A 72,089-nucleotide genomic window follows, 5' to 3' on the forward strand; every position below is an offset into this window, starting at 1 on the left:
GACACCTCAAAACTTTGATCCTGCATGGAATCAAAAAATCGTATTATGTGTTTGGACTTATCTACTTGACTTAAAAATAAAATGATATTGCTCACTGCAGTTTTAAAGATGAACCCTGGGCAATTAAATATTGTACCCTTGCAATGGGATCCCTCACTTTGGGCCTGATTTATTAAAGTTCTCCAAGACTGGAGAACATAGACTATCATAGGGGAAACTTGGTGATCTACCAAACCTTGAATGAATCTAGTCCAGGAATGAAAACATTTGCCAAATAAATACAAATGATTTTAAGGAATTTATTCCAGGTTTGCTGGCTCACCCAGGTACACCAATAATAGTCTTCTTCAGACTTTTAATAAATCAGTCCCATTGTCTAGAAGATACAAGAGATGTAAAACCTACCCCTCACTTCCTTAGTAGCCAGCACTCTACTATGCTGCACTAGACCAGTCCCTTGCAGCCTTTTCTTAAACTTTGTTGGTTGGCCAGTTTGACCGCTGACATCATTGCCTTCAGCCTATGGGCCTTGCAATGTACAAGATTAGCCAATCAGAGCACTAGGCAGCAGAGGAAAGTGTTGACAGCTGCAGAAGTGAGGAGCAAGATAAACTTTACTCTTGTACCCTCACCCCCTAAAACAGGGGTATCAAACTCTGGCCCGCGGGCCAAATCTGGCCGCCAGCGTCCTTCTTTTGGCCCCCAAAGGAATCCTAAAAATGAATTGCATCTGGCCCACCGCTGCATTGAAATAGCGCTGCTACTACAATTCCCGGCATCATTCATGTCTATAGACCAGCGGGCTCTCTGCCTATGCATGGCCCCACATTGGACTGTTTTATAGAAGCAAGGAATTGTAGTAGCAGTGCTATTTCAGTGAAGAGGGAGTTCCAGCCATTCATAACATTAACCCCCGCATTGGACTGTTTTCTTGACGCAGGGAATTGTAGTATCAGTGCTTTTTCAGTTTGGCCAGCGACTTTGTTTAAGTTTTTAATTTTGGCCCACTATGTATTTGAGTTTGACACCCCTGGCCTAGAATAAATGACTAACTACCCTTAAAGTGCCGAAGGGGGCTTATTGCAAGGGTTAAAAAGACTTTTGGCCAGAGTTCAGTTTAAGGATAGACATATATGAAGGATTCTTTTTTCTTCCAACTTACACAATATTTCTTTGTGTCTACTGGAAGAGCTTGCCCTAATGGTCTGTTCAACGTTCTGTTATCTCTGCGCATTAGGCAGAGATCAGCGAGTAATTATATTAAAAACTCCAATACACTGGAGATTTATGAGGGACAATGAGGTTTGATGTTTTGTACTCCATATACTGTGAAACTGTTGCATGGTTATAATTCTCATTCTATGTTTGTACAGCCTTACGGCTTATGGACATTTGCCCAGTGTTATTTCTCCAGCTGACCTGTCGTCTGCTCTGCCTAATGTAGATATTTGACCAATTCTGACTCAACAGGTCTGGACCACAATTCTGAAGGAATAGGATTCCCTTTGGTTTTCCAGAGGATAATAAAAAAAATATGATATAAAAAAACTGCTGTAAAGTATAAAGAACCAGCACTTCTTACCGCACATACCTGCAGCAGACACTGTGTTCTGCTGTCACACCCCAATGCATAGCCATTCTAATCGGCAATAGGCCGATAGGAAGGTGTGCAAGGTGAAATGGGCCAGGCAAGCTTCCATACAGCAAGGAGGTGCCGAAACTTTTTCAGAATGGCCCACAATTTGGGTGTAACAACAAAATTTAGTTTAAAATCAACTAAACTCAAACAAACAAGAGACAATTTCTAAATTTTATTAGTACTTACACAGTTTTTATATATGTTGAGCACATTTTTATTTCCTCTATACAAGTAAACACCAAAAGCAGGGTGCATTCATGACATAGCATAGCATTATGGGTTTATTATATCGAGGGTACATTAGAAGCTATTTGCTTCCTACTAAATCCCCAAATAATCCCTCTCTAAAGTGAGCAGACACAGATGAGGTTTGGAATATTCCTCTAATATATAAAATTGTGTCTATATTTAAACTTAAGCTCTGTAAATTCTGTTTTATTTCAACAAAGCAGCTATGATGAGCCTTGAAAACATGTGAAAAGGACCCAAGCTCCACCTGCTGGCAGGAAAATTAAACATGTTATATTTCACATTTGTAAAAAAGTAAATTTTTCAAAGTTTTTTTCATCATAACACACATAAGAAAGAACATATAAATTACAGCAACATGCATGTAGGGAAAAAATAATTACTGCAAGCAGAATACACACAAAGTTTATCAGTCAAAGAGCATACCGCAGCTTAACCAGGGGAGCTACGCTGGGTAAATACCTATGTATGAGTGTCACAGCAATGTGAGTGACCTTTTGTAGGAGTGACAAGATCACACATGTGATTACAAAACTATCCGGTCATAAACACAGTCATAAAAGCTGCCTGGTGACAAGTCTGCATGAAACCTTCACAAATTTGATGGAACCTCACAAGTTCGAACCAGAGAGAGAGAAAACACAATGCCTATGTCACCTTGCACGCCATTTTGTATACAAGAATATATTAATAAACTATGGTGTCTCGGTCTTATTTCTCTCTTTGTCATTCTGCTTATTATTTCCAGCGACTGCTACTAATAGATTTGCTCTCGCAAATAGATCGGGGATTCTGAAGGTGCTGCTTGCAAAGTTGTTTTCAATTCTCCAGGATTTGTACCAGCAGATCAGTGGCGGCAGTGTGGGAGGGCTCATGGGAACCAATTATGGAAAGCAGATTGTAGTATGCATTAGGTTGTGAGCACAAGATCCTGGAAGGAAGGTGGAGATCACACATAACATATAATGGTTTAGGGGGATATATTATAATAATGCACCACTGAGTATCCACACAAACATAAAAGCATAAACCTATGTGGACCGGCTTTTAAATGGCAGCAGCTTCCTTAGGTTGACCAATAAACACTGGTTTGGTTGTAAGAGAGTTATACTGATCAAGGATCAAATGTAAAGCTATGTACATATACCAGATACTTGTTGACCAAGACAGATGATTATCTTGGGTGAAAATCTAGCTTGTATACAGTGAATCCCGTATGTTCTTTAGTGATCCAACTTGATGGATCATTCAACAACCAACTGGGGGTGACCACTGTCATTTCCTTTGGTGAAGGACAGAGCGGGGTGCCTCCCACTCTTCCTCCGTTCTCCATAGAACTGAATAGCACTGTGTGTACAGCACTTGTTTGTTCTGTTATCACTGGAAATGACCATGAATTATCTAGCGTGTGTATGTAGCTTCACACTTAATCAGTGATTGGTATCACTCTTTCAAGTAAAGCCAGCACTAATAAACACAAAAGATAATTTCCAGAGATAGAAATTTGACATGTGTGCAGTAACAAAGGACCTGAATCAAGGTCTCGGTAATAGAGCGAGTCTGGTGTTTGTGGACATTGGAAGCCACCTAAAACCAGAATGATGACCCTAGTTCTCCTCTAGACAAGTGTGAAAGTGAAGCTGAATAACTACAAATGATACGCTCAATAGAATGCTTTGGTTGTGTCTCAGATATGGCAGACTAAAAGCTGCACAAAACCACTACCCAACCTGCTCACTCCCTATGTTGGCTATTTGGCCAACCTTGCCATGGGAATTCCATGTAGGAATGATAAGATCCCACTTGTGATTACAAACCTGTCCAGTAACAGATATTGTCTGGTGACAGTTCTGCACAAAACTTTCACAAATTTGATGTTACTTCACAAACCTAAACCAGACAGAGCCATGGCTAATAAATTACAAACTAATGTTCATTTTATACTTTATCAGTATTTCAGATTCAATGCTGTCAGTGAAACCACTCATCTAGAGACTGCATTACCATTAAAGACACATACTCTCTAACAAACACCCATCCTATTGTAACAATAATACTTTTACTACCAATTACCCTCTCTTTTGGACTATTTAATCTTTAATTTAACTAACCAGTTAATTCTCTAATGCTACATTGAAATAACCCTCACCCGTCCCTTTGACCCTTCAACACGGCTAACACCTCTGTCATGGTTTCTACAATGGCCCTGAGGAAGCCTAAGGGTGAAACGCGTCAGAATTTCAGACTACTGCTCGGTTTAAACTTTGTATGACCATGATCTTTAAAATCCTTATTGTCCATAAGATGGATATTTGCGTCTAGTGCTAAGAGCTGAACTCTATTTAGATATATAACCTTCCAAGACCCATGAAGCAATGAGGGCTCATAGTCAAGTTTGTAAAAATACAATATCAAACATAATAATGTCAAACATAATAATATATTTAGGGCTAACATTGCCTGTTTGGCTTCCATGTTTTTATCATTATCTGCTAATATCATTCTTACCAAGACTCTATGTCTGCATCATCTGCTGAGTCCAGGGCAACCCATCGTCCTAAGGACCATACCACCTGTATCTGAGATGCTGAGGGACGTGGTGCTCCGTGGAAAGCACAGATAAATTCAGATATTCCCATTATCGATTCATCACAACAGCACAGGAAATAACTGAGGTTAGACACAAAGTGACACAATGTTAGGATGGGCTATAAACATGAACATAAATGGTCCCATTAAGGTAGGAATCGGGGTTATAGATTTCATACTATTCGGTGGTGATCACTCTTCCTTCCTCAGTGTCTTCTGTGACCTCAATGTTCCAGCGCAGCCTCTTGTAGAGGGTGGGCAATGTTGGAGAGTATGGTGCCGGCATGAAATATCGGAAGATGGATATTTGATAGTTTTCTCAAAGACTGAATCTTCCACACAGGACAGCAGGCATACTGGTGGACAAAGCATGGGACAACTTATTATTATTAATTATTATCACAATAAGATTTTGATATGACTTTAAAATTTATGTGAAGTTTATTTCACACTTCAGGAGTTACACATTTAAAATTGTAGGAATTGTGGTAATTCAAATGTATATCATTAATCATTTTTATATTATATTGCAAATGGTTGGTTTTTTGGAGGTACTCAAACTGAAAACTGAGGATTCCCCATGTGAATGTTGGGGGTTTGGAGCCCATTCCCTGAGGTGAGGATTTCTGCGGTTTTTTTTGTACAATGTTGCATTGAATCTGTGATGATATAATGATATTTCTCTCCGCATCACCAAGGACTGCTGGGTTGAGATTTAGGAAGATGAGGACCCAGCTAGTCACATGACCAGCCAGAAGATTCCAGATTAATGAAGGTAAAAAAAAGTCACAACATACATCATTGTGGTTCCAGAGGTAGAGGGGGTGACTGGTGGGGAGCTGAAGTTACACTTAAATTAAAGCGTACCTAAACTCAGATTTTTCACTTTACATAAAAGGGTAGACAACACTTGTATGTAAGGTAAAAACTCAGTTGTTTTTTTTTTAAAAAAAAAAGGATGCAGCACCGCTACCTAATTATGAATGGGAGTGCAAAGCACACAAGTCAGGCATCCCGGGAAGCTCTTGGGAGCTCCTTCTGCACCTGCCCGAACAAAGAGAAAAATTTGCCTATCTCACGCATGCGCAGTGAGATCGCCAAATTATTTTATATCCTACGGCACCCGATTTGGGGCCCAGGTCAGGTGACGTAGGATGAAGGATAGGAAGAAGAAGAGAAAATGGCGGCGCCCGAACCCAATGTAGTACACCCCTGTGTAAATGGTAAATGTATTTTTTTTTTTTCACTTTTGAGTTTAGTTCCTCAGCTCCTTCTGATTTTACTGTACTTTAATGTGAGTCGATTCTCTACAAAAACAAATTTCACTCACCCTTCTGGGTCCATATCATTTAGAGAGATGAGGCCAAATGAGTTGTACAGAAGAGACAGATGTTCCAGATGTTTCACCAACAACTCAGACATATCCAGGAGCTAAAGAGAAACATTTAGAAGTTTTCAGCATCTTCAGAAGTGCCCAATTGGCAGAACACGTTGAAGACCAATGGATAAAAACTTTCTAGTCTGTTGATTTATATCCACTTTAAAGAGTTTGACAACCCAAAACTACCTGAATTTCTTTATTCTCCTTGTTCCATTTTTTTTTTTTACAATCATTTTTTATACAGAGCTGAAACAATGAAGGTGAATGGGAATACCCAAAACCTCAAGATGGAAAGAAGAAAAGTTAGGAATAATGGCAGGGAAAGCTATCTGTAGGAGTATTCAAGACAATGGATTTATTTAATATTGTTTTCACACAGATTGATGCAACTTTTACCTGAGATTATCACTTTGGGTAAACTGGTCCTTTAATGTACACATTTACCAGTTTTTATCTGTGTATTTTAATTTACATTATATCTAATCATTTATATTTCTCCAACATCACAGCTTTTTCCATTGGATAGCGCATGGACATCAATGCAAAAGACAAATGGTTGCTAGAATAATCCTAACCAGTAGTTGTAGTATAAAGCACAGCAAAGCACATTATAGTATGAATGAGGCCTAAACTATTATAATTATGCAGGCAAAGCTATGAAAGATTTATATTCATCTGCTCATTTATTGTTTCCATTTACCGGAGGGTGAATATGGAGCTACAAGTTAGAGCTGAGACGTTTCCTGAGATTTGCCCTCTGAGTTGTCTGAGCTCATGCAAATAATATGCGCAGTAACCGGGCCCCACAATTGTTTATATATCTTTTAATTTAGGTTGAATTATTATAAACTAATAAGCTGACTTGGACACAATGGTTCATTTGGCAACTACATGATAAATGATGCATAACATGAATAAATGTAAATTATGGCTTTGTGAGCTAAAAACACACAAGTAGCATTTTCGGGAGTGGGTTGTAGGTTAGGTCAGTCAGTAAGTAAGAGTGAGAGATATGGGTCATATACTTAAAGCTGAAGTCCAGATTTTTTTTGTTATCCCTAAAGCCTCAACTTACCCAAATACTACAGAATGTGGCTCTCGGTGACCATCAGTGCCTTGTCTCAGGAAACCATCTTTCAAGATAATTTTCAGTGATAGGTGAATGAATGAGAGCTATACACAACTCCTCAATTTTGTTCTATCGTGAGAGAAGGGGCAAGTGGCACCCCTTTGTTCTCTCCTCCATAGAAATGCACGATGGCCGATTGATGAATGACGTTGAGGAACAGCTGTATACCAGTATATGTCAAGTTTTTGGCCAAGATATTCACCTTGAGCAACTTTTATCTGAGGCTTGTATGCATTTCAACCCTTTACAAGAACTAATTGCTCATTTTGCTTCGGGGATGATGAATAAGTAAATACACTTACATTATTCCTCTCTCCCATAGACTTCCTCTGCTTCATAAGATCAGTCCCTCAATGATTCTTTGGAAGCTTCCTCTCCAATGTAGGACCACCAGCCTTCCATTGTACAAGAGGACACCAGAAGGTCACATTCTGGAATATTGGGCAGCAGAGAAGATCCCTGGCTGCCAGGGAAGTGAAGAATAAGGAGTAAAGACAGCCTTGTGTAAGCTCTACCTCAATATTTATTGTCTTGTCATTCTGGTCCATATGACATTTTTGGGCCCATCACCAAGCATCTAGGCCCATATAGTACAGATGACACCAGCTTAAAATGTAATTGTTCCAGATATATTTACTTGAGCTCCACCATTGACCTCCCCTCTCTAACCCTAATTTGGACCCTCATGGAGGTCTCCAGCACCAGTTTATTTCAATCTTTAACCTTACATCGTTAGTTAGTCAGGTTGAAAAAAGTCTTACGTCCATCAAGTTCACCCACCAAGGAAATAAACATACTAAGAAACCATCATATCCCAGATAAACCAAATGTACACAGCTGACCAAGATGAAGGCAAAAAAAACCCCTGATAACGCATGGTGGTAATTTGTTTCAACGGGGAAAAAATGCCCCTAAACCTGACAGGCTACCTTCTAAAAATGTAATATATTTCCGAGACTCGCTGTTTAATTTTGTTCTCCCTTTGTAAGCACCAGTCAATATAAATGGCCCACTTTGTATGCATCTTACCTGCCGCTTCAGGATTTCACACACGGGGCTTCTGTTATTTGTGATGCTTCTCGCAGCCGATTCCAGATAAAGCAGCAAAGGCTCACAATTTTTCATTAAAATCAGCAGTTCAGTAGAGAAGTGTTTATCAGGAACAAAGTTATTGCTGGAGAGAAATGACAACACCATAAGGACACTTGTAAGAACTATAATCAGGCCCCACTTTCCGATTTGTGACCCCCGCTCCCTCGCAGGAAAGCTAAACTCCTGCCAAACAGATAAGAACACAGCTGAATTACATTCTGGATATGGAAATTATGTCACCCGCCAAAATGTGTGATCTTCAATAGCCGTGTTTGTGATTCACATACCACTTCCATGCTGCGTGTTGATAACCGACACGTGTCATGTCAAGTTCCAGGAAAAGCGGGGTCCAGTTTACTCTATAACTCATCATCAAAGAAACAAGATTTTCCCTGAATCAGTATTCCCCAATAATATGGCACTTATATGTTATATTAATAAAAAAAAAAAAAGACAGACACAGTGACAGCTGATGGGGTAGGCTGCAACTGTTAAAGGGTCAAAGGGGCTACTTATAAAAACTTATCGCCCGTAGATAAAAATTACAGAGCTTTTAGGAAAAAAAATTATTTTTTTAGCCAGTAATTTTTCCTTTGGGGGTAAAATAGAGTTTATAATTCTGAAATTACGTTGTTCCTACTGTTTTATATTTATAGGTTTATATTTTTAAAGTTTCCTTTTTTTATGTAACCAGGGAGGGGTATTAGGCTAGGTATCATTTCAGTCTCTTCTACCTATTGTCTACTGTTAATATATCGAGAAAACATTCAATGTAGGGAACTTTTAAGGCAGTGCACATAGAACAATGTATATATAAACAATTTATTAATAACATCCTAGTTAAAAACAACCTTAACACATTACATTATAAAAGAAAGCCTCCATTTATAGTAATTACAATTCCAATGGTCAGAAAATAACAAGGAGTTCAATTAACATTAGTATGAATTAACACAATATCATACAAAGATAGTACTCATGTATGTTCCTACGCGTTTCACAGATTAGATCCGCTTCATTAGTTGGCAGTAGCTGAATTTGACCCTAAAATTTGACAAATAACTATCATCTTGTTCTTCCACATATTGTCTACTGTTAAGTCCAGACAGGAGGTGGGTACAGGGGTTGGTAGGTGGCACCTGAAGCCCTAAACAATGTGCTGGTTCCTAATAAACCAACATTTGACAGCAGTTAGCAGAGGACCGCACCCAACCACTTACCACACCGCCCATTCTATATAGGTGGCCACTAGTGAAACATTATGTGTAACTGAAAGTGGAAATGTGTGATATGTACACAGGATACCAATATGAAACAATGCAATTTATGTTTTATGTATTTTGATAATAATCTATCACTGTGTTGGAGATTCCATTAGCATTTAAAAGCTCATCATAATAAAAATCAGTGTTTCTGTCTTGTTATTTGATTTTGATGTAAATGATTTGATTGACTTTTGACATTTTATAGTTTTGTTTTGTGTATGATCTGCTTATATCACTTTTGTTGTTCCCCCTTGTTTTACTTACCTGTGATTGTAAATTTTTGTTTCAAAAACCTTAATAAAAAAATTGCAATAAAAATCATTTGTAATGTTCCTAAGATTCTTCCTAAAGCAAAAATGTATTATGATTTCTACTATTTATCTTGCCAGTAACACTTTCTGTCCTAATATGACAACACTTCCTGCACTAAATCTATGGAGGAGCAGTGTTGTCACCTTAGAACAGAAAACATGCACTCCACAACACCTCTCCTTATCTTCTATATTATAATATATATATAATATATTATGGCATATTGTCGTTCACAGAACACAGCTGGAATTTTTCGATACTTAGTATACTTAGCCTAAATAGGTTTAGCTGAAAAAAATAAAAATAAAAGAAAACTAACACAGCCCACAGATCTAAGGTTTGGTAATAATGTTAAATCTACCTGTCTTACATTTTTGTCTTTGTATATATTAAAAAAAGTAAAGAAATGAATCATAAAGAATAAAGCGGGCCTAAACTTACATTTTTACTTTGCATAAATAGACAACCCTCTTACATAAGGTAAAAATCCTGGGATCCGATAAAAGACACCTTTGGACCGATCGAGTGTGCTGCGGGATTGAAGGTAAGTGGATTTTTTTTTTGTTTTTACAGTTGTGACATCACCCTCTTCTGCGACAATAAAGAAACAGCAGCAACCTTTGGGGTCATCTCTATGCTCTTCTCTGAGCATAACATTGGAGTGTGAAGTTCAATGGAGCATGACAGGGTGACACTACTAGCACTCACGTAGGGAGATATGTAAATATAAAAATGTATATATATTGAGGATAAAGTTTAATCCACCTATATTTTGCTTTTCCTGGTTATAAAACAGAGAATCAGACATTCCCTCGTTGGAATCTTACAGGTTCATGTGTTTCAATGGCAGTAATTGATTCCTACTAGGGAATGTTTGAGGGAATATCAGATACTCCGCTTCTCTTCCCCCTAAAAGGGTAATATTGGACTCAGGGGGTTCGTTTATTCACTATTTTGTTTTTTTTTATCAGGCCTTTGCTTGCAGTAGCATTGCTTTACGTTTTTTTTTTTTTTTTGGTCACTACATTCAAGATTGGTTTATCGCTCCAACCGCGTAAAAAATTGTTGTAATTCAATATAGAAGTTGAAATATAAACCACAACGCAAACACCTAGTGCTCACTGCCTGTTACTGCTCCTGGGTGCCCAGCGGTTATCAGTAGACACCCCGGAGTGGTGAACGTTGTGGTTTTGTGGCACTAGGCAGTAGTAATGAACTCTGGTCATAGGTGCCATTTCTGGTCATTTGAGGTCCGTCTCTCTTACGCTAATGGTAGATAAACTTTGAGAACTTCTATTTTGTGTAGCAGATACATGAGATTTCTATTCAGATAATCAAGAGACACATCTTCAGCCTGTCCGTCCTGGGTGGAGATCGATGGTTCATCAGAAGCCATATTACTTTGTATTCGATCTGTGCACACCGAGCCCTAGTAACCATATCCTAGTATCCGCATCTGCATAGCAACCATACCTAGCCTCAACAACCAATCAGTGAGCTGGCTGTTTTGCTGTGCGATGGCACTATGTGATAGGAGAGGAGCTCGGTCACATGATTTTACAAGGCATGTGACCAGGATTTTGTACTCTCGCCAATTAAAAACATGCAAAGTAAAAAAGCAAAATATCATCACACATATGAACTCCAAAAAGTTATCAGGATACGACATTGTGTTTGATAAAATCATCCTTTATCTCCTAGGCGGTTCATTTCTGTCCAGTTTTATATATCTAAAAGCGGTACATTGTTTTTTATGAAAATTTATTTTACAGTATAATATAAGAGAATGAGTATATTAAAGTTTAAAACACAAAATCATGTCAAAATAATAAATAAAATACATTTCAAAAAAATATATTTTTTTAAAAAATTTCAAATAAATAAATGTTATACTAATAAATTATACTGTAAAATGAATTTTCATGAAAGACAATGTACTGCTTTTACACATATAAATCTACTGTATTGCAGTTATTTTGTATTGAATGCAAAACAAATAGATTTGAAATTCCCCCCAAAGCAATGGCTGCACATACCAACGTCACCGGGAACTCCCGGTGACTCATCGGATGCAGAGGACGCCGGCCAGGGGGAAGCAAGGATGCAAGGATGCAAGGATGGAAGTATCAGGTAAGGTTCTATTTACTATTGAATTTCATTGTTTTCACTTTCAGCATCTTTTTTTCTACCCCGAGTCACACTGCTGGGGAGGTTAGGTAACTTGGCCAGATTCATAGATAGACATAAGACGTTCTAAGACCTGCTGGTATGGTGGGAAACCAGCATTGGACTTCTTTTTCGTTCATCACAGGCCCATCCTCTATCTGTAGATATTGAGGAGGTTCTGAATAAACCTTACTGATCGGGCCATTTATGAGTCTGATGTATTAAAGATCTTTAAAACTGGAGAAGACAAACTATCATGAGTGATGCAGCAAATCTGGAATGGATTTCTTAACAATCATTTGCTATTAGTTAGCAAATGGTTTCATTCTAAAACCACATTTATTGTAGGTTTGCTGGATCACACGGATTCTCTCATGATAGCCTATCTTCTCCAGTCTTGGAGAGCATTGATAAATCTCACCCTAAGGGCCTGATTTATTAAAACTCCCTAAGGCTGGAGAGGGTACACTTAAATCAGTGAAGCTGGGCAATCCAGCAAACCTGGAATGGATTTCTTCAAAGTCATTTGCTATTTGTAGCAAATGTTTTGAATCCTGGACCAGATCCATTCCAGGTTTGCTGGATCACCCAGCTTTACTGATGAAAGTGCATCTTCTCCAGCCTCGAAGAGCTTTAATAATTTAGGCCCTACGTGTCTGTGTCCAACTCCTACAAACTGTATATGGTGGCCATATCTAGGATTAACACACTAATTGCAGCACACCCCCAGGACCAGTTCCCCATTCTTGAAACAAACATAGACCGAGAATCTCAATGTTTATAAAGATCTTTATTTACAAAGAATGGACTAAGTATAAAGACAAGTAAAATTAGTAAGAGCAAGGAAAGACCTAAATAAACATGTCAGCCATTTTCAACATTTAAAACCAGCATACCAGCCTAGACCGTAAGGTGACTGCTGACATTTTGAGCCTTAAAGTCGCACTCTGTGCCCCTCCCTGATTTGGCTTCACTTTGTTGCAGGAGTTTGACATCTCTGACTTCTTAGATTAGCCCCACTCATGTGCATGCAACCTGACCAATCAGTTGGCCTTCATGGGCTTATGCCACCAATGATCACACTAGAGAGAGAGACACATTGTTGGGTTTGTACACACAGATAGGTTTCTTTTACGTCTGATCAATTTCTGATCCCATAAAACCACTGGATCTTGATAGTCTACTTCTGACCAATTGTAATCAACTAACTTTCCTCTCCTGCACTGGTTTTAGCAATCAGACATGTGGACAAATCCCATTCAAAAGCACTTTTTTAGGTTAACATTCCCAAAGAAATATAGGCTGTTAATTTAGCAAACGTCTTGGAAATTCTATATTACTTAGCTTAGTGAATGAGGCAATATTCTGCTGACTTCAACCATCCAATCATATGCAAGCAAAAATCCAGATTATTTTTTGGGTTTTCCTTTGCATGTGTTTGGGTATTCTTTTCCAGTTGAATTTTCACGTTTTGCAATCACTGACGAAAGTGAAATAGTCCTTTCAAGTGGATAACTCAATTTAAGTGAACGGCCTATATTCTATTAGGAAATCAACCACATTATATATTGTAAAGGAAACCTGGTAAATGAGATGACTGCTGACTTCAATCATGTGCAAAATTTTTACATTAGATTTCCTTGAACATGATTGGGTATTTTGTGAACTATCACCACATTCACCAAGCTAGGTGAATTAGCTTGGGCACGGTGAACAGCCTAAATTTAGTAGATCACCCAGATTGTGTCATGAGTGGAAATGTTTATTGCATATGACCAAGATTTTGACCACTAACTCTCAGGAGAATGATTGAAAAGGCAGAATATAGCTAGAAAATGAAATGGACGGGTTGGCCCAGCACAAACGGACAGCAGATCTGGTCAGGTATACCAGGAATAAAAGGCTAATCACCTATTCATATGGGTTCAGTCCCTTATTGGCCAAGCCAGTTAGATATAGTTATATCATGGTTCGCTCACTAGTGAGCAAGAATCTGCAGTGTCTTGCTCAGCAGTGGAGTAGTCATTGGTGACAGATGAAAAAAAGCTTTCAATGTGCACTGCAATACTTTCATTGGTCAGAAAAATGGCAGGTGGTGGTTGCCCCATGGAAGTGGGTAGTCGGTCTTTGCCCCATGACGGGTGGTGAAGGGTCTTTGCCCCATGGCAGGTGGTGGGGCTTCATCCCTGGAGCCAGACTACAGTAACTAATTTAATCTAATTGTGCAAGAGGTCCAAAGAGAGTATAAATGGCCAATATAGACAATTCCATAAACATGTTGGGCCTGGCCTTAGCTGCCTTTTATATATTTAAAATAGCTCACAGGTTGACTTTAAAGGCAAACTCCACTAAAAAGCTGATTTTTAATTTTGTTTGTGCAAACTGAGTTGTATCCCCTTTATTACACCTCTTGGCAGCACCTTCAGACAGTAGACCCACCAAATGGCCATGAGGAAAGTTACTCTCTGAATTGGACTGCCCAATATTTTGTACATTCTACATTCTAGGGTACACATCAGGGGACTTTGACACCATCATTTACCCTTGTAATGACCACAGAAGCATTATTGGGCGTTCTGGTAAAGATAATTTGAGAAACAAAGAAAGGCACTCTGTGATTTACCCTGTCATCAAAAAACAGCTCTGGGTGGAGTTTGGTGATTATAGGAAAATAAGACTTCTGGAGACAAGTAAAGAGAATTGGAGGACATCACAAGTTCTCAGGCCCCTTCCCTCACATAATCGAAGCCCCTGAACATGTTCTGTTCTTGTGGGGTTAAAATTCGAGGTTCTCGTGGAGGGGTCAGCTCTGGTCCTTCAGCTGTGAACTCAGGGTCAAAGTTACTGATGTCATGCGGTCCTTTCACACAAGGGATGAAAGGTGGAGGTAAGCGACGGTCAAGAAGCGCCTCAAAATCCAGATCCTTCAAGAAAATAGAAGTTACAAAAACAGGAAATTAGGTGTGGACATATCATGTTATGCTTATAACATTACAGTTCATAATTTTTTTTACTTGAAAACACATAAAATACAAAATTTTTTTTTCTCCATAATGTAAGGACTGATGTTTCATCCATGGAAAGAAAAGACAAGTTTGGTGGAACTAAAATAAATACTGCAAATTGTCTCAGTATTGAAGCCTGGAGAGTCGTGTTTTCAAAATCGGTTGGGCATAAGTAGCATTGGTGTTTTCCCATTCATTATTTACCGCTGTATTGGGCTGCCCCACTTACAGTATTATAGGTTGATCAAGCAATGACCATCTTCCTAGTCTTCTGGCTCTCACCCTGACACCAGCTATTGGCACATCACTTTGCTGGGAGGACCCACCAGACATAGTTAAAAAGGGTGCAAGTACTGACAATATTTCTTGTCAAATGGCTCTCAATCTGTTCCTTCCAAACCCAAATACTTTAGTACTGGTCCATCAGTGGGATGGGAGGTCTCGCCAACTATTGTCCAATCTGGGTGAAAAGACTGGCCCTCTGCCTGGTGTGCTGTCCAATACCCTGTCCTCTTACACCCAATAAAACTTTCTTTTGGCTGATCACGGTGATAGAAGGGCCCGACAAATCTAGTTTTAAAAGGCGCAAGGACCGGCCATTTTCCTTGTCTGATGGCTCTCACTCTGCTTCCTCTCAACACATACACCTTAGTATTGGCCCATCCTTGTGATGGGATTTCTCACTAATTTTTGTTTAACAGGGGTGGAGGTACTGGCCACCTTCCTGGCCTATTGATTCTTACCCTGTCCTCTTCCATCCAATACACCTTGATTTTGGATCATTCATGTGATAGGAAGCTCCACCAACATTTGTTTATTTAAGGTGCATACCAGCTATCTTCCTTGTTTGCTTGCTCACTAATATCCCTTCCAACCCATACACCCTAGTATTAGTATTTTAATGTTATAGAAGGACTTCCTACTTTTTTTTCAAAAGGGGTGCAAATACTGACCAGGCTCTTACCCTGTCCTCTTCTGCCCAATACACTTTACTTTTGGTTCATTACTGTGACTGGAGGGCCCACCACATAGAGTTCAATAAGGGTGCAAGTACTGGCCGCCTTCCTAGTCTACTGGCTCTCACTCTGTCCCCTCTGAACCCATAAACATTAGTATTCGCCCATAAGTGTTACAGTAGGTCTCACTAACTATTGTTCAGTAAGGGCTCAAATACGGAAAAGCTTCTTGATGTTCTGCTTCTTAACCTGTCATTCTTCACTTAATACACCTTACTTTTGGTCCATCACTGTGATGGGAAGGCCCACCCACTAGTTCAATAAGGGTGCAAGTACTAGTAGCCTTCTTTGTCTACTGGCTTACTTTTGTTTCACCACTGTGTTGGGAGGTTCATACAAACTATCTTAATGGCCTGTTGATTCTCATGGGGACAGCCCCATTGAGACCCAACAGTGAGGTGGATAGCTTTAGAATAGATGGAATCACATCATGATGGGCTGGTCAAAGCAGACTCAGGGAGGAGGTCCTATTAATACTCTCACTAGAGTAATAGGGTCCTTACTGGGCTTCTTTTTATACTTCTGGGGTAGCAGGGGGAGTAACAGATGGAACAGGGGTGTGAAGGAAAAGTAAGTGTACACTGGGGATTGAAGCAAACCTATTTTTTATTACACTTTTCCTTTATTGTCCAAAATAAAACAAAAAATAGGTTTCATATCATAGCAATTATCTTATCAGAGCCTGCTGGTAAAGAGGCCCTGTATTTATTCCATGATATTCTCTTTTCTTCTATTACTAGTTCATAAGGGAACATGATAACCTCTTGTTCTAAATCTCTTAGATCTGCTGCTTCCTCTAGAAAGTGTTGGCCAATTTCACTGTAAATGGATAAAGTACCCAACAGGGACACTTTCAGTCTTATTATCTCCAGCTGTTGGAGAAACTTCTACTTGGTTATCATAAGGATACAAAATAGTCGTTGGGTAAATCACAACCTTAACAATGGAAGCAGGATATGAATTGGGTTTCCTGTGACGTTCAAGGTCTGTATTCTTGTGTATAACACCGCTCAAGTTTAGAGAAGCCATCCTTTTATTTTTAATCATAAGTAGTTGCTCAGATTGACTTTAAATATGTCTCGTACTCACTTAAAATTGACAAATAAAAAATACACAAATCCCAATTGAATCTTTTAAAACAAAAGGCACTCAATGACTTCCAGTTAGATTTCTTTCTAAAGCAGCCACAAGCTTGTTGACCTACCTATCTATCCCCTGCCAACAGCTGCAGATTGGGACCCTCACTCTTTGTGTGGAAGCAGCAATCTTGTCGCAAAGGTCCAACATGCTCCCTACTGAGCCAAAACTAAAATTCGACAAACTGCAAACTTCATTTTTCATGAGAGCTCTATCTCAAATTCATGTAGGGTGTTACACCTCTGCAGAGAAATCACTGCTTTCCCACAGAGAGCAGGGTCCCCGTCTGCAGCAACCAAGCAGGGGACACTTTTACAACTCAGTCTTTGGGTGCTCCAGAAGGAAACTAACTGCAGGACATGGAATGCATTTTGTTGCTGCATTAAGGTTAGTCTTAATTTCCTAATTATGGGCTGTGACATGCAGCCTATGATGCATGGCTTTACATAGCTTGACCTATCAGGACCTGTCTCTCCCTCAATTTTTTTTTTTACAGAACTACTTCTGATGCCTATATAATAGTATAATGCATAATATAACAGTATAAAACAAAATGACGGTATAAAAGAAAACTGGCTTTGTGAACTGAGTCTGAATATTTGTGTTTAGAAATCACTATTATATATCATTTCTGTCTTACATTTAAAGGAAATATTGTAGATGGTTCTATCCAGACAGCGGAACAGCAAACCTCACCTGGGAATTCTTTATTACATGCGGAGTCTTATGATCCAGAAACAAACAATAAAAGTGTCCCAGTTGGGCAGTTTATCCATTTACAGAGAAATAACTGAACACTTAGAGACGTTCAATAGGAAGCTTCGGATCTATCTGGGAGGCTTACAAGGAGAAGTTAAACTTTATGGAGTATTTACAGAGGGTGCAGAATGGACAGGACCTCTTAACTTCCTGTACAAAAAATAATCTATTTGATGGAACTCCTGGGGTTTAATTTATAAATGTTTTCACCCAAGGTTCACCCAACTGTTATACAACATTTATGCATTTTTTGGTAAAATCTTGGGTGAGAACAGACCTAGTCTTCTACTAAAAATAAATCAGATTTCTCTAATCTCCAGACAAAATCTTTTTTTTTGTGTTAAGTAAAGAAGGACCTTTGGTAAGGTTTTTATTTCAGTTTGTTTCCCTGTTGGGGTTGTTCCCCTCCCAACAAAAATGCATGACTATCATACACTTTAAAAGAGTGCAAAAATCCTTTATTTTCAGTCTTTCATTTTTAATTTTATTAAGGCTGATAAGGCAAAGTTCAGATGAGCAAAGGGAACCAGACGCCAGTGGTTGCCACCTTGCCAACTGCTCAGTCACCCCAACTTAATAAACCAGTGGTTGAACACTTTACTGTGGGCATCAGGGTGGTACTGAAAAGCCAACTACATGTAGTTTCTGAACTGCTGGCATGGTTCACAGGTGGGTGCAATTCCACCACCTGTCCGAACTAAGCCATAGACCCTCAAATGGTTGGCAGTACAGTGTAGGACATGAAAACATAAAATTATTGTGGGTGGTGACCAGAGCCAGAGTCATACTCAACACTTAAAGCAGCAGAAGGAAGACTATGAATATGGATTCAGAATTTCGGACCTTAGCAATTGTGATGAAAATAAAGAGCATGACACGCGACTAGTAAATATCTTAGATTCTTATTAATTATTGTAATTATTTATAGAGGGTATTAACATCCTGAATTTGTTGGTGAATAAATGTGTGATGTCTCTAAAAGTTATACAATATAAATAACGAATTACAAAGGACATGCTGCAGACTATATACACATATGATCAGGAAAATGTTAATTAAATATGCGGGTATTGGTTTGTGTAATGGTAATGAAGATTACAGTGCCTATGTTGCTGTTTGAGACATTTACATTGGGGGAGCCTGGAGGGGTAAATTTCCTGCCCCTTTACAGGGCTTAATGCGTCTTGTGGTCACCTTTCCATCTCTTGCACAGCATAGGTGAAGGAGGAAGAATGGTAACTGGATGCATTGGTGGCCAGTAGACTTAGTCTCAACTCTTGGTGCCTGGCCTAGGAATAGATGCTGTAAGCCAGGAGAAATGATTGCTTTTGGCCTGGAGTGAGAAGCCTGTGCCCAACAAGCCAGATGAAAGGCAGGAGAGGAGCGTCAATTGTTTGCACTGCAACATCCTATGGGTTCCTGTCTTTTGGCCACCCATGAGCCCCACAGTGATAGTTACATGCCTGCACACACACTATAAATACACTACAAACACACACTGTAAACATATACAATAGACATACTGTACACTAAAGAGAAGATTGCAGGAGGCCAAAATAATGGAACCCACAGGGCTGCCAGTGCAAGCAGTTATTACTCCTCTCCTGCCTCTCCTGTATTTTCTTTGGAGGAGGGATGGGGAGCAGAAGAAGATGGTGGTGCTTGATGGATTTAGGACAGATTAGTCCATTTAAAGGACTCTATAACCTAAAGACATACCAAGCAAACAATGCTCTTCATAGTCCAAGAAAAGTAATGGCTATTTCAGCCAGGCCGTGAGATTACGGTGTGGTTACCACTTCTTCACATGCATGAGCCACATTATCAGTTGAGGAGCTACATACACGCCTCACCCAACCGCTGTCTATAGGAAATAATTGAGGGCTGGTAGTGAGTAGGCCAGTAACACCCACTAAAAAATGTTGAAATGCTGGTTCATTAAGAACGGCTGGGGTGGCTGAAAGGCTAGAAAGTTTCCAACCACTGAGAACTGATGTTCACAAACGACACAAATTATGACAATTCACAATCATAACTACTAAAACAAAAATATTTTCTAGTTTCTGGCTTCTGACCTCTCACACTTTCATTATCTGTTAATAGCTTTGCCTTTTCCAAGGCTGCAGATAACAAATAAAAAGAGACAATAAACCCGTTCATTTACCTGCAAAGGGGTCATACTTAGTGGTTTGCTCTATCCCATATGTAGTGAAAAACAAATATCATATCAAAATATCAAAATATCAAAAGTACAGATGAGAAATATAGGTTTATGGTCTTTGATGCTCCTGGTTTTGCCACACAGCGGCTCACCTTAAAGAATGGCTGCTTCTTCACATCCTCTGCGTCACGCTCTCCGGATCCCAGTCGCCTCTCGGGATTCCTGCGCAGTAACTGCAGACAGATGAAAGACATAAAAATCACTTTGTAGCCCCATTTACAGATGAATCTCAAATATGTAATGTCACCAATGGAATTTTGGCATTCATTTTAGCACTTTAAACTTGAATCTGATTGGTGGCTGTGGGCACCATAGACAGTTATATAAAACTGAGGCACACTTTTTCAAAAATGCTGAAAAATTGTATTTATCTTCAGCAAGTTTTGGTAATATAACACTCATTTAAGAGGGTGTCATAAAAGGCCAGAGTTTCATATCTTGATGATATCATCCTTATTACCTCCTTTGCTTCCTTCTTCACTTAACACATTGAAAACTCATTAAAAACCAAACCGCAGTCAAAGCTACTTCTTAGGGTCAGAGCCCTTGGCAGGTTTTAATCTCTTCCATTCCATATTCCTTCTGACAGTTTATGTGGACTGAGGAATTGTCAGACGCGAATCAAAAGAACATTTCCATAGTTTTATTGTTGGGATCAGTATAATACAGTTGATGTTCTCACCCTCCTCATGATGGCGATGGCCTCAGCAGAAAGGAATCGTGGATATCGGACTTCATCATTGACGATACTGTCAAACACCTCCTCTTCCTCATCTCCTGGGAATGGTGACTGTAACACACAGAGAGAAAGATATTAAAGACAAAAGGAGACAAATTCAGGATAGTAGAAGAACATCATCCAATCTAGTCTGATGTCTCAGAAAACAGCTCACTGATCTCTATTAACTATTAGTAAGTTGTAATTAAAAATAGGATTACACTACACACCAGTTCTCCTAACGTTCTAATGATTTACAACATGTGCCCTTTATTAGTTCTCTCTCGATCCTGTCAAGTTTGCCATCTGTGCCCAAGTAAAGAGATTTCACTTTACTTCTCTTGCCTTCGCTGCAACCGTCACTTCATCAAGTTCAGGTGTTCCCATTGGGGGATTTCTGTGTCAGGAAACCTCCAGCTCCCTATTTCATTTGCTGGCGGCACTATGGTTTAGCACACCTTGCATGGGCTTTAACTGGCAACCAGCAGGTGGCCTGCAGCAGAGTTACCTCCTGGTTTGGTAACACCTGTGGCTTGTCATCAGGAGGACTAAATATTCTGGTCTTGTCATTGCCTTAGCATTGGTTCTGTATCCTTGGACCTGAATCGTTGCTGGTGGGATGTCCACTTGCCCTCTGAAATCCCGACTTAGGCCAGTTCCTGCTTCTGAAATTTTTGCCCATTGCATATAGCAGTATATAGCTTTTGGTCACTGTATGATTTAGTGAGTTGCACTATAAACAACAACACAAATGTTGTTTATTGTGTTGCGGATGCATTCACTGCAATAAACACACCTAACTTAACCCTGACTTTGTGGCTTTTTAGTGTATGCTGCCAATGCAGGTCTCCCTCCTGTTCCTGCTGGAAGAAACCCCCGCATTCTGTTTCCGTGACAACTCAAAATTTTGGATTTTTAGGACTTTTTGTCCTGGTAACATTAGTTTCTGGGACATATATAAAGAATGAATCTAGCTATCATGCAAACAGAAAGCAATATAAACCCTCTGCGGCAGTATTTTTCATGTAAACTCAAGGTTGTTCCAGAAGTTGCTAGGGCTTCCTTGGGCAATGAGCAATTTGTGCCTCTCAAGTCAGTTACAACTGATGCCAATGATCTTTTTGGCTATCTGTAAGGGTGATGTTCTTCCCACTGGCCAGCAATGTAAGTGGCATTTATTCCACTGACCACAATGCTAATGTACTGTAAGCTGTGGATATAATAGATATAGCAGGCGTTTCCTAGGACCTGAACATTTTTTCAAGGGTTTACCAATGTTAAAAAAGTTAGGAAAGACAGTTCTAGGGGTTCTAAACCCTCACCCCACAATAGGCATTTTATACAATTTAAAACATGTACACATAACAGAACGCAGGACAAATAGTTCACTATATTGTTGCTTTATCAAATTTTAGGTGATTCCAACTAAATCTTTTCACAATATCAAATTTTAAGTCATTCTAATTTAAGTTGGAGCCTTTCTGGTGGCATTTTTTAGGGTAGGATACAATAGACAATTTCCCAGGACCCCAAGTTTCTCCTGGGCCCCAACTGACAGAATGGTAGGGAGCTCCCCACCATTCTGTCAATGCTGTGAATTTTAGGACCCCACTTTCAAACCTACCCTAGCCTTTCCATATATACAACAATAGGACAGTTGTCAATATTCATAAAGTGAAAACAGACACATATAGCGATCTAATAACAGAAAGCCTTTTACCTCTCCAACCATCATTTCATAGATCAGAACCCCAAAACCCCACCAGTCCACGGCTCTTGTGTAGGAAGCATCAGTCAGGACCTCAGGAGCCAAAAACTCTGGTGTGCCACAGAAGGTCGAGGTGCGCACAGATGGACCCATACCTAAAAGAAAGACAAAAAAAGGATGAGATAAGAAAGTAGAATATCAAATTATTCCATGAGAGATCTATAGGACTTGTGATCATGTAGAGAGTGCTAAGGGTAACAAAGCCAAAAAGAAATAGATAAATATATGGTCCATTTATTTAGATATCAGGATACAGGAATCAAAGAATTCTGGTTTCTGTTACTTTTTAGATGTTATGTTGCTTTGTTGCTTTTTGTACAGTATGACATATTACATATAGAAGCATTGTATATATATATATATATATATATATATATATATATACACACACACACACACACACACACTGTATATACAAACAGTTTGTGAACCGACCTTCTTTACAGAGCCCATAATCCGCTAATTTCACATATCCTTCTGAGTCCAGCAGCAGATTATCCAGTTTTAAATCTCTAAAAAGAATCAAAGAATGTTGCATTTGTGTTCTGTGGTTCAAGGAGGAAAGAAGGTATGAGATAACAACAGTTTTTGTAATTGCAATTAATCCTTATACAACTAAGGAACCTTTTGTACTGGTCTTCCTGGAAGCTAAATGTCTCCTTTACACCCCTAAATGTCTGACAATGTTCTTTGTACAATGGAAGGGAGCTTGGATGTTGCACCACCTTGCTGTGCTGTGCTGGGGATTAGGGGACGACTATATTAAGACATATTTTACATGGTAGGAGGCTATGGCCAGGCAGGTGGTATTTGACAGCAGGATAACTGCAGTTCACTGCTATCAACCAACTCAACTGTATCAAAGCTCTGGTTAATATTTAAATAAATTGGGGTGGTTGAAATCCCTTTTTTTCGCAGGCGGTAGGTTGCAGTGAAGATTTTTGAGACACTGGTGAAAAAAAGCCTCCTCAATCTTGTATCTGCGGGGGCAGTGTTATGATTTGGGTTATTTGTGGGGGCAGTGTTATGATCTGGGGTATCTGTGGGGGCAGTGTTATTATCTGGAGTGCCGGTGGGTGGAGTGCTATGATCTGGGGTATCTACGGAGCAGTGTTATGATCTGGGATGCTGATGGAGGCAGTGTTAGGACCTGGGGTTGCTTCGGTCAGGTTTAGGTTCGGCATTATTATATGCCCAAAAAGTGAGGTCAGCTGACTACCTGAATATGCTGAATGACAATGTTTTGGCACTGGTTAAACTTTTTTCTGCCCTGATGGAACTTTAAATTCCCAGATGACAATACCAAAAACCATTGGGCTTAAATTTTGAGGTTTGGCCACCATGGAGTTAAGACTCTAACCCCATTGAGAATATTTGGGGTGTGCTGGACAAGACATTACGCAGTTGACTGACTCGCCCACCATCAATGCAGCTGTAGAAGGAAATAATTAAATACAGGTTCCCAGCTCACCTGTAGACAATGTCCTTGCTATGGAGGAACTGAAGACCCAGGAGTACACAGGCAGCATAAAACCTGAGAGAGACAAGAATGCAAATATGAACGACTAATGGAACTTGAAACCTGTGTAAATGGTTATCTCTAGACCTATACCTCAAGGCCTGATAAACAAAGCAAAAATCATGCTGCAAAGTTCTATCCAATAACAGCCAATGAGACATTTGTACTCACGTGGCACGTGGCTGGCTGAAAACCTCTGTGTGGATGTGGGTCATTAGATCTCCTCCAGCCATGTAGTCCATGACAAAACAGACATGCTCTGCAGTCTGAAAACAACCGAGGAGGCTCAGCAGAAATGGGTGGAAGGCGCCACTCACCGCCACAAAAACACGCTTCTCACAAAGGAGGCTGTAGAAAATGAAAAGGTAAAATGAGTTATGTTGTGAAAACAAAAGAATATTGAAATAATGGCCATCAATTGGTGTGCAGAATCTTGCAGTCATTAGAAAATGCACTGGAACAATGACAGATGTAATCGGATTGACAGGGACAATTACTCCATAATTAATCTTTTTCTTGAAATCAAGTCAAAACCAGGTCTAGATACTCACCTCTCTACTTCATCCCTAGCAATAATGTCACCTTTTTTCAAAGCTTTAATAGCAAACAGTTCACCAGTTGCCTTATACTCGGAGAGCAGGACCTGACAAATAAACATAAACATTGGTGAAAAATGATGGAATCAACTACTTTATAACACTTATACCAAGCAAGACTCAGAGATGTTTTGGTCGTTCATGGCTTTCTATGGTACATGTAAACTTCTGTGATTTGGATTGATGGAAGTGAAGAGGAATGATAAGAGAGATGTATTGACACTGCACCCGAGTTATTCTATTTTACTAAATTTGGTGTACAAAGAGCAAAATGCTATGTCACTGTTAAAGGGGTAATACCGGGTAAAATAGGATTTTATTACTTATTGTAGAATCCTTCTGTTGGACTCTTGAGCATATGGGTTTCACTGTTGCCTACAAGAGGAATCGACAATGGCAAACAAAAGTGTAGGCCGGTCTTAGTTTTATCTCCTCCAATGAACAGTATGCTTCAGTTGTGTTTCAAAACAGTACCAAAGAACAATGGCTGTAAATAATTATGTAGAATATAAAAAAATATATTTCTTCTCCTGTCTATTGAGGGATACTGACTTTTTGGCCATCTGGGATGTCCAACTGAAGGGTGGTCAATGCAGCAACACAGGCTAACAAGAACAAGGTACAGTATGCAGGGGAAAGAGCTGGTGATTGGAGGAATTAAAACAAAATCTAGCCTAGTCTTTCTGTCTCCCACAGAAAATTAATTTTAAGACTTTGCACACCTTGTGCCGTTACTGCTTCACAACTATTTGCAAAATCAGCTGCCTCCAGTCGTTTTGTGTTTTTTTTCTAGTGGTTGACAGGCCAAGGCATGTGTATAAGCAGCATATTGAATTCATAACCAACTGCCATGAGATGCAGGAAGCAACTGAGAGCATGGGATCTACTGCAGACATCTGACACTGTCTGCCACAGTTTATAATTAAATGAATGAGATCTTTATACTGTGTTACTGGGTCTGCACACCTACAGTAACCATTGTGAGGGGCCTCCACTCCTCCAGATGAAGTTTCTAATTTATTCCATTTTATTGAGAATATACCATGAACAATGGGAACACACAAAGGCATTGAGAACACTGCCAGGTGGACATTAAGACAGTCCAAGATATGAATAAAACCATGGGCCAACCCAACCCACCAGGAGCCATCCATAATAAATACACTTTTGCTTGGATTGGAGATTATTTTCTAGGCTTCAGAAAAAAGAGGTGACAATAAAATGTATCATCTCTGTGGAAGTCAGAAGGCTCCAGTGACAGAATCAAGAGGTTCTCCTAGATTCACAAGTTTTGTTGCTTCTTGGTTTACGTTTGAGCTATAGACCTAACTTTTCTTACCTTTCCAAAGTGTCCTCTTCCCAGCACTGCCATCAACCTGAAGTCTTCCAATGACAGCTGAGAGACACTCTGAGTTCTGTAAAAACATACATGTGCAAATAAATATGTGAATCAACAAGGTCTACAGAAGAGCAGAAATGACAACCCAATTCATTTCTAAATATATCTAAATTATAGCATTTTCTTGACGTTAAATGCTTAATCTACTTTAACGAGGCACACTGCCTTGGTCACCTGTATGTGCAGATATGATTTGTATCCATCCACATAATATTCAGTCTTTGCAATTTCTATAGACAATTTTAGAAAGATAAAGAAACAAGGAAAAATGTTTCCTGCATAAAACTTCAGCAGATTGGAACGTTTTGAAGAATTCCTTGGTCGCATAAACAATAGAGAAACTACATATCTGATTCCTTCTGTATAAGTACATAATTTATAAACGTGTTCATGTTAAAACAGAGTCACTTTATTTATACATGCATTTGAAATGTGTATTTAGCAGAAGAACTGGTAATTACCTTTCCCTTTAACAGTTAGCTACTGTGAAGGGCAAAGGACTTTCTGAATTTCTCCTTTTTTTGGGTTACCTATATTAGGGATTTATTTTACTTATAGCAGTTTATTTAACAAAGCAATGGCCAATACCAGCCAAAATCTGATTGATTGCTTGTCAGTCTTGCCTATAATCACTGCACATTTCTTCTCTAAATATATTCTGTTTAAGAATGGCAAATTTTGTGTAAAGTGAAATGCAGCAAAGATTCAAATTTACAAAGATTTTCTAATGCTAATATGCAAATCTGTTTTGCAAATACCATTTATTGTAGAAAAATGATGCAACAATCTTGGCCATATATTGCTCCTGTATTTATTCTGCCAGCTCAGCATTAATACAAAATCCAGTATTAGCATTAATAATACAGTAGAGAAATATTTCTAGATGACATTGGATGTTTAAACTAGGATAATAAATCAAGGTGGCATTAGAAGTGCAGTGGAATGTTCCTTCCATCAGTGTAAAGTGATCTAATATAATGCTATGAGAGTATCCAAATAAAGACATTTAATGGTGAGTGTCTGCACCTAGGGAACCATACTTTTAAATCCTCATCAGCTGCTGATGGTAAGGGACCAGGTAACTTCCTCTGAAAGGTTTTTGCTGTACAAACTAGACAATTGGTGGTACCCAAGAGATGACTAATCCTAGAGACTGCCAACTTCCAGTTTTCTGTGCTAAGAAGAGAATCTGTATATTGAACAATGAAGGAGAACAAGGACTTAATAAACCAAGGCCAACAATGTGCACATGATCATTGGATGATGGCAACACAGAACTGATGACAAACAATCTACACATAACTTTATCCCAAAAAACAGTTTCTGCTTTCTTCCCTTTGTGGGGACAGTTTTGGATTTTCTCCCTCTTGCAAATGGTGCGTTGCAAATCTTTGGGTTGCAAAACTCACATACAGTATATACATTTTGACTTCAAGGTCACATTCAACTTTACAGGACCATCTCTTAACTGTACCCTGAATGTCAGGACTAAATGACATAGGGTATGAGTGTACGTATATGCATTGCATGGACGAAGAGGCAAAAGTTGGTGGGCACTGACCGTCTCTGGCTGTCTCTTCTCGTGGCTGGACTTTCCTTTACCACTGGGCTGTCGGGCTGTAAAGTAAAAATCATTAATACAGTTTAAATACAAGAATAGATGAGACAGTTTTGGTCAATATGACAATTTCAGCCATGACTCAACACTAACCTTAACTTTGGGTTCTTGGCTTGTCTCCAGTGTAAGAGAATCCAGGTTCAGTTCTCTAACAGCATAAAAAAAAGGAGAATGAGTGATAAGAAAAACATGGTGGCCAGAAAACTCGACATTTAGGTAAGCAAAGGTCAGACAACTAACAAGGGGTGTTCTCAGTCATAGAACAGGCCCAGAAAGCAGCTAATGTTAGAAGAAATTGAAAAAGCAGGAGTAAAGTAGAGTTAGCAATAATAAAGAGAAAAACATGGTAGCACCGGGGGAAACATGGCACTCTAGAGGACTGCGGATCAGACACAGCAAGAAAGAGAGTTAATGTAAAATCACATGACTCACGCTCCACGTTCTGCAGGACTGTACCCTCCAGTGCTGGCAGGTATAGCTCTGCGCAGTAGGCGGAGCCACGTTGAGGGGTCAATGTTCATCTGTCGAGCACGAAGGAAGGCTTTGCCTGTGTACAAATATAAAATATATGGCTTAATACAAACTTTTAAATATAATGTCATAACAGCATCTCAAAACAATGGAAAGATTTCCCTAAATCCTAAAGACATAAAGGGTAGGCAGAGTAAATCCCTTTAAAGTGAAGGAAATGCTCTTTTACAAAGCTGTCAATGGAATAGGTGTCACCACTGGAAGACTTCCCAACATTTTTTGTTATGGGGACAACTGTACAATTTTGGATTTCCCATCACTATCTGACAGGGGTTCTTTCTCTCTTACACTCTGTTCAAAGATTTCGTGCAAATTTTGCATTACTTGTGCAGCCAATTGTAGGCAGTTTTCATGTAATTACTTGGCATTCCTTCCAGGGGAAAACATTTTGAAGAAATATGAAAGCTTTCATTATTTACTTGCTTCTAACAATGCCACCTTGTAAGAAATGGAATAGGCAGTTGAGAGGCAAACATGGAAGCCTTAGGGGGAACAACAAAAACATGACATACTATGAAGACTGAAAATCAGACCCAGCAAGAGAAATGCAGTTATGTAGTTATGCATGACAGCCAAATTGAGCACTTCAAAAATGTTTTAGCCTTATCCCCCACCCCACCTACAATCCTTGTATTACCATTTCCTAGCACAATGCTCCATGCTGTGGATATATTAATAAATATCATTACATTGGCAGCTAGACCTTGAGTGGTTGCTTTGAGTGGGTGACACTTCCATTTCCCACTATTGATCGTTTTCTATGTCATTTGCATGAAGCCTACTGATCTCATACAAAATTATTATTTTTGTCCTAAAAACCCCACACACCTTGTTCTTTGGAGAAAATCTTCTTTTGTCGACGTAGTTTGGAAAATCTTTCAATTACTGGATTATAAAATGCTACCTGAAAATCAAATTAAAATAAGGATTATGTAAAGAATATTTAAACTGAAACAGGTTTTAATAATAAAATTGGAAGTCAAATCTATCTATCTTGGAAGTCTATCTATCTTGCAAGTTTGTGGAAACCTGATCATCAAACTATTCTAAAACTATGGAAATTGCCCCACTTTATGGCTACAACAGTTTCCACTCTACAGGGAAGGCTTTCCACAAAATGAGAGTGTATCTGTGGACATTTGTGCCCATTCAACCAAATTCATTCAGGTCAAAAGAGGTCCGGTACTGATGTAGATTAAGGCAACCTCAATATCAGCATTCCCAATCATCCCAAAGGTGTTCGGCAGCATTGAGCTCTTTGCTCTGTTTGGGCTTCTTGTGTTTCCCTACACCATACTGAACACATCTCGCCTTTATGGGTCTAGCTTTGTACCCATGGGCACAGTCGTGCTGGAACTGAAAAAAGGCCTTCCCCAAACTTTTACTATCACAAGGCTGGAGCCATATAGTCTTCAAACAGGTCTGTGTATGATGTAGCAGTAACTGTACCCTTTGCAGGAAACATTTGAACTCCATAAGCTGGCCAAAATCAGTAGATAGGATGATCGGGTGGCTACAAAAATTTGCACATAGGGTGTATATTGTTGAAGGACAGGTTGATATGAAAAAATAATTCATTTTAGCAAGCAATGCATTACAAAATCATGAAATGCAGATCAAAGCTGGAAAGAGGTGCCAGTAGGTCCTGTACATATTTTACTATAATCAGAAACCTATGGTAACACCTACAATTAATGCCGAGCCTTCATGATAAAAAAAATCCAATAAATGAATGGGGTGGACCAGGGGAACTTGGGGAAATAATGGGCTAGATGATGTCGGCTCTGAATCAATGCAGCTTCTAATGCACCTTGTAAGAAATTTAGAGTAAGCTATTTCAATACAGAAGAACCAGTACAACTGTGCAAGACTAAAGTTAGGGCTTTAAGCTACCCATACCTCACACAGTAGCGTTCCCTGAGGTTCCAGCTCCAGAAAGGTTTCATGTCTCTGGTCATCAAGAAATTCTTCCAACTTCACATATTTGATTGCACAAAGGGAGCGAAATTCTCTTCTGTACACAGAGACCTGCAGCTCTCGTGCCTTAGAGAACAGAACACAAGTTAGGGCACACAAACCAAACAGTATGGTGGATAAGAGATAATGAACAATATGGTATAGATCATGAATTAAATATAAATTTATAATTTAGCTCTGTGCTCATTGTTTTATCTAGACACATCGATAGCAACATTAGCGATAGAAAAGTTTGAAAATTTGGGTGTCTTTGAATGAATGTACTGGACTTCTCATTATTGTGAAATATGATTGTGTGCATGCAGATTTGTCTGATTTGCAAATACCCATTCAATTAGTGAACACAGACAACACAGTCAGAGTGATCCTAAGAATATAATGGTAAATAGGGGGATTTATAGAAAGATAAACCCTCTTTCTATAAATGCTGGATGCCTGGCTGCCATGCTAGTCTATCATTTTCAGATACACAGATTAGGAGTTCTGTGTCCTATTTGCATCCAATAATCTTCACAGGTCATTAATTCCAAAAGCATGAAGGTATTAGGTTCACTTTTGGATTTTCTAGGTTCATCACTTTCCAGTTCACTGGGATCCAGGTCACTACTGTGTGTCCAGACTGTGCCACATCTGTCACCTGGGGCTATTAATGCCAGAAATCCACTTGCTTGGATCACTTGTCATATAATGTCCCCAGCAATTCTACGCTCTTTTCATTATGACATGTTACGGCTTATTTTGTTACTTGGTGAGCACTGGCTCACCTGCAATGATGGGGTCTCACACTAAAAAGCCATTCAATGCAAGGGACTAATACGCTAGAGAAAGGTATTCTACTATTTTTTGTCAGCGTACCAGGCAAATTACACTCTGGGTTTGATTTACTAAAAAGAATTTAAGCAGTTCACTTACCAAAGTGATTTAGCGCCTTGGAAATGAGAATTCACCTTAGTGAAGGAGGTGAAGCTTTAATGGCTTTAACCAACCAAGGTCTTTGAAAACCATCCATGGTTAAGAAATAAAAATACCTTTAGAATTCACTTGTAAGTGAACACCCTAGATGCCTTTAGTAATTCAGCCCCATTGCTAGAATCATTTAATTTGTGAAAGGGGGGATATAAAAAAAAGGTCTACTATAGTATACTAGAGTGTATAAATTCTAGGTGGCATCACACAGAGGACTGAGATTCAGGTGGCACCTAAACTCCTATGAGTTCAGAAATTGAACCTTATCTCCAGTGCCATGAGTAAAGGAAGAGGGGTCTTTCTTTAGTGTAATTTCATTTAACCCTTCAAACCACATATAGAGAGAAGGCAGGTTTTTCCCTGTTCCTCTTTTTTAATGGTAATAATATTGACTGTGTTTCTTACCCTCTCAAGCTGTAGTTTGAAGACCTGATCCCAGGTGTCCCGACCTTCTGTCTTCCAAGAAGTCTGTCCCACCACAACATTGTCCAGCCGTAACACAACACTGATTTCATCTGCAGATTCCAAAAACACAAAACACAGAAGGTAACTTATGTAGGAAAGCTAATTGTCGATCTTTTACCTTGACTGCACCCCCATCATTATCATCACAATGTTAACAACATGTTTAAATAAAGCCACTTTGTTTTACGGCACACTTTAGTTTGGTCCCATTGACATTATTGGGTTCCTGTTTATTTTTAATGCTATGCATGTAAGAGGGGACAGCAGGGTGCTGTACATAGTTTCCTGAAAACATTAATTAACCATGCCAAAACCTCTTTTCGAGACCCCGGGCTCAAGCAACTGGCTGTTGTCTAGGGAGGGGGAATTGGAAAATGCTATGCTGATATCTAGATGGGTATATGTCAGTTCAGAGGAGGTGTCATTTCTAGCAGACTGTATTTTAATGCAGAACAACCTAGATATGTCTTTATGAGATTACAAGCCTCCATAAATAAAATAACTAAAATCACAAGAATGAGGGGGGCAAGCAAGCTTGAGAGGAAAGGGATAAATGATGTTGGACATCTCCCAGTCAGGAAATAGGGTGAGCACTATTTAACATGCTGCAGTTTGAAATCAGAGGCTCCTAGTGTGCAGTGAAATCAGAGTATGAAATGTATGTACATAAGAGAAGCTTCTGCAACTGTGCAAGACTAAAGAAAGATTTACATTTGAAAAAATTCCCTGCAACCCACAACAACCAATCAGCTTCTAAATGTTATTCTTCCAGGACACGTTTAATTATAGAACAATGACCATGATTGGTTGCTGAGGCTCTGGGTTGTTTCATATAAGACATTTCAATAAGGCCTATATAAAACATTATGCAGACTGCTATTGAATTTCTTTGGCATCCTTCCCACCGTGAGAGGCATTCTTCCCATTGACCACCATACAAATGTACTGTAACCTGTGGATTTAGTAACTATAGCAGATTGCAAGTGAAACTTATTTGTTCAGTTTAATTTGTTACATAATATATTTTTACTTCCTGTTTGCTTTCCGTTGTGTCATTGACAGTAAAAGTGTTATTTTAAAACAAGCAATGAAAACAGGAATCAGTGCTGTGTATAATTTAGCCTTTCTCTGACAATTTAACAGGGAGAACACCGAAAATAACTTTCTGGTCTTCAGGGAACCCCTGCTATAAATATTATACCCAAAACTCACATTATATTAGTGTGGTGGTCAGTGGGGAAATGCCACTCTTACAGAAATGCAAAAAGATTATTCTGGGTGAGTTAAACTGACTCAAGAAGTCCAAAATTATCTTTGCTCAAGGAATTCCTAGCAACCTCTGGATGAACCCTGGTTACAAAACACTAATCTAGGACTGGGGAGATATATAAAATATATATAAATAGGTATGGGCTGGAAGCCATATTATCTGACACTCCAGGTGTTGATTCTCCTAAGCAGCAACTATATGAAGCAAAGATTACTTGAAAATTCCTCGCTGCGATTAATGCTGGATGTGCGTGAGTACATGCTCCGCGCAGTGCGTGTCCTCAGACTCTTCCCTTCAAGGGGGCTGCTACCAGGTATCCAGGTCAGCGAGTTCTTTGTGCGTCCAGGGACGTTATCTAAAAGGTCCGTGCAGCCCAGGAGCCGAACTTCTAATACACCTGTAAAAGGAGATCAAAGGTTTTTAAAAATGAATTTGTTGGTGTACATACATATTTATTATTTACTGCAATTTAGAATACTGGGCCTGATGAATTAAAGCTCTACTAGACTAGAAAAGATAGACTATCATAAAATAACTTGGGTCATCTAGCAAACCTGAAATGGATTTCTTATAAATCATTTACTATTAGTTGAAAAATGTTTTCAATGCTGGACCAGATCCATTCTAGGTTTGATAGATCAAGCAGGTTCTCCCATGATAGTCTATCATCTCCAGTCTTGGAGAGCTTTAAAAAATAAATCAATGAAAATACATTTTAACCTTTGTCATCAAGGCATAGCTTGAGAACTGCTTTTAATTGCTCCACAGTAGTGTAAACAAGACCTTAGTGCCCATATAGATCATTATAGGTAATGCTATAGTTAATAATGAATCATAGTTAATGTGTATTGTATAAAAGCAGCCAACAAAACACCACAATGCCTGTATGTTACCTTAGCTGGAAGGTTGAGGAAAGCGAAATAAATAAATTACCACAACACAAAACTTTAAATGGGCGCTAAATGTACAATTGTTTTGGATAGAGACAATACCTGTGTATTTCCTGCTCAGCTGTAAATTGTATGATACATAATCAGAATAAATTAATATGGCAAAGCAAAGGGAACAGAGAGCAGTAATGAAGAGCATCCAATCAGATTTCAGCTTGTGTGCTGTTACTTTAGTTAATGGTGGTTGAATACTTTGCATAATATTATTCCTCTTGCATTGCCTTGATCCCAGTGTGTCCTTGTAACAGCCCAGTGCTGCAGAGAAGGTGAGCGATCTAGAAATAAAGGGTATTCTGCAGATATAAAGCATTATACAGTATGTGTGTTGTTGCATTACCTGTGAGGGGAGCTGATTTGGAGAAAGTGCTGTGAGGGGAAGACTGGGAAGGAGCGCCATGTCTGGTTGGAGAGACACACATTGCCATCTCCTCTCGCAAGAGACATCTTTTTGGGTGGTCATCAGGAAGGTCCTCTAGACATCTTTGTAGAGCAAGCGTCAGTAGATCCAACCTCTGCCGAGACTCCACAAGGCGAGCTTGTACCTAATCAACACCAAAAGCAGTATGAGATTCAGGGATATATCTTGAAAGTACTCAGTATACAAGAAAAGAGTTGACCAGGACAAATAGTGAGCGTGATCTCCTCAGGTAAGGGTTAGACTGGGGCCCCAAAGTTAGTGAGAAGAGCCCATCAAATCACATAGCTTTCACAGTCATATTTTTGAGAGGTAGCAGGGTCCAGGGGCTCACCAGAGAATACAAAAAAAAATGTAGGGGTGTATGATTGGGGCCCACCAGGGATATTTCTGGTGGAATCCTGTCCCCGGAAAGGACGGAAAGCAAACAAACCTGACAAGGGTTTTAACCCTTGATTAATCTATCCAAAAAATGCCAAACTTTTTTTATGCCTTTGGGTACAAAAGTTTAAGCTGAATCTTGGACCACCGTGTGACACTTCCAGGGACGTGAGCATTCAATTTCCAGAGCCTGTGCTTCTTATACCTGGAAGTTCCTGGTATTTTTCTTCACTCCTGGCAGCTGACCACAGTTGTGGGAGAAGCAAAGAGAAGGTGAGTATGCACAGCTGGAAGGAGGGTAGTTCAGTAAACTTTTTCTTTGCTCTGCATAGGCAAAGCACAAGTTTACTTTTGTAGAGCTATCTACAGAATGTTAACACAGACATAACATTTGGTATGTAGACAAGTGTTAAAGAGCAAAAAAAAATTTCCTACTGTGATATATCCAGAGATATAAAGCATATTAGAACACGATACATCCTGAAAACTGTTTATAGTTTTAAATACTCACAAAAAGTGACATTTTAAGGAAATTGGGAATGGCAAAAAAATAGTTTTACATGGAAAGCCGTAGGTTAAGTCAAAGAGATTTCCTTGTAACTTGTGTCTCCATATCTCCCACAAAGTCAATATGGCAAAGTCTCCCTAATTATATCCATTGAGGGAGTGTCACACTACTATTTGGCTTGGTAATAACTGCATTGGTTGTATTGAACTTTTAGTTATACAAGGTCAAAGCCAGAGTGAGAATTTCCTTTACCTATAATTTTGATGAGTGTTTAGTGTGATAGGATGTACACCATACCATTATACCAAAGCATTACCAAGAAGGAACACAGAAAACCCACATGAAACATAATAATTTCAGTATGGGAACTTTAAAAGACCCATAGCAATAACATTTATAGCTGTTTATGTCGTGGGAACAAGACACAGTTTTTGCTGTGGTTTGTTGACTTCACAGAGAATGCTGGAATAAAAGTGCATATTATTCTCACCTCATTGACCGCACTCTTGTCCTGAGCTTTGGCACCTCCGAGCATCCGCAGGGCGTTCTCTGCCCCCTCTGACACTGCCCGTTCCACTCTATAGTGGTGTCTCAGCTCCTCAATGTGCACTTCAGTGTGTGATAGCTCTGACATCCCTAAAACAGACAGGAAAGATGATGAATATGTAGCTAATTCTTGTGTACTAAAACACAAAAAGTGGAAATAAACGTAAAAATAATTTGCAAGGAGGTGATGTTCCTTTTGCACTAAAGCTTGATCAAGTCAAACTTGAGTCTGTTACTCCTTCAGTCTCTTTGCCCCATTTGCTGGGGGTTTATGTTTACATTTGATTATTATTTACCTATATGTTATTTTTGTAAATGAAATGTACCATGTAGACATTTTATTGCTGCATCTGTGTTCATATCTACTTAGTTTATTAGAATAGCTTTGTTAGTATCTTATCAGTGACAGATTTAAGTTTTAGTCGTATAAGTGTCTTTTAGCTTGTTCAATAGTGAATAGAATAGAAACACCTAGATCTGATGTTATCTGTATGACATCCCCCTTACCTGCTCCGGTACCAGAAGTCTCCTGGGCTGCCCTGCGGATCTGTGCACGTAACATGTGGATCTTTGCATCACTTTCAGACAACATCTGCTGCGCAGCTGACAGCAGCTTTTTATCCTGTAAAAGAACTTAGTTCATTATCAGAAACACTAGTTTCACATGGGGCATTTATATAATGTGGTACATCACTAGTCAAAACTTTTTTTTAATTTTGGAACGGTTTAATTTAATGTAAAGGCAGAATGTTTTATTTGTAGATAGGGAGGTAAGGGCATAGAACTGCTTAGGTTTTACTGCTGTCTGTTCCTCCTGGCAAAATTTGCCATTTCTTTGTCAAGAGCTAAGATTTGGAGAACTGTCCCCAGAGCAGGAGGGGAAGGAAACTCCTCCAATGGTGACACCTGCCTAACATGGGAACCCCCCTAAATCGGGGGGGATTACCTCTCATATCAGGTAAAGTAAAAGGAAATCCCCCAGTGGGTCACAAACAGCAGAAGATAACCTGACATGGGTTTAAACTTTCCCTACTTTACCCAAATACAAAATTTGGCTTTACATCCACTTTAAAAGGTCCTGTTGTTTTCTGGCAAAATTTCCAGCCAAACATTGTTGCTGCGGCACAGAACAATGAAAAAAAACCTTGCCTCACTCTACTAATAAGAAGCTTTTTGCCACCATTGTGTCCCTAATATAGAGATTGAAAACTGTGCAGTTCAGAACATTCCATACCATGTGCAGTGTTGTTAATAAGTGCTAAAGTTAAGTGCTTTGTATCTTTGCTATTGAGCTCAAACTATTATAAGTGGTGTTAATAGAGTGTGAGATGACCCATGATGAGCCTGCGAGCATCCGGAAGTGTAGCACAAAAATATTTTTGAGGTTACTACAGGTACACTTTAAATCACTGGGTGTCTTGTGACTGCTTAAAAGAAACTGAGTTTAAAGAAATTACCACAACTTCCTCACCAACTGTATTGCTGTAACTCTTTTTCCTTCTCCACCCAGCAGCCCTCTACAAATAAAATCATGACTTTGTCATCTCTAGCCAGAAAAATACATTCCCTTTTCCTTCAGTTACTTAACAACCTTCTCATTTATTTAACCATCACAGTATGGAGATCAAATAAATGAAAAAACAGAACAAAGTAAAAAATAAAAGTGATTATTCACATCAACCAGATGTTGTGTTGTATACTCAAATTTGTACAACTCTTCTGCTCACCTCTGCTCAAGCTTTAATAATAGAGCTCCCATGCTTTAATGTTACCAAGTGAAAAATGTTCTGTTGGGACAAACCCGGTTGGTTTTTACAGAACCACATTTACCAAAAAGCAGAACATTACTAATTCAGCAGTAACAGAAAAACAAAATAAATCTAATTTTGAAGAGTAAAATAACATATTTTACAGATCATTGGTCTACTGGCAAGAACTCTTCCTCCTTCTTTCTGACTCACATAAGATCCAGCTGTTCTGCATTGCACATGAGTGTCAGCTAGAGATATACAACATACAGAGAGCTACGATAATTACAAATGGCATAGCATGGGAACTTCCAGAACGAGCAAGAGCAAGAGAATGGTTCTAAGTTATTTCTCCTGTATCATCAGAGAATAACAGCAAGGAAAATGTTCTGACATTATCATCACATATAAATTAGGTTTTGGTGGCTGGGTTATCTAGGGGCTAATAAAGGGGTTGGATTTTCTTTAGCCATCCACTATAATAATCAATAATTCAGCAGTTGGCCTATCATAAGAAACCAATTTTGTAATTGGTTGAGGACATCAATTACAATCAGCACGGTGGTTTAGTGGTTAGCACTCCGGCCTTTGCAGCACTAGGTCCTAGGTTCGAGTCCCAGCCAGGACAATATCTGCATGGAGTTTGCAGGTTCTCCCCGTGTCTGAGTGGGTTTCCTTTGGGTACTCCAGCTTCCCCCTAAAATTGACCTTAGAACACATTAATGACATATGACTATAGTAGGGACATTAGATTGTGAGCTTCTTTGAGGGATAGTTAGTGACATGACTATGGACTTTGTACAGCGCTGCATAATATGATGGTGCTATATAAATACTGTGTATTATTAATCGTAAGCAACTTTTGTTTGTTGTATACTGTGTATGTATGATCAAGTACATCACATCACAGTCTAGTTGGAATTTTAGTTATTTCTTATATCAGAAGGGTTTTCATACATGTTTGTGCAGCATTTAGAACCACCAAACCAGTTGGCAGAGAGCAAAATCGGCAACAGGTGTGTACTAACCCTAAAAGCTTCTGAGGGTTGATAGGTACTCCTCGTGGCTGCTCAAGCTCATTTACTATAAAATATTAGTAATCAAAAAAAAAAAGAGAAAGAGAAGGGATTTTGGCAAAAAGTGTATTGATTGGTTACTTAAAATAATGCTCAATACAAAGAAACAACAATCTCAAAAAAAACAATAAATAGGTAGTTCACCCACTACTTCATGGTGGGGTAATGGACCCAAAACTACACAAAAACTCACTTATAACACAAATAAACTGTCCACCCACTGCACCCAGTGGGGTATTGGACTTGATACTAATCATTTAGCTCCTGTAATTCAATATTTGTTGGCCCCAGACCATAAGGGGAAACAAAATTTGTTGAGAAGACAAAAGAAAGGTTTGTCTCGGAACCCGACGCATTTTGCCCAGAATGCTTCCATATGCTTTAAAATATTATCAGTGCTGACAAAATCCTAATAAACACAACAGAGAAGACATAAATGGCAGCAGCTTTGACTATCCCACATAAACATTTAATTGACATCAATAAGGACCGCAATAGGTATACAGGAGATGCCCATTCACATGTCCTCAGCATGGTCTCTACATGTCCCGGGTTCTTGCGCTCTGTACCATTTTGCATTGTCTGTAATGGTCTCATTTTCTTACAAGTGCATTTTCCCTAAAAGTGACCAGTGGGTGGATAGTTTTGCTTGGTTTACTGGCTATCTACTGGTTTCACAGCAGAAGTATGTAGGTTGTGGGTCCCCTGAACCTACCCTGTGTGTCCTAAACTCCTGCCTAAGTTGCATTGTGATGGATCTGGCTTTAAGAAACAGCATGAACAGCACTATGTTAGGAATTTTTTCATCTATTCTGATACTCCTGGGAACACATAATGATAATAGGTGACTGATATATGCAGACAGATTGTCTCTGGACTCCTCTGTGCGGCATTGGATTTTGTTCTAATCCAAGGTCATCCTTAACCAGCCTAGCTTGTGGCTTGTCTTTACTGCACAGGTTTTTGTTTCCTTTTAGCTGAATTATGTAAGCTGATTTCCTAGAACTGTATTTAGGGGATATGAAGTCCTGATTCTGTTTCATGAAATATAATGTTGAACAGTGACCAGTTGTCTTTAAGGAAATTTTGCACACCTGTATTAAAGACTCACCTTGACTGAACCATTACTGTACATTTGAATCATATTTTCTGCTCCCTTTCGGACTCGCATCTCAATGTCCAGGAGACGTTCTAGTTTTAACACCCGAGGATTCTGGGACGGGCACGGGAATTCAGAGGAAATATTTTTACCTTAAAGGAAAAACACATTACATGCACAGTTCATTAAGAATTATTAAATAAAAGAAGTACAAATGCTGTAAGCCATTGCAACAACTAGAATCCAACATACCCAGCCCCACTGACCTACAGATTCAGTGGTTAAAAAATGAATACATTGGCTACAGAAAAAAGGAGAAAAATGAATGTGATATCTGTCAAAGATTCAACTTCCTCTCAATAAGAATTTCCTGACCTGTCCTGACCTACTTTACTTTACCTTTCTTTATTTTAAAACATCAGATTTGGGATGTTTACAGCATTAGACATCCTATCTTAGATTGTAAACTCTTCTGGGCAGGGTCCTCTCCTCCTCCTGGGTCACTGTCTTTATCTGTCTGTCATATGCAATCCCTATTTTATGTACAGCGCTGCGTAATATCTCAGTGCTATATAAATACTGGTAATAAATAATAATATTAACATATTCAGTCCAGAGTGGACTGAATATGTTAATAGAGAAAGAGAAAGAGAGGGCGAGACAAAGGGAGAAAGAGAAAAGAAGCTCTAGAATATCGTTAGAGCTGTGGGAGGAAGTCAGGTAGACTGTAGAAAGAAACTTATAAAATAGGAAATGACTAGAAAAATAAAATATAAATAATAAATAAGTTAAATATATAACCTAAATGTGAATCTCGACAGGTGTTAGAAAGATAGTGTGAAATGCAAGGAAACCACAACAAAAAGTTACATCTGTCTATAGGTGATAAATGGACAAAGGAAGAAGAAGCCCTCCAGTTGTTACATCCATCTTATACGTGCACAATGTATGTGCCAGAAATAAAGCAAATCATTATTTTTTTGTACATTATGTCTGTGCTGCACTGAAATCTATGGAGAGGGAAGGAGGTGTCCTGCTTAACAAATCAGAACTGAGCAGGTAAGGGTGACAATTTTGCTTCTCTATAGATTCATTGAGTAAGAGGAAATGGGTCAGTGGCAGAATCATCAGATGAAATAATGGGCAGTCACCACATCTAGGGATTGATAAGCTGCTACAAGTTTGTTCTTTGTATTAGGTAGAAAGTTATATTTTCAATATTTCTTTATGTTGAAAACCTTATTTCTGGGTTTTTCATTCTAAACCTTTTGGTGGAGACCGAAAATATATTTCTTAATAGATTACTTAATAGTATATGAATGTCATGCTTAACAGCAGAATCTCAAACTTCATTCAGATTTTCCCACAGCCCACATTTATTAAATATCTAGGAGAGACATCTGATAAAGCATTACAATAATAAATCATTTACTACCAGAGAAGAGCTGCTTGGCTCTGACCAACATTTGAAACAGAGGCAACCCAAAGAACAATGGACCAGTAATTCATGGTCAGTAATGGTATCTGCACATACCTGAAAAAGTCTTCTCCAGGACAATGGCATAAATTTATCTTGGGGTGCACACTTATGAAAAAGTTGACCTTCCTGCAGTGTTAATAGTTCACTTGCTTCTTCCCTTAACCATGACTACAATGGGCAACCTTACTAGCCAACAGAAATGTGGAAGTGGTATGATAGAGATAGTTATCCTTCAACACAGCAGGAAAGTGTTCCAATTTGCATAGGAGTGCACCTCAATGTTCAGGAATCCAGGAAGTTGGAGGAGACTTTTTGCAGGTATGAGGTCCCTGCATTATACTTTCGTAGGTATTTTAGACCAGACTAGTGTCTCCTTAGAAGTAAGTACCTGAATTGTGTCCTGGGGATGTTGGACAGCTTTCAAGTTCTTCCAGCTCTTGTTTTAAGCTGTCAAGCCTCCGTTCACACGTCCTCAGCATGGTCTCTACATGTCCCAGGTTCTTGCGCTCTGTGGTGGCCTTACGAAGCTTCTCTGCCCCCTCCTTAATTTTTAGTTCCCGGCAGATCTCTCTTCGCAGGCGTTCTCTCTCATTTTCCAGCCCTGGTGGTTCTTGTTTGTCACCCTCCACCCCAGGTAAGTCTCCTCCATCCAAACCCTGTAGTTCCTCACTCTGAGCACCAACAGTGGTTCTGTTTTCGCTCTCCATCTCTGTGCTGTTCCAGGAATCTGTCACCTCTCCATCTGTCCTTTCATTTCTCTTCTCAGGGCAGACATGAATCTGTACAAAAAACAGTAAACTGGATTATTGGACATGCAAAGCACATAGACAACCAGAAAAAACTGATTACTAATGTATGAATTATTTTATTGTAATGTTAGAGTTGTCCCCAAGTGGTGAATGGAAATCTAATGGGGATACCTGTTCCAGGAACAAATGTGTAAAAGGGGAATTCTACTCACGTTGGGTAATTTTCTCTAACTTCCTGTAGTTTATCTTAAAAAGGAAGTAAAAAAAAGTCCCACAGAGTCCCAGTGGTACATATATTTAAAAAAATAACCTTCTCTACCCTATCCAATGCTAAAAAAAAAGATAACCATCTTCTTTAAAAGCCAGGACCAACAACATTTTAGCAAGAACATTGGCCAGTGAACAGCAGTGTTCCAACTTTTTCCTTTTCTTCTCCATGACATGTTGTAAGGAAGGGTCTATCTACAACCAGAGAAAACCTCCATCTGCAATAATGAGCTTTTGTGGTGTCGGAAACACGTTTTATTGTCTGCTAAGGACCTTTTTTGTTCAGCCCAAAATACAAAGGATGCACAGGCTGTGTCATATATCTGATCTATTGTAGCAGCCTGGACTGCTGTTTATACATAATAGAGTTCTAGAGGACAAAAATAGAAATAAATTCTGTACACAGCAAAGTTCAACATATCAGTAGACAGTAAAAAAATAAATATTCCCCTATTATGCTAGTCATTTGCAAAGTGAGTCAAGAACAAAACCTGACTAAAAGCAAAACCAAAACAAAAGCTATGAAATAGAGACTAAAACGGAAGGATGGATTACCTTGGATGTACAAGGACTGGAAATCTATCAACACGGGCTACTGTAATCTGCTCCCACAGATGTCAGTTATGGATGAAGGGATGCACATTCTCTTTTCACAATAGATCAAGATTGACAGGAGATCTGACCAATGACATAGAGAATTTTTGTCATTTTTGAAAACATCCAGGGAGCTGACATTGCTGTTGAGCACTTCCACTTGGAACCCAACTCCTACACAGCCCAGTCATTGAAATGTTTGCTTTGTCGTGCTTCATATAACCCAAAAATAGGTCATACTTCATACCTATAGCGGAGTAATACCAAGCAGCACACTCACTTAGGAGGTGGAAAATACAAAGCGATGCAGCTCGGAACTGAAAAGTCAAAAATGTATAAAAAGTTGAAGCAATTAAAAACTAGACAAACATTAGTAAATTGCCAGCAGAACTTTGTCACTGGTACCTATAGTAGTTGAATCTTCTGATAATATTCTTCCAGACCCTAATGGGAGCCCAGATGTGTGTCATTGCCTCAACTGCCATGATAGTAAAGACTCATTTACAGCAGTGTGATGTAGTGCCATTTATTATGGTACTGGTACTCCTAAGCACCGGTGTGGCAACTCACGGTAAGGAAGAGTTATGTTGATTGTGATATAGTTTGTTGCAAAAAAATAGTTCATGTATCTTCATAGGGGGTCTGGTAGATTGCAAAACTGATATAAATGACTTAAACAATACACAGCATGATATGCATGTTTAATATGAGCATATTGGTGTTCACAGTCTACGGGGATAAAAATAGGCCTCAATGGTCCAATAGAAGGTGCTGGAGGTGTCGTGGCTACATGAGCAATCTAGAACAGTGGTCAGCAACTTAATATCTGAAGGAGATCTCAACTGTAGCCTCTGACGTGTCCATAGAGTCATACAATAGCTATGCTTCTGTATACCTCTATTATAAGTACATTAGATCACAACGCCCAGGAAAAAGTTATTTGTTAAAATGTCAATTCAAAATTGAAGTTCAAGTTCAGTTTGCACAGATAGAATTGAATACCATGGTGACATTTTCACAGGTTTGCAAACATTCATGTTCTATAGGACGTTGCACTCAGTTATGCAGTGTCTGGTGCTTATTAAATATGCCATGTCAATGTCATTCAAAGCATTAATGCATCTATTGGATTGGATGGAAAGAATGTAATATATATATATATATATATATATATATATATATATATATATTGATATATATATATATATATATATATATATATATATATATTGCTCTTACTTTTTTTCAACATAAGAGGTCTGGATTTGGTCATGGTGGACCTAATCCAGGCCCCATGCAGCTTTGCACCATGAGATCATTTCTTATAGTGTTCGATTGCTGGCTGTAATAAGCCAAGAATAAATAAGCCATATCAGGGGGAGACATATATTATTACCTAATACATAAGGAGCGCAGCAATTCAGTTTTGCTATCAAACAACTCTGCATTCACACAGATCCTGCTGATCTGTACAATTCAGCACCTTGCTGATCTTTTGATCTCACTGCAAGCCTATTTACAATGGTCTGTCAATAAATAAAAAAACTCAATGCATTCTCTAATGACATGTCACACCCACATTTCACATATATTGGCAGAAAGATCCATGGCGAGAATGAGGTACTTTACATAAAATAATATTATGAATGGGGAATGCTAACATACCCTATTGACTTATGTAAATGCCGATTCCCATTATTAGGATGTAATAAATATCCTAGCGCTAATTACACAATGTTCCTGCTTAGAACTAACTTCTTTAATTACAGGTGGTATTTAAGTGATGTCAAATTTCTCTACTTACAATACACTGAATGCCATTATTTCCTGTTTTAAATAGGACAATCAGGGTTTTAGATGTGGGATACTTAAAGGACTATCTATCGTTGAATATCCTCCATGCAATACAATGGACATTCCTAGGATGTTTGAATATTGTGTCTCATTATATAGGAGGTGTGCCTGCATCCCCTGCTATGACAAAGCCATCAGTACTGAATGCTGTAATATTTTCCTATTTCCTGCTCTTTTGTTCTCGCTTCTTAATATCGCCTAATCAGGCTGGTGGATTTCTGCTGAGAAGGCAATGCTTCAACCACCACTAGATTATGACACCCTATACACTCTCTCTGTATTATATTTAGTGCACTTTTAACAGTGAAAAGGGCAAGAGGAACATGTGAAGATGGTAACCCAAAAGCAACTTTCAGTTTTGGATGCCAGTTTACCAAAAGGAAGTTGCAAAACTGGAAAAAGTGCCAAGAAGGTTAACTAAAATTACAGACATGGAGAACCTCAGCTTTGAGGAATAGCTGAAATTAATTTATTCACCAATAATGAGTTAATTATAGGGAGATACAACAGGTATTCTGGTTTATACACTATTTGCATTCACCTATCAACTTTATTGCTGTTATAAACTTTCATTTAGTTGGGCTTTAACTACTGGGTTTGCCAGTTGTTAATGGATGAGATGTCCTTTTTACTTTTTTTTAATACAGTTTTTATTGTGATATTTTTTATTTTTTAAAAAAATATTCTATTTTACTTCCATTACCCTATTGTCAGTTGTCCCAGTGATAAAAAGAAATGCATGCTAGATACTTACACTCTCGTATTTTCTTCTCTGCCCAAGGAAAAGGGTAATATGTGGATTTTCAATGGAAAAGAGAACACTTGACTTTCTCCACTTCTTCCCACAAGGCAGCGGTGACAGCCTATCTCTACAGCTGGCCAATGAAAAACCAAGCCCCAGTGCAATAATGGATAAGAAGAGTGTTCTTATCCAAATGTAGAATCTGACAAGATCAACATTGAATTATTATGCCGCTTTTTTTACCGTGCAAGGTTGAACTCCTGAGTGCACAGGCTTAATAAGAATGGTGATGACAGACAAGACAAGTAATGCTGAACAGATTCCCTGAACTTGATGAAAGGCGCAGGCCCTAAAACGCGTCAGTATTGCTGTGGGCCCACAGTAGCAGGCTGATAAGAGGAGTTGGGTGGTTTATGCTTCTCTTTCTGTTGCAATTCTGAGTTTTTGTACCTACATTGGGATTCCGTTTCTTAGCCCGGAAGGTTAGACCCAACAATTGTTTTCATTGTGCTTATCCTGGAAATTACAATGATACTTTCTTATACTCAGGAATCTTTTGTAAATGTAACAGTTTCTTGGCATTGTGTTTTTTGTTTTACTGCAAACTCCAGTTACATTTCCCCAGTGCACTTAGTCATAGAATCAATGGCAGAAATGAACCATCTCAATATAACTGCTTTAGTGCTCTGTCGCCCATTAGGTAGATGGTATTTGTCTATCGATATTATCAGCAATATATGGTGGCTTCCTGGTTTCTCCTAAATGTTTCACACAATGAGACTTCCTGTTCTACAGACTAAGACGTCTGGAATGGGCAGGAATACGGGATCCCCACCATGGCAAATATTTTCCTGATTACACAATGATATGGAAGTGATCACAGACATAGTCCATATGTTTTAGAAAAGAGAAGAACTGTATTGTAGTAACACAGCTTCCCAAGAAAATAGATGAGAAGATGTAGAGTTATGTGAAGTAAAAGTATGTGGATGGCTACAAAATAAGAAATGTAACATATGGTTGTGTTTGAAGCATAATTGGAAGTAATTAGGTAAAAGTGGACACAAATAAATAAGTATTAAACTTTGTACATAAATCAGATGGAGGTCAGATGATTTGTTGCTGGATCTTTTGTGACTGTTTCCAGTGACAGAGGACCGAACAAGCGGGTCATTTTGTTCAATTGAGAGGGGAGGATGCATGAGAGGCCCTATATTGTGGTTTCCTCCATTGGAGTGAACAGCAGTCGTTCCCAATTGGTTGTTCATAAATCCGCCATGGCGGACTGATGAAGGACGCCAGGGGACTGCTGAACACATACCAGGTTTTTGGCTTGAGACAGGGAATGACTGTTCATCTCAGGTGCCAATCATCTGATGTGTGTATGTAGCTTAAGTCTATAAAGATAACCTTATGAAATTAGGATCAAAGAAAACCTGTATGGTGGAAATGTGTAGGCTACTACTGTTGACCTTTCGCAATATAACTACTAGTTCCTTGGTCACAATTATAATTTGAATAGTTACTTTTTCAATGACCTGGAACAACCATGTAGATGAAGAGTTTCCATTTCCAGTATTTAAATCTGTGAAGTCCAGGCAACTAGAACGTCTAAGGGTAGATTTCCATACTGAATTGTTTTCATAACATGTATAGTATTCATGATAGTATTACATATATAATATATACAGTATATTATAATAAAAAATTATATATAAATTCTAATATAGAAACAAACTACTGCACCTCAAAAATAAACCAAATGTAGTACGTGATCATAATATGTTGGTATTACACTTTAGGCTGACATAAAAAAAAACCTACCTAGGCTTTTATTAGCCTTTTGCACTCCCAATACACTACTAATGTTAATATGTAGAATCTAAATTTACAAAATTGTACAGCATTTTGCACAAGCCAGTTTATAATGACAATGGTTACTCCATTAACCGGTCCGTACAGTAACCTTACACTCTCACAGCTATTCAAGCAAACAGATCAAGGCATCATACCACATTAGGAGCATATAAAGAACTCCAAACCCTGGCAAAAGGAGCACATACATTATGCATCTGAACCAATTTACAGGGAGCAGTAAGTAGTCAAACTCACACCTGGCCATATGGCTGCCATGAATACTTACACACAAACATGTGCTCATCTTACAGGGATATTAAAGTGGAACTAAATGCTTGTTATTGTGGGTGAGCTTTTGCCATATTCGAATATGGTGCACCTTTCTGTGCCATGGGGCGATGACATCTTTGTTGCTGACTCAACTGAGGACTTCCAGGTCCATGGCAATCTTTAGCAGAAGTTGTGTTTTTCGGGTGAGTTACATTTGTTTTAGAGTATGGGCCTATTTCCATTGGTGAACAAAGAAAAACATGTCTGCCCAATTAGTGTTCAAATTTTAAATACAGCCACATCCCAAAAAGATAACAGCAATATAACACAGTGCTCTATGCAGGACTTTTTAGGGAGCTCAACTCAATAAAAATCATCAACAATTGATTAAAATCACTAACAAAAAGCACTTTATTTTTACTTTTTTTAAAAAAACAATTGAAAACAAATGAATCAACAATTGATTAAAATCAGTAACATTTTATTTTCTAATTAAAAACACCTAAAACTATCGTTTTTTTTATCCTGGATACATAATGATCTTCCGTTCAATAGGATTGCTCTCTAATATGTTCTGATGAAGCACACTAAGTTGCTGCCTAATGCTTAAAGAACAGAGAAAAATATCAGAAAATGTGTAGGCTAAATTGTATGCAGGATGAAAAAGACTGATTGTTTTAGGTGTTTTTAATTGGAAAATAAAATGCTTGTTGTTACTGATTTTAATCAATTGTTGATTCAGTTAAGCTGCCTAGAAAGTCCAGCATAGAGTGTTGTGTTATATTTCTATTTCCAGTAGTGCCGCATATAGTGACAGGCTATACACTGCATAGTGCATGTGTGGTGTAGTGTAGGCAAAATAAGAACAAAAAGCCACCAGGAGCCAAAACACTTTTTGTGGAAAAAGAGACTTTGCAGGTGTTCTTTGCCAAAAACCTCTTCCTCCTGGTGCCTTTTTTAAAATTCTTTCCGGGTTTAGCTCTGCTATAGGTAAATTTAATTAGTAGACATACAGGTATATTTGTGTGACAGAATACTACCTAGCTACTCCTAGTTTGCTGTACATAGTATAAGGTATAGATCAGCTCAGGTCACTGTTGATTGGAGCACTGTGCAAGTGGCGTGTCGGAGTGCTGGAGATTGGGAATGGTGAGCTTTGTGTGAGAACAATTGCCCCAGTTTCCAGCGTATTGCTGGCACAGAGCAGCTTAAAACATTTTAAAGCGCTGACAAATATTAGTAAAACAATTTAAATCCTTTGCATGGACAAACCAAAGGTTTACTTCAAGAGCTATTTTACTAAGTAGATTTTTTGACCTCAGAACCATTTTCTCAATAAAATATTGCATGGGTTTACACGTTGTAGTTCTTTTGTTGTATCTCTTTCAGTTTCTGATGAACTGGTATTTTATGCTGTACTTTTCTGCTTTCCTCCACAAACACCTCAAAGAACCCTACCTGCGAAATAATCTGCAGGTATTTTAAGTAAATCTAGGGATAATCTATGTGAACTAACCCCGTAGAGCACTGTACGTGACCGGGGAACAATAATATAGCACTCATATCAGTAACTGATGGGCATTCCAGTGTTATTGCTCCCCAAATCCTTCTCAATACAAGCCATAGTAATCAGGGTCACCATCAATGGGGGCATAAGGAGTACTTCTTTACCAGGCCAAGATCAAAAATGCTTGATTTTTGCGATGCTGGAACATTTACACTTGGGTAAGGGAGCCCAGAAAGTTTACCTAGTATGGGGCCCAGAAATTTGAGTGACCTTGAAAGTAATAACCCACCAAAGAGGGTTTATAAACCTGAAATAGCTCTCCTTATATATTGGTCAGTATTTATGAAATAAATAAATCTCTTTTATGAAGGCATCGCTGAGCTTGTAAGGCTGTCAAGTTTGTTTTGACTAACCTCTCAATAACTTGTCACATTAAACGGATGGTTGAGATGGGGATGATACAATGCTGTTGCATGTGTAGTCATATGAGGTCATCATCCTACTGTATCAACCCTTTCTTACTATCTTATTTAGTTATCAGGGGTTATTTTATCTGATGATTGTTAAAGTAGGTTTAACCCTTTGGTTTACATAGATGTATTACATAAGTCACGGCTGCACCCAGGCCCATGTATTCAATGACGTATGTGTGCACCAAAAGTATGTATCAACAGGCTTACTGCATGAGCTTGCTTTGACTTCAATGTTTGGCATCTGAGTAAACTGAATAAGTGATTTTGGCATCATGATCACATTTACAAACTCAAAAAATAAATCCCCCAACCACCCCACTGCCATCTAATCTCTGTGCTGGTTCTACCGCCAGTTCCACAGGCATCTGCTGCATAAATCTTGGAGACGGCAAGCAGTAAACTTCAGTTTTATTTTTATCAGTTCATTTTGGCAGTGAATGGGCTTAAATTGCTCACTTGTCAGTCCTATCTACAATTAAGGTCAATGGTCTGATAATCTGTCATCTCCACAGTGCATACTGTTGCTGTGGGAACATTTAATGACACTCAAAAAGTTTAAATAAAAAGTCAAAGGAAGAAAAAAAAATTATAAACACCTTTATAAAAATTTGAAAAACTCTTAAAGCGTTCAAAGTTCTGTATTCATTTCAAAGCATGTCCATGAAAACATGGATGAGCCACCCTAGGGCCTCTCTTTTGACAATTGTGAGACCAACATCCTCTGCTGTTTCTGGTACCTACTTTTACTTTCAGGGGAGTGAGTGGCATATCAGGAAAAATGACTCCCATGGTCACCAGATTCCTTGTAGTCTTCAATGAATCCAGAGTGTAGCACTTTTGTGTCAATGTGGCTTTAGATGCCAAGGTAGAAGTACATAGGTACTCCAGGCTTTATCTGCAGCACACAAGAGGCACTGGGCATTGACAGTAAATGGAACTATTCCCCCTAGGACACAAAAAAGTCTGACTGTGGTTTATTTTTTTCCCACTCCTTTGTTTTGTAAGAACTTTTAGGGTACTGAAATAAACATTTAAACCCCATTTAGGAAATGTGTTACATGGTACAACAAAATCATTAAAGCTGACTCCAGCCTTGCCTTCAGTCTTGCACATTTGTCGGCTCCTTTCCGGTACTGAAACTGCTTACTCTGATTTCACTGCACACTGTGAGCTTTTCACCATGGGAAGCTGTAGCAATTCATATGAAGCCAACTCTATTTCCTGGTTGGAGGATGTCCAGCATCATCTAGCCCTTCCCTCCCCTGCAGAACTGCCATTGCCCTTCCTATTTCATTCACTAAATTTCAGCATCACATGTGGACATTTTCACCGTTTTCTGCTTTCAGGAGGCTATGTACAGCTCCTGTTGGCCCCTACCATTAACCAATGACTGCATTGCATAGAAATGCACATAGACCTAGTGATCATGTTATTTAAAATAAGGTATGTAATGAAAATGAAAGAGTCTTATGTAATCATTTCAATAGCATGTTGATGAGATGGGATAGAGGAACAAGGAAAAGCTAAAAAGCAGATTAAGCATAGCTTTAAATATTATAAAATAATAAAATTAGGCTGATAAATAGTCAAAATGTCATACATTTTTTTATTCAAATTGGCGTTAAAATACCTACACACACATAAGGCAGCTGCACACACATGCAGTAAAGTTCTTTCCTGAGAACAGTCAGCACAATCATCCTTCATCAATTCATATTACATGGAAAGTCTCCTATATTCCCCTCTCTGGTTTAGTTTCACTGTATTACCAAGCTCTGACTTTCCCTGACTTCTTGGCTAAGCCCATCAAACTACCATTCCATTGGCCAATGGCACTTCCCTGGTGACCAACAAGGGAGTCTCATTGGACAATAATAAGGCAGTGGGTTGAGCATAGCCATGAAGTCAGACCCCAATAAGAAAGTGAATTAGAGAGGGGCACAGAATAAGTTTATGTGGTCAATAAAATATATAGCGGACATCTTCTGCTGTCTGCAAATGTATATTACTTTACAATGATAAAGACTAACAATGAATTCCTCTTATTTGCTTAATGGTAAATATACTGCTGAAAGTGTTCCATTATGTCTATTCATTAACTAAATAAATATATAAATAAATAAAAAATATCAGTTGCTCTTTTTAGAAATCTAGTAAGCCAATAACTTTCTGCTGCATCCACATTTACTATTATTTTCATCTCTCCATACAGTACAAGCTACCTCAAGGTAATGGAGAAGAGGAGAGGGGGAAGTGTTTTGTAGTCCTGTCCTAGCGTGACAATAAAGAACATTGGGTAAAGGAGTATTGTCTCTTTAGGACAGATCCTCAGACACCCCCAAAAAAGGAAGGCAAGAAAATAAATGCAGCCACCATATCTAAGGACTTGCAATCTGCAATATGTAACATTTTTATTCTTAAATATGCTGAAAAGAGGAGAACAGAAGCAAGGTAGATATCATGCTATCCCACTGTAGTCAGTGTGCACATGTGGAATAAAAGGTTGTTGTACTAGGCTTTTGACATATGCTTTATATTTTGTTGGTTTCTTTTAATAACCGTGTCCCCTAAACAAAAGGACATTAACATTTAGGGCCCCATCAATTCAAAAAATAAAAAAAAAGTTACTTCTGGTTTGGTGGAGCATGAATATTTTTGTCCTCCATTTTTTGACACAGTATGGTCTTACACCTCCTGACTTCCGCAATAGCAGACTTCCTGACCCTCACCCCACTGAGTTGCTTCATTAACCCATTATCAGAAAACCCCTTGCTGAGCGCTGACACTAACTTACACAGAGTCACTTCAACTGCTGCAACTTCCTGCTGATCATCACCCCCTGGCCAAAAAAAAACATTCCCTACTCCATTATGCTTACCCCATTCAGACACATGCAGAGCATCTCACAACGATCCTTTTCCTTGTGCTGCGTAGACTTTTACAGGGTCCTTCATTAACCCTTAGCAGGCCTGGGCAAACTGTTCCCTCTCTTGCCACCTGTCATGTTTCCGGTTTTACAGATCGCAACGAGCACAGTGCGCAGGAAGTTCTTTAGGTACACACACCGTTAAACACATGAGTGATGTTACTGATTTGGAACCAGACCAGTCCAGAAAGCATGCTTCCATCAGAAGCCTCTGAGACAGGTTTTTAAATTTGCAATATACTGCATTCAACTTGAAAGGTGAAATACTGGGCTCTTTATTTAGAAGGGCAATCTCAAGATTTAATTGAAGCAACCAATCAAGTGACCGCCTTTCATTGGTCTAAAATCATAACCATGAAAAGTGGAAATGTGAATGGGGGTTAGGATTACAGCCTGCTACTAAAAAGGTCATTTTGAAAGGTTAGATATAAACTGTATTAAAAAATAAAACAAGATAAGATAGGATAATATATATATATATACACACACATATATATAAATAACTCCATCAGTTTGATAAAATTAAGACATAAGCTTATCATAGAAATGTGATCTGGCCCCATATAGTCTGATTATGAGGATTTCAACATATCTATACGATGGGACCGTCAGCCTTTAAACTATACAATGCCACCATAAGTGGCTAAACAAACATGACGGGTGGGTTTAAGTGCATCGGTGACTACAGGATCAGATGCTTTACAATTTGAGATATGCAAATTAGAGTTATGTTAAATAACTCTTTTATATCGGTTTTACATTTTTCCTAAAATGTGAAGTTCTACCATTTTAGGTGCTATCAGGAAGCCAAGCATAATTCTGTTTTCTATATTGTTCAGTCGTTGTAAGGTATTGATTAAACACATGCATAAAAAAGGCTTCTGTTGTCTATAACCTGTCACCCCCAATGCACAATAAAAAAATGAAAAAAAAAAAAAACAATGAAAATTGAAAACTATCAACTGGACTTTATAATATATAAAAACTATAACATACAATATATATAAATATATATATATATACACACACACACACATATGTGTTATGGATATATAGGAGATGTAGTTTACATAATACAGTAATGCAAAATGAAAAGTGAAAAGTACAATTACACAAAACAAACAATCTTACTCTATTTAATAAAAGTGAAATCCATGATACATAAGTTCGAATTGTTTGCTATTGGGACTCAAGAATACTCCGAAAAGAAAACACATACACAAAATATAAAGAAAGGTTCAATATAAACATTAGAAAGCGTTAATAATGGTAAAAAAAAATTAAGATATTGAATGGAAGCTTGCTGAACTTTTGATGTAACTAAACTTCCTGATTGTTCCAAGTCAAATCTTCATAGATATAATTGTTACAATACAATGTATCAACATAACAATAACATAACAGCAACAAAGCAAAAAATCCTGCCAGAAAACAGCAAAGAGTAGCTTAAAAGCTAAAAGCCACATAATAAAAGTGAGTGAGACACCTGTACCTGTGCATCCTGCTCCTGTGTTGGGGTGTGTGGCATTATTTGACACACAATATGTGACACGCACAGTCAGGGTGTCACTGTGTCACCGCTGTCGCTCTTTGGCCACACACAGGATGACATGGTGTGTCACACACACACACATACAGTGTTGGTCTCTTTCTGTTTGCTGGTCCCTCCCTGCATTTCCTGTAGATGGTTAAGGCTGCATATCAAGGTGTGAGCATGCCATTGTCATCTGCCATGGCTCAGATCACAGATCTAGCGCCCACTGTGTGCAAACTCAGTGTATCACTATAGAGTGGTGTGATGGGGATTAAAGAGGAGGGTCTACCCAACAAGGAAATCTATTATTGGAGTACACACCCTTCTATGCTTTTCTATCATCCCTTGTGGTGGGATGGGGGATTTCTTTATAGAGTAACATGAAACATGTGTGCATCACAAACACAAAGCATGGGAGGATTTAAAGGGATTTTATTTGTAACTGTAAGGATAAAGAAGTGAATAAAAATATGCAATACTTTATTATCTGTGTGCTGTTCACACTAATTTTACTCACATTCATATTTCGATTTGAAGACGGAGTTATTGATATCACTGCTTTCTGATAAAAATATCAGCGTGCTAAAAAAATTATAAAAAACAATTATTAGTAAAACTAAAAATACATAAATATAAAAAGTAATACAAAGTTTCATTAATAAGCAGAATAAATTTATATAAATAAATAAAAGTCATAATAAATATTGCAGTTGCAGAAGTAGTAGACCTTATGTTGAGGTTTTGTTGCTGTTTCCCTGCTGGGTAGAGTTACCCCCTTTGAACCTTGTCACTATGACAAACAGAGAGAGGCAACCCAAATGTCATCAGGGCAATAGGTCTGGGAATATCTTTCAATGGAGACAGCTGTTCTGGGGACAAATCTCTGGGATAAAAAATGGTAACTTTGAAGAGATTTTACAGACAGGCAGAAAATTCAGCCATATATCCCTAGTGGGGTCAAAGCAAAAATAACCTAATAGGGGGTTTAACCCGTCTTTGCTCCGTACAAAAAAAAAAAGGCTGGATATACACTTTATTAGGAAATAACGTTTCATTATTAGATCAATACAATTTGGCTATCACTTTTAAAATCTTATTGATGACCATCTCACTGCGTCACATGAGCTTGGCCAAATACAAATGCTCGAGAGCTGTTCCCCTGTGGGCTTTGTTCCTCTGCTGTGGTAAACCCCACATCCACTCCACTTTAACCAGTTTCAGGGTTGACAAAATTGTACCAGTGGTTTACTATGAAGTAATAAGTGCCTACTGCATTCAAATCCTGGATGGAGTATCCTGTTACAGTGCTTATGGGATCCTGGGGTGGTCTCCAGCAAACCATCTGGTGGGTTCTTGTGTTTGCTCTTCTGGGCAATTGGGGTAAATTCTGTGTATTTCATTGTATTCTTGCAGGTATGATGTATGCTACCCATTCATCTGTGTGGAACTGGACCCCATAATAGGAGGCAGGATACAGTTAAGGTGGTCAGAGACTATTTTAGCTTCTGATGTGATGGGTTCTGGTTTTGTGACTTTGCAACAGCTATGTAGTATCTTGTATCCCTATCTCTTTACCTGTTTGACCTAACCTATTTCCTGAAACCCTGACTATGCTTGTCTCTCTGCTGCTAGTTTTGACCTGTGCCTGGAACACTGACTTTGCCTTTCTGCCTTCCACCAGGTCTGGCCTTTGCTTGCAACCTGGATGACACATGCCAGACCTGACCCCAGGCTGGAACCAGGATAAAGCCTCTCTACCTGCCACCAGCACTGATCTTTGACTGAAACCAGCAATGCCGCTCTACATGCTCCAAGCCCTGCCTGGAACCAATACTACATCTCCCTGCTTGTTTCCAGTCTTTCTTCTTGCCTGGAACCTTGACTACATCTCCCTGCTTGCAGCTATTTATGCCCGCTGCCTGGAACCCTGACTACATCTCTCTGCCTGTTGCCAGCCATCTTTTTCACCTGGAACCCCAACTTCATTTCTTTGCTGGCTCCCAGCCCTTCTTCCTGCATGGAACGTGGACTACATTTCCCTGCTTGCAGCTAGTTCTGCCCTCTGCCTGGAACCCTGACTACATCTCTCCCTCTGCCTGCTGCCAGCCATCTTTTTCACCTGGAACCCCAACTACATTTTTTCGCTGGCTGCCAGCCCTTCTTCCTGCCTGGAATGTTGACTACATCTCCCTGCTTGCAGCTAGTTCTGCCCTCTGCCTGGAACCTTTACTAAATCTCTCTGCCTGCTGCCAGCCATGACCTTTAGCTAGCACTCTGCACACACTTCCTGCCATCGGCCTTGACCTTCACTTGTAAAGCTACGTACACACTTCCAATTATTATCGTTGGTAAACGAACGACGAACGATCCTGCACGATATCTGCGAACGATCGTATAGCACCGATCCTGTACATACAGATAACGACACGATCGTTCGTAGATATTGTACACACAATAGATGCGATCATTTGAGCGATACAGGAAGTGACGTGCATGACAGGAAGTGAACGAACGTTCGTTCATCACGCATGCTCAGACCATGGACGATCAATGAACGATCGTACACACGAACGATGGTCAACGATCGTCGTCCAATCCGATCCGCCGGTGCGGTCGTTCATTTCCAACGACTTTCCTCGTTCGTAGGCGTTGTTGGTTACTTTTTTTACGAACGATTTTTGGCCAATCGATCGTTCGTCGTTCGTTCGTCGTTCATTTTGAACGATAAAAATTGGAAGTGTGTACGCAGCTTAACTTGTCAAGGTCTTGCTGCCTGTCACTTGCTTTTAGCCTCAGCTTAAGACCTGACTGAAAGGCTTGTTGTATCCTGGCTGTCCCCACACCAAAACCTTTCATCTGTCTTCCTCTGGTGGGGTGACCCCAAGGGCCATGACTTAATGACACATTGCAGCAAAGAGTCCAATCACTTTTAGGGTTATGGGCCCAATACCCCTTGTTAGATGCGCTGATAAAGACCAGGTGTTGCCTAAACTCTTTGCCTTTGGTGATCTTACTTTACTGGCAACAAGTGAGCTAACATAACCCAACCAACAATCTAAATAAACAGTGGATGCTTAGTTTCTAGTTGTACTGATGGATTTCTCTTAGATTGTAAGCTCTTCGGGCCTGGGACCTCTTCTCCTCCTGTGTCACTGTCTGTCTGTAATTTGCAAACCCTATTTAATGTACAGCAGGGCAAAAAAATGTTGGCACTATATAAATACTGTTTATTAATAATAATAATAATAATAATAATAATAATTTATGTCAAAGTCCAATACCAGGTCATGTCCAGCTTGGCGTTTTTCATTTACAAATTGAAAACAGCCCTTAGGCATGTCCTATATCTTTACATGAAGATGAATTTTAATTGATGATATATTCCAACAGATATGGGTGTGATTAATTATTAACACTTCCATGCTGTCATTTTACATACGTTCCTGCTATTTCTAGTAACATCATTAATTTAATCCCCATCTGGCTAATTATGAATGCCAGCAATATAAGTAAAATCACTGGGTAAAAATTAAGGTATGTCATAAAAATAGAAAGGATTTATTTAATAATTTCATTAGCATGTTGATGATGAGGGGAATGATGGGATCGGGGAAGGTATAATATTATATTTATCTTTAGCTGTAATCCCACAGGCTTTCCATCAGGTAGAGTAGGTAAAAACAGGTGAATAATGCAATTATGCATCCTTCATCTGTTTTTGGGGCCAATTTGTAGTGTCATAGCGGTGACATCTTTTGCTACTAGGATATGGAGGATTAAATCTATTTTTATAGCCATACAAATATGAATACATAGTTTTTATTATCCCATGGGAAGAATAAAAAACATCAGCTCCAGCTGCAATACTAGCCTCCTCTCTAACCCTGTTCTTTGCAATACCCTTTCTCTGCCACCAGATGTCTGCAGTCTTCCTGATTCAATGACACCCAGCTCCATTCAACCTAGAAGGAGGTTAAGAAGATACTGTGAGTGCATAATGCGGGTGTCAATAAATTTTGCTTATGGTTGGTCAACATGGCAGTATAAAGATACGTAAGACAGAGGTCATTATGTCATCGCCTCTCTCTATATCATTAGATACTGCTCAAATTTTAAAGAGGTAAATGACTATGTGCTTCAAGTTTCTGGCCTAAACATCCCTGGAAAAAATATGTATAGAAAATTAAAACAATTTAGCATAAACATTCATGTGGACCTATATAATTCTCATTAAAGCTTGCTGTGAAGGAATCAATACATGGAAATTGCTATGATAAGACATGCAATATATAAAAGAAACACAAGTCACAATGAAATATTTCCTGGACACAAGTATAAGTTAGGCCCCATTCAGACTTGTGGTTAAAAGAACACAGCTGTCAGCTGCTCCCGGCCACCCTCTTTACCTATTATGCTGGCAACTACAGAGTTTGACAACTGCTTTGTCATTAAGTGGGGTTGACAACTGCAGATGCTTTCGCACTTCACTCCACCGCACTTCAATCCAGCGCAGCCACATGGAAACTTGTGCACATAATAGTCCTCTTCTATTCTGCTGGATGGAAGTGGTTGGATGGGATAATAGAACACTGTGGTCAGCTATAATTCTTAAATGGCTCTTAGAATAGACATAAATACAAAATAATTTACGATTTTGTTAGGGAACATCTAAAAATGTTAAATATGCCAAAGCAGTGACTTGTATTGAACCTGAACCCCAAACCAGAAAAAATTGCTGCATAATACTCTTTAGATATGGTGGCTGTGTTTGTTTTCTTTTTTTCAGATTTTGTTTTTATTTTACCTGCATATAACTCACTGGGTAACTTTGTTTAATACTTCTCTATATATGAGGTTAGTTGTCACCAAAGCTGGACTACAAATGTGTCTAGGGCACGGGAAATAAAGATTAGTAGTCCACAGAAGAAAGATGAGGTTATTTTTGCATTCAGTTCATCGCACAGAAAGTAGCATGGCATTCTGGTGAGAGCAATGGGTATTTTTAGTTCATGCTGAAAATGTTCTGGAAAATCTCCTGAAAAGCTTTGATATATTACATTTTTTGGAAGTGAGTTTAGTTATCCTTTAATACCTCCCGAATAACAGCAATGCAATCCTGACATGTGACAATACCAATGCTCCCCTATTCTGGAATTTATAAAGTGGTTTTAAATCTGCAATATAAGATTATCCTTATGCCATTTTTACACTTGGAATTGATTTTGGGTATGTAGCTACTGTGCAGCCCAGTGGTGGACGTAACCAACAGTGATCATCTGAGCACAAGTGACTTGGGGCTTCCCCTGCTGAACTGACTTGGGGCTCTTACAGGGTCCCCAGTTATCTGAGGGATGTCTGGAGCCCTTGCGCATACCTTAAACCTCCCTATGTCTACCCTTTTGTTTTGCTGCCAACTGTTTTTTAAGCTAGAGAGGAAACTGCTCTTGGAGCAACAGTGGCCTCCTGTGCAGATATGATTTGGGGCTTCCCCGGTCGAACTGACTTGGGACCATTATGGAGGCCCCTGTTGAATAAGAAAGGGTCTGGACCCCTTATGCAGCAGCAAACTTTGCACCTTCTTATGTCTGCCCCTGGTGCTGCTCAACGTTCTCAAAGTTGAAGAGAAATCTGCATCTAGGGACCTGCAGTGAAAGGATATCCCTGCTTCTGCTTCAGTCTGTGCTTCCTCTTTGTCTGCTGCTTCGTATCATTATTTCACCAGTCAACAGATTGCCAGTCATCAAGGAGGCAGCTTTTTTACCATTCAATGACACAGTATAGAGCAAAGCATGGTAAGCCAGCAGTAGGGAAATCATATCCTACTGGGATCCAACAGACAACACTAGTGATAGTTCTGTGCCCTTTGCCTACCTTCTTTGGACATATTTCACACTACATGTCCTCTGTAAAACTAAATTGTTTCCTGAAATTACTCTTTGATGACAAAGGTAATATTTTTTGGACATATTGGGCCTGATTTATTGACGCTCTCCAAGACTGGAGAAGATAGACTATCATGGATGAACTTGGGTGATCACACATGTCCACCCATGATAGTCTGTCTTCGCCAGTCTTGGAGAACTTTGAAAATCCAAGAGCTTTGGAAATTCAGGCCCATTGTTTCTCACAATTATTGAAAATAAAGATGTTAGGTCAGCCTTTCTTGACCCATTTCCCAGAGAAACCCTTCAAATAATTTAACAGGCCTTTAAAAACAACTGATCAGAGATCAGTGGGAAAACTGCTGTTGGTTGTCAAATGCATAAAATGGGAGGTCAATTAGCCTGCCATGGCTCAAGGAACCCCTAGCAATCTCTGAAGGAACCCTGGTAGGTAAGGGCTACCTACTTCATCACTGCGATAGCATCTGATTTATTTTTGTAGGAAAGTATGAAGAATCAGAGATTTGATGAGTAAACACAGAAGACAATTATGGCACTAAAATACACATCACACACTATGAGCAGGTGGACTTCCCAAATATTGTAAGTTCATGATGAATTTTTTCATAGTGACATATTTATTTTTTATAGCACTGCCTGTGTATATAAAGCAAACCTTCTTCTTAGACTTTCCTTCATGGCTAACAAGAGGCAGCCTAGGAAGTCTGCATATTGTCTAAACATTATTTTCACACAGTGAAGGCAGCAAGTGTACAAGACAAGCCAATGTTTACTTCAGTACTCTTCATTATTCAATAATGTGTTACATTTAATATTTCATTAAAGCGGAACTTTAATCCTAAAATGATTTTTCACTTTGTGACCAGAACACAAAAACATCCTGAAACATGTAAAATATTTCTGTCTGGTATAACCAGACTTGTTTTGTTCTCCATCATTGATACAAAATTACAATGTGCTCCCAATACCTGACATCTTGTGGATGGCTGGTGGCTGCTCTTAGTTTGCAAAATGCTTTGCTATAATATACTTTCTATTACTATGGATTCCTATTGCTCTATAATGCAGCAAATATGTACTTTGTACAAACATGTACTAACCACCTGTAACGTGTAGTGAAATTTCCACCCTATACCTGATCAACTCATATTACCAGTCTGTCATCTGCCAGGTGTGTTTGTACTGCATTGTGTTTCCCAATATTTTATAACATAGGGGAACCCATAAAATAACTTTAAGGTCTTTAGGGAACCCCTACCACCCACCTACAATTTTTCCCACCCGGCTTATTAAAATTTCTGGGTTGAACACTGAATAGGAAGTGTACAAGTGACAATGTGGTCTCTCCTTTATTCTACAGTGCTTGGACCTGAGTGTCTAAACCAGAGGTAGGCAAACTCCGGCCTTTAGGCCAGATACGGCCTAGCAGGTAGTTTGTTCGGGCCTAATGCCCCCTGGCCGATCTGGCCTAATCTTGTGGCGGAGCTGGATAAAATTACTGGAGCAGGAGCCACCAGTGCCGCATGCGGCTCTTGAGCCTCCGTGTTGTGGCTCCCTTCCCTATTTACCATGGCCGGTGTTAACACTTCCCCGGCCGGGGTAAATAGGGAACATTCCCTCTCCTCCGTATGCATTGCAGAGGAAAGGGATTTCCTTTCAGGGGGGAGTTCCTGGTAGGGGCAGAGCGACTCGAGAGAGAGTCCGGCCTACTGTGCTCCTGCCTACCCCTGAAATGGCCTAGTGGCCAAAAAAGTTTGTTGACCTATGGTCTAAACCAATGTTTCCCAAACTTTATAAGACAGGGAAACCCCTTGAAATAACTTTCAGGTCTTCAGGGACCCCCTCCTATATCCATAGCTCACAGTACATTAGCTTGATGACCACTGGGTGTCACCTAAACTGAATAGAAAGACTGCTACCTCTGGAGGAACCCTAGGCGCTGCCTGAGACTCTTCTCTGATTCTGTCTGCCACCTGTATTGACTATTTCTCATTTCACACTACTGTTTTTCAGTTCTGTACCATGATTAATTTGGTTGCTAGTCAGTTGTCACTGATACACCTTCTTTGAGTTATTAGCATAACATCTGTACCAGTAGAAGCTCTGCTGAAGACTGAATGACTTTTGGAGGCAGTCTGTACCCACAGATGATGCAGCAAGTCCACCAGTTGTGACAAATTTCCAGTGACCTATGAAGTATGTAGGACCCCACTGAAAACATATTTTTCAAAATAATCTTTAATACAAAAAAGCAAATTTAAAAAACCTACATTACCCGCGATGTTCCTAATATTTCCAATCCTTTTACGTTTTGGATAGAGCAGTAAAGTATTAAAACCTTTTTTATAAAAACTATTGGGGAGATTCAAGGAGGTGCTAGGAACAGGGGTCCAATTGTGGACAGGTTGGAACTTCTGGCAAAGTTTTACTCCTGTTCATGTACTTGTGACAATCACTTTCACAAGGACAGAAAAATAAAAAAAATCTCACCAATGGGGGTCTTACACAGATTTAAAAACCTGACATAAGTTGTTACTTTTTCTCACAATATGGCTGGCATTAGGCTTTTACTTCTGAGACTGAATTAAAGCCAAAATAAGCATCAGAGACTGGGCTGGGCAAGGGAACAAGATGGGAATGCAGTGCTGGGGCCCCATCCATTGGTCAGAAAATGCAGCAAACACAGCAACTCCAGACAACAGAAAAAGTATATAAGCAATCTGAAAGTAAAAACCAGGCAATAAAAAAAAATGACTTGTTATAAAGTGCTTCACATTTTTACTATTGTTTTCTAAAATCAGATTTCCCATTTTGCAGATTGTCTGCCATACACCCTCCTTCTCCTACTTTAATGTGGGCCATAAAAGGCTCAAAACCAATAAGATGACAAAAAATCACCAAAAACTAAGGGTGGTTATCTGGTAGGGTCGAGCACCAAGTTATTTGTAAATGTTGAGGTTAACTTCACTTTACTGCAAATTATTTTTTTTTTGTACATTAAACACAATGAAACTGCAATTTTTAGGTCCATCATACCAATCATATTCATTATAAAAATATTTTATTTTATACTCCCCTGATATCTTTTACAGCAATCATGTAACATATTCATCCAGTAAGTAACAACTGTCTATTATATTTTATAGGAATGATGGGGAACGTATGAAAAAATGCCCCTAAGTAATACAGCATAGCAAGAAAAGAAGGGTCAGGGGTGAAAATAGAAATACAAAAACCACCTGGAGATCCCATACTACATTGGTACTGTTTTGGAAAACAGTGTGGGGTTTCTTTATTATTGAGGTTAAATATCCATATTGTTTAGCTACAAAACTGTCTCCTAAAATTGGGTGTAACCTAAAAACGAATAAACACATAGACCCCATAGGGATACCTATGCTTCCTTTCTATCTTCCAGGTGTTCATTGATATGCTAGAGAAACCAGCCACCCCCACAATCATACCCATTGTTTACTAGAGGTGAATACACATGCCAGACAAAAGCCTTGACAATGATTTTGTTATGCCAACAGGTTCCTGTCTGAGGTGGAATTACATGCTACTTAGCATATGCAATTGGATAAAAATAAAACATTCATTTGTTGTACAGTACTATATAATCATTACCATGTGTCTTGTGATCAGCATTTATCTAAAAGAAAATACCAAATTTCCAAAAGCAGATGTAAAACTAGCAGACTAATTTTTTTTTGAAATACAATATTAAGTTCACAACAACAGATGTGAATATAGGAATGAATCCTTGATCAGCTCACTTTAAAAAAAATATTTTTTTTATGTGTTTTGTATATACAATTGCACATGTTTTATCATATATATTTCATGTTGTCTACAGTCTGCTACACTTTCATTTGTGGAAAAAAAACTTCTCAATCTTGACTCCAATTGATCGCAGAGTTTCCGTAAATCTGTGGAAGAATGATAAGGATTCAGAAGAAACACCTAAATGTCACATTTACCATACCTATAAGAGCTGTTGTTTCCTGTACATTTATATGCACAAGACAAACACTTCTGTTTTCCTAGGTGATATTTACTTTAACTTAACCTTTTAATGTATTTTTCAAAATGCAAGTAAAATAAAAACTAAATTAAAAAACAAATAGGTTTTGGTATACAATAAATAAATTCATGTTACCCCTATGTGACTCCCTGGCTGCTTGGTTACTCACACACCTGGTGCTGAACAGGGAAAGAATCCTTAGCTATATGTAGGCCTAAATCCAAATTGGATATATTATAACAGGGCCTAATCCCAGGGTTTTTGAACAATAAAAAAAAGAAATAGCCAAGTGCTGTAATTTTTTGGAGGAATTGTGCCCCTTCAGTGTCAGTGGAAGCAATAGTACCCCCTCTATGTCGGTCTAAGGAATAGTACCCCATCTTTTGTCAGTGGAAGGAATGGTACCATATTGTTTGTCAGTGGAAGGAATGGTACCCCATTGTTTGTCAGTGGAAGGAATGGTACCATATTGTTTGTACCATATTGTTTGTCAGTGGAAGGAATGGTACCCCATTGTTTGTCAGTGGAAGGAATGGTACCATATTGTTTGTCAGTGGAAGGAATGGTACCCCCATTGTTTGTCAGTGGAAGGAATGGTACCCTATCCTATGTCGGTGGAAGGAATGGTACCCTGTCAGTGGAAGGAATGGTACCCCATCTTTTGTCAGTGGAAGGAATGGTACCCCATTGTTTGTCAGTGGAAGGAATGGTACCCCATTCTTTGTCAGTGGAAGGAATGGTACCCCACCTATGTCAGTGGAAGGAATGGTACACCCTCAGTATCAGGAATGGTACACCCTCAGTATCAGTGGAAGGAATAGTACCCCATCGGTATCAGTATAGGGAATGATACCTTATCGGTGTCAGTGGAAGGAATAGTACCCCATCAGTATGAGTGGAAGGAGTAGTACCCCATCAGTATGAGTGGAAGGAATGGTACCCCATCAGTATGAGTGGAAGGAATGGTACCCCATCAGTATGAGTGGAAGGAATGGTACCCCATCAGTATGAGTGGAAGGATTGGTACCCTATCTGTATGGGTGGAAGGAATAGTACCATATAGGTATGAGTGGAAGGAATGGTACCATATAGGTAGGGGCGGAAGGAATGATACCCCATCGGTATGAGTGGAAGGAATGGTACCATATAGGTATGAGTGGAAGGAATGGTACCATATAGGTATGAGTGAAAGGAATGGTACCATATAGGTATGAGTGAAAGGAATGGTACCATATAGGTAAAGGAATGGTACCATATAGGTATGAGTGAAAGGAATGGTACCATATAGGTATGAGTGAAAGGAATGGTACCATATAGGTAGGGGCGGAAGGAATGGTACCTCATCGGTATGAGTGGAAGGAATGGTACCCTATCGGTATGAGTGGAAGGAATGGTACCATATTGGTATGAGTGGGAGGAATGGTACCCCATCGGTATGAGCGGAAGTAATGGTTCCCCATTGATATGGGTGGAAGGAATGGTACCCTATCTAAGTCAGTAGAAGTGGAATAGTCAAATACAAAATCAAATTACTCGTTGGCATTAGTGCCTTGATATGATCTGTGTGTAAATTGGGGATAAAAGTGACAAGTTGGGGTGGCTCGGTGTTTATATATATTTAGGTTGTAGGTGATATTGTTTCATTTCCCTACACTGACAGTATTTTGGATCAAAGTGTAGATAGGGCAGTACAAAGGTTAGATGGTTTATTAATAAACTAGGCCTGGATTATGGGGAGGAGGCATTTTTTTGCATGCAGTGTGTAATGGACAAGGAATGCAGTGTTAGTCATTTCTAGGCTTTGCGATGCTTTCAGTGAGAATCTTTCCATTATAAACAATTGGCACAAGACTTTTTTGGCTTCTTGGCCTAAAAAACTAAAAATTAAGTTGGTAACCATAGTTACTGGCCAGCACATGTCTGGTGACCTCTGACACCATTACTCAAGATGTCCACACTGCGCAAACCTACAGACTCTAATTTCTATTTTTCCCTCCGCCAGCAAAACCACACCAACAGAATATTCACATTATTTATGCCTTTTCCTAAATCAACTCCTGACACATTCCACATACTATATGCCTGCCTACGCTTTTCTATACATAAAGGAGATCTTGTCATGTAACTAACAATCTTAGCTGCCCACATACAAAATGGCGGATCCTCCGCTCTCTCACATTACGTACTCACTCATGACGCCATGATAATGGCGCCATCTCAGCTTTGAAAAGTAAACCGAGCCCCTCGAACAAAAAAAAAAACCTGCCTCCTTCTCCGAGGCACTGATTGGTCGCTGAATTCCTACCTCACGAAAGGCCGCTCTTTGTTTACATTGGTTATTCAGTTAATCCCGCCTCTGATCGTGGCCAATCATACGCCGAGTTCTTTCTAACAAAGCCCCCGCGTCTTCCTTGTTCCCCAGTCGGCCACGCCCTATTTTGTGTTGCGTACCCTATCAGGAAGCGAAGACGCGTTTGTGTCATTTGTGTCTCGACCAATTAGAGATTTAGGAGGAGCTTGGCCAGGCCTGGTTTAGTTAGGACCCGAGCGGTGTGAAGAGGTCGCATTACACGTGGAGGTGTATCCGGAGAAGAGAAGAGGTAAGCTGTGCCTCTGCGACTTTGGGGAGGCAGCTTGTATCACCGGGGAAAGCTATAGGGCAGGCGGCTAGCTACACTTTGCTGTACGTACACCGGAACCAACAGGAGTGGCCGGTCCCTGGTACAGGCCGGGGCTGTTCACGTAGGCCTCACACAGGCCTGTACTCCGCCTTGTGATCGGCCCTTACAATGTGAGCTCCGGTCTTACCATTATATAAAGTCTGATAACATTGCTAGGATCTAATTGCACGATCTCATTTATTACTAATTCATCCACGCATGCGCACAATCAGGATCTTGTATTTCATAGAAGTGATCACATCTGTATCAGATTGTACAATCTGATGGTAACATCTATGGCCTATGTGTATGTGATATATTGTATCTTCTGTCATGGGCAGTCCCTACCAATTGGCCATTTTGCTATGCAGGAAGCCATTGATCCTGGTGGAGCCATTCAAGATGGCTGACTGTGCTGAACCAGAGCCATGTTGTATTGGTTCTGGATAGGTCTGGGTGGAGATGATTAGGTGTTTGTAATTGGGTCAGATTTAATCTTTTGAATGGGCTTTGAGCTGTGCGTGTGAGGAGGTTATGAGTAAGGGAAGTCATTGGAGGAGGGAAGAGTGTGGCCATGGGGGATGTACGGAGCGGTGGGCTTGTAGCTGGGTAAACCAATATGGTGGAGGCTGCTCCTGGAGGTTTTGTTGAGCCTTGATGGGGGCAGTAGTACTCTGGCACTGATACCAGTATGGGCCCATGAGCTTGTATCCTAAGATGCCCATATGGAGATCGGTGTGATGGATTTATAATCCCAAAGGCTGGCCATAGAGGGAAAAGTTGCATCCTTTATCTGAATGTATAAAAACCCCAATGTGTTTCAGTTCCTCTACATTTCAGGTACTGGTTGCATTTTTTTATGATTGTACACAACTTATGCTTAAGGTTTTGTTTTATTTTTCAGTGATGAATACAGTTCAGTAAAGATGGTGGTGCTTGGGGTCATCAGATGTTATAGATATCAGGATTCTTCTCGTTGCCCTTCAAACCATAGGTAGGGCTTAGATGGAAGACCAATGCTTGGGTCATTAGCAGGTTCAGTTCCAAGCTCAGGGATCTGTTTGCTTTCCCCCAAGTTTCGGTGTTGCTGACGACCTTCAATAGAAGGCTACAACCCCATCAGATTATTGATTTGTATTACCAATGGAACTATTGAGCTGCTTCCTGTCTGATAGTTGGAATGATTTGGCGATCTCCGGGATCAAACTCCTATCCAGGATTGTGATCCTATTCAACAACATCCAAATCTATACAAACATTGTGCCTGAGATGCGTTTTGATTGGCAAGGTGGCTGAAATGGCGTAACAGAATGGAATATGTAATTTGGTGGTTTTGTTGGCGTGATGGATGAGCCGCATTGAATAGAAAATATTAGAATTCTAATTGGCTCTCAAAGAAAGTTATTTGAAGTTGGGTAGAGATGGACTGTGACTTTGTTGTCTTCTATGATCTCCACACAGTACTCCATGTATGACCTCCTCTAGATCTAACAATGGTGTATTGCCGGGGTCCGTCTGGTTGTATGGTTTACATAGATTTACTTTGTAAGAGGACTTTGTGTTACGTTTGGAAGCACTGGTTGGATCTTGCACTCGATAGAAGATCAAAGCGATCTTCATATGTACTTTTGACCAATGCGATCATGCTTGTTGGAATGGCCTGTTTCTGTTTTTCTGGCCACCATGTTTGTCATGGCAATAGGAAGTCTTGTGTTAATTAGCACAATGAGGGAACATTGGTGTGAATCCCTCCAGACACAGTCCCCAGGGAGCTCCATATAACACCTCACCAGGTGTGTGCTGCTTGTGTTTGATCCGTAGGTTGGGAAGATCTTGTACATATCAGCTGTTCTCCGTGAACTCTAATTGTTCTGTAGAAATCATTCTTTCCCAGGTGATCATCCTCCAAGCTTGTGTTTTTTCCCCTCAGCTCTGTGCACTGGTTGTACATGACTTGTGCGTAAGGTTTGCGTTTTTGGTAACAAAATTTGGTTGATACCTCATTATGGGATGATATAACTAATATGATTCTTCTCTTCGGCCTTCATGTCCTCCGGGTATATTGGTCACACTTGCTTTAGAGCATACCCTTGCTCTAACATGATTTGTAAAATTTGAAGCAGTTTGTGGTCCCCCTGGATATTCCAGCTGTCATTTCTATTTATACATTACAGCTCTGGTATAGGAAATGCCACCTCTTGGTACAATCATTGTACAACATTCTGAGTTTTCTGAAACTATGGAATATGAGCATCTGCATACAATCTCAGGGGTGCGATCATTGATGTGATCATTTATAGATCATTGATGTGTGTGGTGAGGGTAAATGTTTAATGTAAAGCCTAGCCAGTATGATACCCTTGCCAGGTTTTATGGACGTTTACTACCGGAGCTATCCATCTCTTAGATTGTAAGCCCTTCTGGCCAGGATCCTCTCCTCTCCTCCTGTGTCAGTTTGTCATTTGCCACCCCTTTAATGTACAGCGCAGCTTAATATGTTTCTGCTATATAAACATCATAAAAATCATCTTTTAGGCTTCTTAGAAGCTATTGGATTCTTCTGCACTATGTAAACATGCGAAAATGGGGCAGAGATACTTGGGAATGTGTCAGATCCTTTAAAATGTCCTGGTATAGTAAAATGTGATTTACCAATGCAGGGCAAAGCCGCACATTTACTTTATTGGTGTCCCTATCAGTAACCTATACATATGGTTTCCCTCCGGCAGTCTTCCTTTCACCATCAGGGAGTTCTCTTAGCAAGGCTGGTGATTGGCAGCCTGGGCACCCACCCCTGTTGGAATGGGTACAGAGATGGTTTTTAGCCCTGTAAAAGTACCAAGCCAAGGCATGGTGCCTTCAGGTAGTCAAACAGGCAATCTGGTGGTGAGTGTAAAAGAATGGAATTTTTAAACTGCTGGTAGAGGTGGTATGCAGCACGGTGGCTCAGCGGTTAGCACTCCGGCCTTTTTGCAGCATTGGGTTCCAGGTTGGAATCCCGGCCAGGACACTGTCTCCATGGAGTTTGCAGGTTCTCCCCGGGTTAGCGTGGGTTTCCTTCAGGTACTCTGGTTTCTTCCCACATCCCAAAAACATGCATTTAGGTTAATTTGCTTCCCCCCAAACTGGCCTTAGATTGTATTAATGTCATATGACTATGGTAGAGACATTAGGTTAATTGACATTAGCTGGTGACATGACTATGGACTTTGTACAACCCTGCATAATATTATGGCGCCATATAAATACTGTGTAGTAATGTAGGGTTCAGTTTGTAAATTTGTTCACAATATATGAATTGTTTTACAAAGCAAGAATTTGTAGTTCATTTTGTCCAGTTAACATTGTATAAAACTTGTGCAACCTTTCCCTTGTGCAGACATCATGACTGAGCAAGACGTTGAAAACGAGTTGTTGGATTATGAAGAAGATGACGAACCACAACAGTCAACTGAGGCTCCGGCACCAGCTGCCAGGAAGGAGGTGAAAGGTTCCTACGTCTCCATCCACAGCTCCGGGTTTAGAGACTTCTTGTTAAAACCTGAACTGCTTAGAGCCATTGTTGACTGCGGTTTTGAACATCCCTCTGAAGGTAGGTGTAGCTGCTGCATGCTAGTAATTCTGACAGCAAGAAATGACCATTGCTAACCTCTTCTAAAGGCAATGGCTGCCTAGCTGTCATGGTGATCACTTACGGATATGCAGATATTCAGGAGAGGGCACCTGTTTTAAGTCACTCCATGTTTTGAGTTCCAGGTTTGCCATATGCTGATGTAGATTAAGACTGCTGCATCCATTTTATTATAGTAGTGTTTCTGGTATGGGGCTACTTTAGACCGCTTTAGAAGATGTAAAGATATCTAAAACTCATCAGTCACTGCAAGCCAGGACTTTTTTTCCTGTATTTTATTACGACTTTCCTGACACTTCATTGTATTTATTTTCCAGTGCAACATGAATGTATACCTCAAGCCATCCTCGGCATGGACATCTTGTGTCAGGCCAAATCCGGTATGGGAAAGACTGCTGTCTTCGTCCTGGCCACACTTCAACAGATTGAGGCAGTGGATGGACAAGTATCGGCTCTTGTAATGTGTCACACAAGAGAACTCGCTTTCCAAATCAGCAAAGAATATGAGAGGTTCTCCAAGTACATGCCTACTGTAAAGGTAAGAAGTTATATTGTCATTTGGGGGGACATTCACTTATGCCCCTCTACTGAAAGTTGACTCTAGATTTTTAACATTTGATCTCTCCATCCAGGTTGCTGTGTTCTTCGGTGGCCTTACTATTAAGAGGGATGAGGAGGCAATCCAGAAAAGCTGTCCTCACATTGTGGTGGGCACCCCAGGCCGTATCCTGGCCCTGGTTAGACAGAAGACTTTGAACTTTAAGCATGTTAAACACTTTGTTCTGGATGATTGTGATAAGATGTTGGAGAAGCTAGGTAAGTAGTATTTAAAAGAGTTCCCTGCTTGTGCAAAGGCATGTTTAACATTCTGGGTTTATTAGACAAGGATCTGGTGTAAGAACGTAGGTCAGGAAAGTTGGAGCAAAGTCAGAACTTCTAATCTATATATTTGTTTTGAGTCTGTGTTTTACAATATACTGAAAACACTGGGTCCGTATGATGGACAAGGAATAGTCAGCATTGGAACTAGCATAGTGTGACAAATGTTAATAGTGGGAATCAACAGGAAGTAAATGAAGGATGGGACATGAAGTACAGGAAAGAATCCCTAATGGGGATATGATAAAAAGGGGGTACAGTATTACACTAACTCTACCTGAAGATAGTCTTAACTGAATCTCTGCTTAAAGTTCAGCAAAAAAACTGAAATCTGACAACATTGCCATGCTTGCTTTGTTTTCTCTGTCTGAACGTTTGTAGCAATTTATCCCATCTAGAAAAGTTTTTTTTTTTGGGGGGGGGGGTTGGCCTGCTTCCTGTTACACTGGGGAGCAACTGGCATCTTAAATCGTTCATTGTGTAGTAAAAGGGGTGTGCAGACATATTTACTAGTTACTAAAGTTCTTCACATGTAAAACAGGACTGCTTCATGCAAAATAAAACCTGATTGCATTAAATGGGTAATTTGATCAATATCATGACTGACTGTGTTCTTTGCTTGTAGACATGCGCCGAGACGTTCAGGAAATTTTCCGTCTTACCCCTCATGAGAAACAGTGCATGATGTTCAGTGCCACTCTCAGCAAGGAGATCCGCCCAGTCTGTAGGAAATTCATGCAGGATGTGAGTATCAAACATTGTAACTTGACTGCATCAACTTTTACTGCTTATTTAATGGCAACCCCTGATCACCATTATTTTTTCCCCCCTCAGCCTATGGAAGTGTTTGTGGATGATGAGACTAAGCTGACACTTCACGGTTTGCAACAGTATTACGTCAAACTAAAAGACAGCGAGAAGAATCGGAAATTGTTTGACTTGTTGGATGTGTTGGAGTTCAATCAGGTTAGTTGGGGGTTTGCTCTTGACGCTCTCACTTTGCCCCATTCAGGACCACACGTGGTGGACCACCTTCCCAGCAATGTTTAGTTTCCCATTTGCGCTGCTCTATCTGAGCCCAAGCACTACTGTTGTGGGGAGTAAACCCTTTCATATTGTGTGCTCCAGTCTTGTTTCATTTAGTGGTAGACAATGTACCTGACAGCATTTTTCTCTTCCAGGTGGTCATCTTTGTAAAGTCTGTGCAGAGGTGTATAGCGCTTGCACAG

General features: G+C 39.4%; 4 protein-coding genes across 6 annotated transcripts in view; 2 read left to right on the forward strand and 2 right to left on the reverse strand.

Moving 5' to 3' along the window:
• Nucleotides 1-1,292, forward strand: part of PTGER1 (prostaglandin E receptor 1) — an 11,826-nt gene extending 10,534 nt beyond the window's left edge. The window contains exon 3 of the mRNA XM_072399685.1: nucleotides 1-1,292. This exon is cut by the window's left edge and continues 563 nt beyond it. The gene's annotated coding sequence lies outside the window, so the exon portion shown is untranslated.
• Nucleotides 1,293-1,796: 504 nt separating this feature from the next.
• Nucleotides 1,797-11,104, reverse strand: C2H19orf67 (chromosome 2 C19orf67 homolog). The gene is made up of 6 exons (XM_072399686.1): nucleotides 10,922-11,104; nucleotides 8,017-8,161; nucleotides 5,808-5,908; nucleotides 4,657-4,833; nucleotides 4,397-4,558; nucleotides 1,797-2,819 (listed from the first exon to the last, which is right to left on the reverse strand). The coding sequence occupies exons 1-4, from the start codon at nucleotides 11,050-11,052 to the stop codon at nucleotides 4,797-4,799; spliced, it is 414 nt and encodes a 137-aa protein (XP_072255787.1). The 5' UTR covers nucleotides 11,053-11,104; the 3' UTR covers nucleotides 1,797-2,819; nucleotides 4,397-4,558; nucleotides 4,657-4,796.
• A 1,493-nt stretch (nucleotides 11,105-12,597) lies between these two features.
• On the reverse strand, nucleotides 12,598-53,979 carry LOC140322998 (serine/threonine-protein kinase N1-like). 3 transcript variants are annotated; one of them, XM_072399689.1, is made up of 23 exons: nucleotides 53,722-53,979; nucleotides 42,562-42,684; nucleotides 41,379-41,769; nucleotides 39,523-39,662; nucleotides 36,095-36,209; nucleotides 35,532-35,677; nucleotides 34,075-34,279; nucleotides 33,002-33,184; nucleotides 31,458-31,567; nucleotides 30,009-30,152; nucleotides 28,938-29,013; nucleotides 28,011-28,125; nucleotides 27,672-27,726; nucleotides 27,522-27,577; nucleotides 25,901-25,976; nucleotides 24,517-24,608; nucleotides 24,137-24,313; nucleotides 23,918-23,980; nucleotides 22,882-22,958; nucleotides 22,399-22,541; nucleotides 20,643-20,750; nucleotides 20,053-20,133; nucleotides 12,598-14,746 (listed from the first exon to the last, which is right to left on the reverse strand). In XM_072399689.1, the coding sequence occupies exons 3-23, from the start codon at nucleotides 41,695-41,697 to the stop codon at nucleotides 14,543-14,545; spliced, it is 2,685 nt and encodes an 894-aa protein (XP_072255790.1). In that variant the 5' UTR covers nucleotides 41,698-41,769; nucleotides 42,562-42,684; nucleotides 53,722-53,979; the 3' UTR covers nucleotides 12,598-14,542. The 3 variants fall into 3 exon arrangements, with proteins under 3 accessions (XP_072255790.1, XP_072255788.1, XP_072255789.1); XM_072399687.1 differs by lacking the exon at nucleotides 42,562-42,684; XM_072399688.1 differs by lacking the exons at nucleotides 42,562-42,684; nucleotides 53,722-53,979 and adding an exon at nucleotides 52,182-52,361.
• Nucleotides 53,980-66,153: 12,174 nt separating this feature from the next.
• DDX39A (DExD-box helicase 39A) overlaps nucleotides 66,154-72,089 on the forward strand; it is a 7,227-nt gene continuing 1,291 nt past the window's right edge. The window contains exons 1-7 of the mRNA XM_072399699.1: nucleotides 66,154-66,290; nucleotides 69,730-69,942; nucleotides 70,299-70,519; nucleotides 70,614-70,797; nucleotides 71,486-71,604; nucleotides 71,695-71,826; nucleotides 72,042-72,089. The exon at nucleotides 72,042-72,089 is cut by the window's right edge and continues 62 nt beyond it. Coding sequence (XP_072255800.1) covers nucleotides 69,735-69,942; nucleotides 70,299-70,519; nucleotides 70,614-70,797; nucleotides 71,486-71,604; nucleotides 71,695-71,826; nucleotides 72,042-72,089 — 912 coding nt within the window. The 5' untranslated portion in view covers nucleotides 66,154-66,290; nucleotides 69,730-69,734. The remainder of the gene's footprint in view (nucleotides 66,291-69,729; nucleotides 69,943-70,298; nucleotides 70,520-70,613; nucleotides 70,798-71,485; nucleotides 71,605-71,694; nucleotides 71,827-72,041) is intronic.

Source organism: Pyxicephalus adspersus, chromosome 2, assembly GCF_032062135.1.
Source record: "Pyxicephalus adspersus chromosome 2, UCB_Pads_2.0, whole genome shotgun sequence".
NCBI classification, from domain to species: Eukaryota; Metazoa; Chordata; class Amphibia; order Anura; family Pyxicephalidae; genus Pyxicephalus; species Pyxicephalus adspersus.

Excerpts from the sequence above, each read along its gene's own strand:
- LOC140322998 (XM_072399687.1), bottom strand. The coding sequence starts at position 53,757 with ATGCCACACACCCCAACACAGGAGCAGGATGCACAG. Across the intron at positions 33,185-34,074 it reads CAAATCAGCTCCCCTCACAG|GTGTATTAGAAGTTCGGCTC; the intron begins GTAATGCAACAA and ends CTCCTTTTACAG. Across the intron at positions 24,609-25,900 it reads GAAGAGGACACTTTGGAAAG|GTCCTGCTCTCCGAGTATAA; the intron begins GTAAGAAAAGTT and ends TTTATTTGTCAG.
- C2H19orf67 (XM_072399686.1), bottom strand. The coding sequence starts at position 11,052 with ATGGCTTCTGATGAACCATCGATCTCCACCCAGGACGGACAGGCTGAA. Across the intron at positions 5,909-8,016 it reads GTGAAATCCTGAAGCGGCAG|CTCCTGGATATGTCTGAGTT; the intron begins GTAAGATGCATA and ends GTTTCTCTTTAG. Across the intron at positions 4,834-5,807 it reads AATGATATGGACCCAGAAGG|TATGCCTGCTGTCCTGTGTG; the intron begins GTGAGTGAAATT and ends TTTGTCCACCAG.